This window comes from Cryptomeria japonica, chromosome 3, assembly GCF_030272615.1.
Source record: "Cryptomeria japonica chromosome 3, Sugi_1.0, whole genome shotgun sequence".
Taxonomy (NCBI): domain Eukaryota; kingdom Viridiplantae; phylum Streptophyta; class Pinopsida; order Cupressales; family Cupressaceae; genus Cryptomeria; species Cryptomeria japonica.
The window spans coordinates 342,087,387-342,159,475 of NC_081407.1; positions in this window are offsets into that span (position 1 = coordinate 342,087,387).

Below are 72,089 nucleotides of genomic sequence, written 5' to 3' on the forward strand. Positions count from 1 at the left end.
TAGAAATTGAACGTTCACATTAAAGGTTTCCATAACCTATATGGGTTATGGGAAAATCTTAATATATTTTAGTCCCAAATACCTAAAAACTAGCATTGCAAGTTGTTTGAAGGCCCCACTACTTTTGCACATAATTTTCTAGGATAGTAGCAGTCGGGTTTTCATAGTTTTTTGTCATTTTTTTATTGAAATGATTAGTTTGTCTCGTATATTGGATTGTTTTTGAAGTTATTTTATCATTGTTACTTTAGATTATAACAAAATGATGATCATTTTTTATTTTTTTTGCTTTGATCATGATTGATTTGTCTTGTATTTTGGTTTTTTTTGAAGTTATTTTATTATTGTTACTTTAGATTATAACAAAATGATGATCATTTGTTTTTTTTGCTATTTGATTGTAGATTGTCATCATGATGTTATGTGTAGTAAAATGGGAAAGAACAAGAGAGGAACAAGAGAACAAAGAGAGGCAGCAAAGGAAAGACAAAGGGAGCGTATGAGGAGATTACATGAAGGTACGCCATTTAATGCACCTAATGAAAGTGATGAACATTCAACAATTGAAATTGATATGATAAATGCACCAAATAAAAATGATCAACATACACCAATTCAAATGCATATGATGAATGCACCTAATGAATGCAATGAACATACACCATTTGAAAATGATTTGGTGAATGCACATGTTAATGAAATTGAAGAAGATATACCATTTGAATTTGATGTGATCAATGCACATAATGCACCTAATGAAAACTAAAAGCATGCACCAATATTAACACCTCTTAGAATAATTCGTAGAAAACCAAGTTCCTAATAGATATTGATGAAAATATTGTGAAGCCAATGCATGATAAAATTTCTGAAAGAACTTGTAGAAGAATGGTTAGAAGAATTTGGAATAACTATTTTGAAAAATTAAATCAAAGTGGAAGATGCCAATTAGTTTTTGAAATAACTAAAAATCTAAAATTTAAAGAGACAATGAAAATTTTGGGGTTAATAACATCCGAAAATTATAGTGAAAGAACCATTGTGAGAAATCTTTTTGATGCATAATAAGCCATTGGTTCGAAATCACACACTAAAGATGATAATATTACTCATCATGTCCTCACATCAACCATAATGAGAAAGGAAATGAAAAAATCTCGTTTAATAAGAAAAACAAGAAAGTCATTAAGGATAAGTAGAACCACATTACACTATGCCTTAGAGAGGAGAGAGAAAATTGAGGATCCTAACAATAATTCTCTTTAGGCATTCTCGGGTATACTCCCACACAAGGACAAGGTTGTTGTTGATGCACTAAGAATGTTAATTGAGAAATATTGGCATGACAACACAAGGGTTTCACCCAACCAAAGAGGTGTTGTTAGAAGACGAAATGGAATTAGTAATCATGAGCCACATCCAATACACTATTTAGATACAACTCAAACACAATTTTATGAAAGGTTTCTTCAAAGCTTTCCTCAGATTAAAATTAGTTAGATTTTTTGAGATGACAAAACCATTTTATGTTAAGATTAATCATGCACGTACTACATGTTGTTGTAGGGTCCAAGTTGAATTTTCCATGCATTATGATATTTATCGCTATATATATTGTACTTTGCACACTAACGATGTTTTGCAGGAATGTGGTCTACAAGCACCTCCTAAATCACCGAGAGAATTTATTTCAAGTGTACTATGTAGATGAGATGATGGGTGCATTTACTATAAGATGATGTGTTTGAGAGGTTTTTGTCCTACATGTGGTGGTTTGCAACAGTTGCATAGATGCCTACATCTGGATAGCACACATGAAATTGGTAAGGAACTAGTTTCTATTGGAAAATACAAGTCAGTCACATATGGTGTTAAAGATGGAAAAGAATTAAAGAGGTGTGAGTTAGTGAAAAGGGATATATGCGTAGCTGATTTTATGAAGATGTTTCAAGAGAAAATAGTGTATGAGTACATAGGTCACACACATAGAGCTAGGTGGTTACATGAGCAATTCAAGTTGTGTAAGGACACTTTCCCCCTCAGAAATATTGTCTCTATCATTGATTTTGCTGAGAATTATACACTAAAGACACAAAATGAAGTACAATCTATGTTTACCACTCTACACAAGTTACAATTTTTGTACACATATTATTCATGCATGCACATGATAGCACCGAGGAGGAAAAAAAGGTTATAAGAGAATATCAATTCTATATCAGCGATGATCCTAATCATTCCTCAGAGTTTGTGCAAGAATGCTTTATAGTCTTCTATGATAGTTTAAGGGTATAAGATACAACCAACACTTAATATGGTCAGACAATTGCACCGCACAATTCAAGAATGCAAGGATGTTCTACTGGTTGACTAGGATGCATGTGACAAGTGGTGTGCAACATTTTTGGAATTTAATTGAGGTAGGGCATGGAAAGGGAGAGCATGATGGTGCAGGAGCATGTGTGAAAAGAGCTCTTACTAGAGAGGAATTGAAGTACGAAGGTGGTTCAATGTTAATAGATGCAGAAACAATTGTGCAATGGTGTAACTCTACAATGGGACCAGGTAATGCAGGTAAGTCTATGGTTTCTAGATATTTTTGGTTAATACGTGAATCTAAAATTGAAAACTATCTATATTGTTGTACACTTAAAGGATCAAGTGACATGGATTCATTTAGAAGTTCAAATTCAAAATCACTAGTTATTTATACTAGACAGATTGCATGTTTTTTCTCTTCATGTATGCATTTTGTGTGGGATGAATGTGAATCAAAAGAGTGGGTTGACCAAAGGTCTTGTAGACCTTTTCAAACCCTAGATACATATCAACTTCCTAGAGAACTATAAATAAACTATATTGAAGCATCAATAGATTTTGACCATGTATCAGACATAGTTGAACCAGGTAAAGGGTTGCAATTTGCTCCAATTTTAAGCTCAATTTATTAGTATTAACTTATGCTTCTTTTTGTACTAACTTATATCCTTCTATTAAATGCAGGTCATGTATATGCAGTTATTGTGGATGAGAAAAATGAAGAAGGAACATATTACCTTTTGTGTCGTTGTATTGAGGCCAAAAGGAAATTGACTTCTATAGTGGTTGATGGAGAGGGTATTGAGTACCCAATAGGATCCGTTGTTGTGACAGGGACATGACTTAGAAGGTATCGTTGTTGTGTCGAGTTGTACTGAGACCTCTCAAACCCATTTATTTATTAGTCATTGTATTGATTTTGGCATTAACTTATCCTTCTATAAAATGCAGGTACCCTATCAAAAATTCTAATGTTTGGTTTTTTGAGGACTTTGAGACACATAGACATATTCTTCATTACTCAAACCTTCTTGTTGCAACAAATATTCATTTGATTAAATATCACGGTAGGCCTCTTAACAAGGATTTGTGGAAAGTTTGTGAATCTGACCACATGGAAATACTTGGGACACTAAGGGTTAGAGCTGATCTAGAAGGTTCACTTGATTGATTTTGGGCCATCTAGAAGAATAATTCTACAATATGGTAGAATAATTTTGATAATTTTGTATATATCTTTTGTAAAACGTTGTAACTTTGATTTTTTGGATGTTCTCTACATGCATATGAGTTGTAATGTGCATATGTAGATGCCAAATTTTATATATGAAAACATCAATGAGTTGTAATGTGCATATCTAGATGCTAAATTTTGTATAAAAAAACAACAATGAGTTGTAATGTGCATATCTAGATGCTAAATTTTGTATAAAAAACAACAACGAGTTGTAATTTGTATATTTAGATGCAAAATTTTATAAATATAAACAATATTGAGCTTGATTGTTTATATTAGATGCCAAATTTTATATATAAAAGTGCCCATGGGGCTGATTTGCAAATTTTGAGAGCCCAACTTTGTACCATTTGATTATAAATACATTTGTAATAAATTTGTACCATTTGATTATAAATTTGTACTATTTGATTATAAATAATTATGTCTGATTCTGACATATATTAAATAAATTGCAAATGCGTATCTAAATATTCAATTTTTTTCCAAGTGTTTTGGGAAAGTTTTGAGTTATTGTTGAATTACCCGATTTGAAGGGCTAGTAGGAATAAGCCTCCTAAGTGCATTTTTGTGTATTGTGAAGTGAACCAGTCAACTTGGGCATGTGAAACCTTATGTCAGGGTGTCATAGGTGTGTTAAACCCCTGAGTTATGTTTGGTTAAGCCATTGAAGTTGAAAACCCCATTTGAGTAGTTGGGTCATACCTTGAGAGTGCATTGAGACAAGGTGTGAAAGGGTGAGAAACCTAGTATTGGATGATTGGAGTTTTATTGGTGAGAAACCCGACCATCCAGACACGCTCGAATAGATGGTTCATTCCCACAATGAGTAGAATGAAAGATACACTATTTTGCCACCTCTCACTGATGATTTTTGATGTGACAGAAAAAATATCACCACAAGAAAATGGAATCGAGTTGTTAGAAATCAAGATGATTTTTTAGGCAGCGACAAAAGGACCTTGTCGGTTCAAACGATGCATCAATAAGTGCCACTATCTTTGAGTTACACGATGTCAAAGTTTGACCCTTTTTTCCACTTTGAGCGCTCAAGGGAAAGCATTGTTACGAGGTGGCTCGAAATGATCAGACATCTTGGGGAGAAATACAAGGGTGCACATAGCATAAAATCGACCACCCAGACGTGCTCGTATTGATGGCTCATTCCCACAACGAGCAGAATGAAAGATGCACTATTTTGCCACCTCTCACTGATGGTTTTTAATGCGACAAAAAAAATCTCACCACAAAAAAATAGAATCGAGTTGTCTGAAACCAAGAGAGGGTTTTTTAGGAAGAAACAACATGACTCTGTAGGTTTGAACGAATCATCCATAAGTGCCACGGTCTCTGAGTTACGCGACAACAAAGTTTGACCATTTTTTCCACTTTGAGCTCTCAAGGGAAAGCATCGCTATGAGGTGGTTCAGAATGATCAGATGTCTAAGGGAGTGAGACAAGGGCACACCTAATGTAAACCCAACCACTCGGATGCACTCGCGCTGACGATTCGTTCCCACAACAAGCAGAATGAAAGATGCACTATTTTGCCACCTCTCATTGACGGTTTTTGATGCGACAAAAAGAATCTCACCACAAGAAAATGGAATCGAGTTGTCCAAAACCAAGAGAGGATTTTTTAGGAAGCAACAACACAACCTCGTAGGTTTGAAAAAATTATTCGTAAGTGCCACGGTCTCTGAGTTACGCAACATCAAAGTTTGACCATTTTTTCTAGTTTGAGCTCTCAAGGGAAAGTGTCACTACGAGGTGGCTCGGAATGATCGGACATTTAAGGGAGTGAGACAAGAGAACACCTAATGTAAAAATGGCCACCCGAATGCACTTGCACTGACGGTTCATTCCCACGACGAGCAAAATGAAAGATGCACTATTTTGCCACCTCTCATTGACAGTTTTTGATGCGATAGAAAATATCTCACCACAAGAAAAAAAATCGAGTTGTCCGAAACCAAGAGAGGTTTTTTTAGGAAGAAAAAACACAACCCCGTTGGTTCAAACAATGCATCAATAAGTGCCAGGGTCTCCGAGTTATGCAACATCAAAGTTTGACTATTTTTCCCACTTTGAGCGCTCGAGGGAAAGTGTCGCTATGAGGTGGCTCAAAACTATCAGACGTATTGGGGAGAAATAAAAGGGCACACCTAGCATAAAACTGACCACCCAGATGCACTTGCGCAAATGGTTCATTCCCACAATGAGCAGAACAAAAGATGCACTATTTTGCCACCTCTCACTGACGATTTTTGATGCGACAGAAAAAATCTCACCATAAGAAAATGGAATCAAGTTGTTCGAAACCAAGAGAGGCTTTTTAGGAAGTGACAAAATGACCTTGTAGGTTTGAATGAGTCATCCATAAGTACCATGGTCTCTGAGTTATGTGACATCAAAGTTTGACTATTTTTTCCACTTTGAGCTCTCAAGGGAAAGTGTCGCTATGAGGTGGCTCAGAATGATTGGACGTCTAAGGGAGAGAGAAAAGGGAAAAACTAATGTAAACCCAACCAGCTAGATGTACTCGCACTGATGGTTCATTCCCATGACGAGCAAAATGAAAGATGCACTATTTTTCCCCCATATCTGTAACAGTGTAACCCCATAGCTCAAAGTCTGAACCCTCTGATATGCTATCTGATGCAACTGAAAATATATCATGGCAAGCACACATGGTCCCCATATGTATACGGTCCCCTCTATCACCATCCACTCTAGCACTCTTCCCCATCCAATAGGGAATCCATGTCCTTGTCTGTCCCCTGCTAATAAGCATGCTATAACCACATATCGCTGATCGTACTCTGCTGCCATGGTCTCCCAGCGGATCTCCCTCTCTATGATATCAAGGTCATCTGCATCACACTCAAATAATCTATACAATGTGTCTCTCCTTGTTTCTAGGTCATACATTATCATCTCCCCATGAATTTGAATGCGGAGGATATGCCACACGTCCTCTAGTGTCACCGTCGCCTCTCCTGTCGGCAGATGGAATGAGGAAGTCTTTGAATGCCATCGCTTTGCTAATGTGGTAAGCAGTCCTATGTTTTCCCTAATCTCGGGCATGAATGTAATATAGTATAATCCAAGTCCTGCTAATGTATCTCTATCCGTACTCCTGAGTCTATGTCGCAACATGAAGCAGTCAGGTCTGTTCTCCCATGTAATCAATGGATACTGTCGACTCTACATCACAATTGGGGCACACTTTATCAGTTTTAGGGTTTTCTCCTAAGGGCTACATTTCCTTGTTTCATGCACAAATCAGGGTGTTTCTTATCTATTTTGACCTATCCTACCCTTATCCCCCTTTTTGGGATCATCCGCGTGCTATTTTCGGTCAAATTAGGGTCCTAAGTGCACAACTGCGCCTGTGTACCTTGTCCTGCGCCTATGCAGCATCAATCTATGCCTGTGTACCCTACACAGGTGTAGAACATCCTCACACAAGCGTAGAATGCGCCCACACAGGTGCAGATGTCCCTTTTTCCATTCCCTGTGGGCCTTGCAATGTCCCGCAAGCAAGCAAAATTCATGAAATGTGACATATGGGTTTTTGAGCTACATACTGCTACTCCCACATCATCTGGAAATCTGTAGGTGCATACATGTTCCCCGAGGTGATCTACCATTGGAATGTTTGCCATCTCTATGCAAGGGTCCTTTTCCAGAGCAACAATTCCCCCACTTTGGCCAGTGCAAATGAACTCTTTTCATTCTCTTTGTCTCCTATATAGCTCTTTGTCAGTACCTAGATGGACATGCATCCTCTCCATCTTATGTTGGTCATGGTCTTTTGCACCTTCCACTGCTTGTCATTTGTGTATCCAAGCTTTGATTTTTTGCTCCGTTCGAACCTATCGTCTTTTGTCATTCTTATCGATCAATTGGCCTCTTTTCTGGATTTTTCCAGCCAATTCCTCGAGGGGGCATGCATATGTCATTTTTATTGTCTGGGGCATTTTCATTATTGTTCTTTGAAACAACGCTTAAAATCGCATTGTCTCAAAGAGGGGAAAAATGTAGATATCTAAAAATGGTCAACGCTTGCGGAGTCATACTTTAACATTTGCGCATTGCCTTATTTTAGGGTTTTTGCATCGCATTAACATTTCTTCTATGTTGCGCACTTGGTCTTTATAATTTGTGAGCATCGAGTCCTTCTTCTACATTCTTCATTTGTCTCGCTTTCAAATTTGGTCTTGTCGATAATAATCTTCAGTCATGATTTTGGTCGATCTTATCCTGTCGCATCAATGTGCGTGCTCATTTGGCATATTTTGACATCGTCAATTCAATTTCATTTTGGACATCATCAATCCTAATCGATGATAGAATTAGGGTTTTGTCCTCTTGTCAATCTTGTCATCTTGCGATCGATTCGTCATTGATCCTTATCAACTTGTCAATCTTGTCATTTTGCGATCAATTTGTCATCAATCTTGTCATCTTGAGATCGATTCGTCATTGATCCTTATCAACTTGTCAATCTTGTCATTTTGAGATCGATTGTCATCGATCCTTGTCCTCTTCAATCATGTCAATTGGCGCCTATCAATTTGATCTCTTTATCAATCTCAAATCATTTATCAGCATTGGTCCTTTGTCAATCAAAATCATGATCAAATTGACCCTACATCAATTATCTTTTGTCAAGACCTAATTGTTGTCCTTACATTTCTAATTCATCTTCTAGGGTTTTATGATTTGTTCATTTAATCTTGTTTGTCATTTTCCCTCTAGGTTAAATAATTTATTTATTTATCCTAAGTCTTCTTGTCACAATTAAATATTTATTTAATTGGCTAACTAATTCCTCCTCTTTTTGTGAATTAATTAATGAATGAAAAATTATTAATTAATTTACCTAATTTTCATCAATTTCTAATTTCCTAATTTCCAATTCATCATTTCTAACCTAATTTTCTATTTCTCCTAATTTCCTGGGAATGGCATTTTCAATTTTGTCATAATTTGTCATAATTTGTCATAATCAATCAATCTTGCATGTCAATTTGTCATAATTTGTCAATCAATCAATTTTGCATAGCAATCTTGTCAATTTTGTCATAATTTGTCAATCAATCTATTTTGTATGTCAAGTTTGTCATAATTTGTCATATTTGTCATTCTTGATTTGAAATTTCCTTTCAAATCTCTTCATGCTAATCTTGTCATCTCTCCAATTTGTCTATAAATTGGATGATTTTCTTTAATCAATGGATCAATTAATCACATTATCAAGCTAATCACATTTTCAGAGAATCAATCACGCTTCTAGTATCCTTACACTGCCATTTCATCTTGCTTTCATGCTATGCCTTTTGCATTTGTAGGTGAGATCCACAAACAAAGCAATTTGAAGGAGAAAGAAGGACAATGGAGAATTATGGAGGAGATATTCATGTTTGTGATGGTTTGCATTTGATTTGAATGTCTTGTTTTCATATCTCAATTGAATGTTTGTCATGCCCAAACTTTTGGGCACAAACAGAATAATTTTTTTTTTAAAAATAAATAATCTAGTACAACTAACTTAATTAAAATAATGCAACTAGTTTGGTCTTAATTATGTTTTAAATAAATCAAGCAACTAAATTAATAAAGCGATAAATAATCTAAGTTATAAGCGAGCTAATATTTCTCCAAAAGAGTTATCACTAATCTTCCATTAATAAATAATTAAACTCTCTTAGCAATTAATCTCAAACTTAATATATGATCTTTAAATTAATTGATCAATAGTCTCTTATAGTTCTTTAAATACTGAGGGTCTAAAATTAATTTACCCTAACTCTTTGGTTTATAAATCTATTAAGTAAAATTTCCCTTAATTAAAAGGTGTCTAATAAATTTCAAATAAAGGGGCCAACTTGACATACATGGGTCATTTTAATCCCCTAAGATTTATCCTCCCAAGAGTTTAAGTTTAAAATTCCTTATTAAAATACTTCTTCACTCCTATAACATTAGAAAGTGGTTATAAATGATTTGTAATTAAACATTTGGTTTCAAATATATATATAGATAATTCTACATACATATATATATAGGGGCGGGGGGGCATGGGGAAATGTAAAAATGACCATCTATACATGTATATATATATATATATATATATATATATATATATATATATATATATATATATATATATATATATATATATGATTCAAGGGTTGTAGTGATGGCCCTCCTTCCCCCTCTCTTTTTTTTTTTTTTTTTTTTTTAATACCTTACCTTATTAAAAGAAAATTATAAAAGTCCCCATGATAACCCTAACTCCCTTTTTTTTTAAATAATACTCATGCCCCTCACACATTTTCTTTTAAAATCCATAAGTGTTTTCCCTAACCCGAAATTAGGGTTAGGGCATGTGTGTGATAAATCTTATTTTGTGTGTGCTGTGTGTGTGTGTAATGTTTTTTTTTTTGGTGTGTGGTGTGTGCAGGTCGTGGAAGAGGATGGCGCCCAAAGGAGGGAGTGGCATTTTAAACTTTTTCCATGGCAAGCGCGCAGGGCCGAGTCGGGAGCTTTTCCTCGGAGGCGGGAAGTCGAGCGGAGGTTTGGGAGGAGGCGGTGCGGGGGGGTTAGTGCGAGCTGCGGACATCGCCGCCATGGCCACAGGCTCTGCAGCCTGTGGACGTCGCCACCCACAGCTGCGGCTTCCGCAGACTGTGGATGACGCTGCCCACAGCTGTGGCTTCCGCAGACTGTGGACGTCACCGCCCACAGCTGCGGGCTTCTGCAGCCTGTGGATGATGTTGCCCATGACTGCGGCCTTTGCCCTCCAAACATTGTTATTTTTTTATTTTTATTTTTATTTTTATTTTTTAAAAGTGTTTACCAATTTTTATATATATATATATATGTATATATATATATATATATCAAAATATATATGTATATATATATATGTATATATATATATGTATATATATATATGTATATATATATGTATATATATATATGTATATATATATGTATATATATATATATGTAGATATATATATATATCTGTATCATTTTGCTCAGAAGATATTTAAGTTTCCAGATTAATATTCCTTTTTTTTAATGTGTAAATATATATACATATACATATACATATACATCTACACACACACACACACACACACACACACACACACACACACACACACACACACACACACACACACATATATAACATGCAGAAAGCTAATACATGGTTTGCAGTCTAAAATAGATGTAATATATATTTTCTAGATTTTTTTATAATTAGGCTTTATATTTGCCCTTATCTCTCTTATATGCAAAACTCCAACTATTTATTTCTTTAGCATATTAGACCTAGTTTAGAGAAAAGAGGAGAACTAATTTTGTTTATTTGCTTAAAGCATTATGTACTATTAATGCATCCTAAACAACAATCTTAAAACATAATCTTTTTGGTAAATAAATTAAAACTAAAACTAAATGCTATTTTTTTGATAAAATAAGCTACTACAATAAAAATTACTTTCTGCATTAAATGGAAAAATAAATGACAGATTTCTTTTATTTGCAGCAGCATTAATATACATAAATGAACATATAGAAACAAAATTAATTTATTTGCAGAATAAACATAAATGCAACAACATCATTTCCCTTTTTAAAAAAAATTGAAGATTTAAATACAAGTTCATATATTCCATCTCTTTTTTTTTTGCAAAACTAACCAAAGTAGGAAAAATATATTTCTTTAGCAATTTCAAATACAAAGTAAATAAGAATACAAATGGGTTTGAAACCCAACTAATATTTCCTTTCCATAGGAACAAGGATAAAATAGATACACCTCTTTTCTTTTGGAAATAAATACAGCAATAGCTCCCCTTTTTTTTCATACAAGCTACAATATTAAATACATTTTCTTTCAAATTTTTCTACAACACAAAACAACAACAAAGCCCTTCCTCTTTTCTTTTCCCATCCCAAGCAACCTGCAATAAAAATGCAACTTGACCATGGAGAGCTCACCTCCCAGCCTAGGCTTACTAGAAGCCACCCCCGAGCTTGGAGAACCAAGTACTAGACGGGTCACAAACAAACAACAACACAACACACAAAGGCAAACACTCAAACATGCATTTTCCCATCCCAAGCTACACTCTCACCACAACTAGTGATGAACTTTCCACGGGTGGAAGTGGACCAAGTACCATTGGGGAGATTGCAAGCATAATACAACTCAAGCCACCTCATGGTAAAACAAAATACAACAAATTTCATCTCCACAACTTATGCCCCCCAAAGGCAGAAAAGCCATATTTTCTCCCCTTATGACCCCCAAATGCATACACAAGGCTATGCAGCAAGGGTCACAAAGGACACCCTTGAGAATCACTCTCCTTAAGGAGAGCCTCTCACCCAAGGCTGTCATGCTTCTTCCACCCCAAGACCATCCTACTCTCCCAAGAGTAGGAGGTCTTGGACACTCTCAAAACAAGAACACATAAACAAGAACATGGAAATGAAAACTTACATTTTTCTCCTACAACAAATTACATATACACATCTTTTCATACAAGCAATTCTTTCTTTCAAAAAAAATAACAACATAAACCACATAAACATAAGGAAGTAAAACCAACCTTAATCTGCCAATAGGTATGTTAGACTTAGTTGGGGATGAGCTACCCAAATCCACACAAACTTTCCACCAACACCTTCACCAAAATTCTATCCTACAACTAAATTTCAAAAATTGCATAATCTCCAACCATGGAGAGTGGGTGATTACTCACTAAGTCCCTAATCCTTGCCTAAGAAGGCCTCTCACACACTTCCCAACCCCTTGGGTGAGGTGAGAGTTCCCATTGGTTGCTCTTCCCAACCTCTTACACATTACTAAAACTGGAAAGGGAAAAGGTGAGAGAGGATGGGGAAGAGAGTTTGACATCAAAAGGGAAGGTTGTCTATCCTAGGAGGAACCTTCTAAGTTGAATTTTCGCTCACCTTGGGAAAACCACTTTTTGAGGTGACTAAACAGTCACATGGGAGTAGTCACATGTTTCAAAATACCCCTAACCCATAGGTATACCCTTTGGACCTTTGGAAAAGCCCTAAAACTGACCCTAGGAGTCCATTTGACCCCTTAGAAACCCAACTGAAGTTAACCTACGGGTCAAACCTAAGTTGACCACTCCCAAGACTCCCTACCCAAGGCAAATTTGGGACCACACTCTTTTGTTTGAATGGCTTTGGTAGAAACAAAACTCCCTCCAAGAGACAAGTCAAAATCAATGACACTAATCAGCACATGTGTCAAGTGACACAATAAAATACAATATAAAAATCACACATGGAATTTGTCTCTTGTAGGTTTACACAATTAAATAAAATCAAATTAACACACATGCATAATTTACTTTCACAAATAAAATACATTACAAACGGGGTGTTGTCTCTCCAAATAGACAACCCCTGGCTTAACAAACGTACATTGGTCTAGGTTTGGTTCTCCATATTTATTCCATGGTCACATGGATAATTTTCCTACACATCTCAATTAACACATTAGTAATTCCAAGTAATCACAATTATACATAATTAAATACATAGGTTTCATTGCACATCAAACACTCATACATTTGACAATAATAATTCAATATCTCATTCATTCACATTTGATTCCACATAAGCAATTATCATAATTCTCAAAATTGAACCATTCCTAAAATAAGCATCATTTTTTTCTATCATCAAAATGAAGTCCTGCAATTCCAATAATGACATTCACCATTTCAAAGTAATTCTATTCTAGCAACATATAAAGTTTCATAATCAAAATGCATAAAATGAAGCATCAATATACGTCAATGTGATCCAAATCATGGAGTCATATAGGTTCTAAATCCATAAAGCATAAAATAAAGCATCCATAATAGTCTCAAAATCCAAATAACTAAAAATGTCAAGCTGAGTCGGGGTAGGGCCTCACAATGTTTTTAGGATTTCTTATCATTGCAATTTAGTTTTTGTGATTGAGCTAGTCTAATTTGATATTTGCTTTGATGAATTCCAAATTCCTATCTACAAAAAGTATAGGCCATATGAGTTACAAGTAATGAACAAATTGGATCACATTTCAAGACATATACACAATGAACAATTTTGATCATATTTAAATAGCAAATAACTAAGTTTCAAGAATATCAAGTTTCATATATATCAATGAACAAATTGGATTGAATATCAAGTTTCATATATATCAAAATGAACAATAATCATGTACAGATCAAAAAATGGCATAGATGCCAAATCAATAGTAGTTACAAAAATGTGGCATGTGCCATGTCTGTCAAAGTTGATATATACATATACAAATATCGAATATATAAAAAAATTGGTCCTTCAATGACCACAACTGTAACTATATGTCTCTATCGGTATCTATGACTATGGTGGGTCATCAAAATCAAGCCTCTTTGAACCAGTACGTGGCTTTGCAGGTGGCTGCACAAGGACAATTCAAATGTCGAATCAGATATATTTTTTCAATATAACATCAAAATAACTAATTACTAAACTCTAAATTGTTTGGAGTTGAAATGTTGATTACCTCATCTCTGTCTTCTACAATTGGGTGAGGCTGAGGATCGGTGGGATGTCCTGAAGTGGGTTGTAACTGGTAAAACAATATTAATACAAGTTAATAGTATATATGTTAAATAACACATAATAACTAAAAATGAATAGACTAAAAAACTAAAGCATACCGGAGCCTCAGATGGATGTGTTGTGGTCATAGGAGGCAAAGTCATAGATGAATCAGTTACGATCATTTCCTATATCCATGGTAAGTGATACAAAAGGAGTTAACTAGAGGGTTTCAACTCCATTGTGCACTTAGTGAAAAGGAGTTGATCTAAGACAAACATACATTTTCCCTTGGTCGTGTTGGATCCCATATTATATGTGTAGGACTTCTACTGAAATGGAATGGTAGAACATCAGTAGGAAGTTTGGAAGGGGGCTATAATAGGTTAAAGACAATTATACAAGTTAATAACCCAAAGTTGTTGACAAACTAGATAGAACAAATATTTTTAACATATGTAGACCAAATGCACACCGAAGCCTTGTATAGTTCTCATGTAACCTTAGGAGGCCTAGTTGAATCTGATGCAACTATTACCATTTCCTCTATGAAAAATGATAACATATGATATAGACATAAAAGGATTTAGTTATTTGAAACAAGCAAGAATGCAATCCAAAGTGAATATGAAGATATCACCTCTTCCCTATGCCAAACCTAATTGACATCAAGTGTATTCATTAATTCCATTAACTCCATATGTTTCTGTATATAGAACAAATAAATTAAGTGCATTTATCAATATCTACATATACATGTTTAATCATAATACATTTCAACAAATAAATTTAAATTGTATTGAATTACCTTTTGTCATTTGGGTGTCTAAGAGGATATCTTTTTCTACCTCGGAGTGCTAGAGGATGGCTTTCTCATATGATATGTTCTCGAGGTAGGCGGGGTAAACTAACAGAAAAAATTAACATAAGGGAAAATAGCATGTATTTAATATATCACTTAAGTAAAAAATATATAAATCTAAATGGTACCATATAGCTATCTTGGCGAAAGTCAATGGCCGAAAGCATGATATCATCAAGTTGGGACATCTCAGCCCTTGATAAGCCCTATAAAACACCAAGTAATGATAGATATAATTAAAAAAAGATATTTTGAAAACAATGTATTATTATATTTTTAACAAATTTACAAATCTTTACCTCTGGTGGCGAAGCTACTCGTGACCATGGAGTTGACTGAAAAGTATGTGGTTACTCCCACCACCTGTTGCACCCTGCAATGCATTTTATTTATATGTCACTTTAAATTGTTCTAAAAATAAAAAAATATTTCTTTTTATAAGATTTAGTCACTTAATTGATAACATGTCATAAAAAGAATTAAACTCACCTGTGTCTGATAGAGAGGGTACAACATACTGATCAGGTCATCGGTGAGGACCACATCCTCTGCAGTGGAAGCATGGCATCTACTCCCGTAACATGTACATGAATGAGATGTCAAATAATCCTCATATGTGTTAGTGTGTACACCAGAACATACACATTGGCAGGTGGGTCACATACGTTGAATGGGTTGGCTCGTGCCAAATGATGCATGAGGTGACACTGATGAAGGAGGTGTCATAGGTGCTGGTACATCCCCTTCTCCAACCAACTATGTGCCATGCTGAAAAATGATATCAGTCAATGATGCAGTTGCCTGAAGATTTTGTAATTCCATAGAATCCTTCAAGGATATAGAGATAGTGACATGAACCATGGGTTTAGGAGATGTATGCCTCCTATGATGTGGCTATACCACCCTATGGGCCCCAAGTCTATCTTGCACAGAGCCTCTCCCTCTACCCTGAAATTATCGAATGTCAAAGTAATTCGGATTCTCGTCGAGGATAAACTCACAATACAACTTTCTTACAAAATATAGAGGCATCTCCCAATTATTACAAGGTGGTTGGTCAAAGACTATATACAACCTATCCCAAAAAGCTTCTTTCAGCCTAGCATGAACACACCAATGTATAGGAAACTGAGTCGTATTTAGTTCTAGGTTGTTACTGGTAACAAGATCGGTGAAAAGAGAACATATGTCAGCTTTAAGTATGCCCTTTTTTTTCACTTGATCATATGACAACCCATCCGCATAAAATGTTCGACATCTATCCTGTTGATATGTGGCGACTGATCAACAAAGTACTATACACTCAGCACGTATTCTCGTTGGGGTTTGGGGGCAGTAGCCCCCAAAGCGGGTGAAGCCCGCTACAGGGGTTCGGGGGCAATAGCCCTCGAGATTTTTTTTTTTTGCCATTTTTTGTTGATGAAAACCGACATTGTAATAAAACCCTAAAAAGGGCTAATTTTGTTTGTTGCCCTAAAAATACATGTTATAAGTGGTTGGGATGCTTAAGGCATTGTAAGGTTGATGTACTGTTTTTGCTGGATAATAAGAAAGATTGGACGACTGTGTATGGTGGACGTAACCCATTCTGGGTGAACCATGTTAAATCTTTGTGTTATCTGTGTCCTATTTTATTTCTTTATCTTTTGTATTTAAATATGCATATAATTGTTAGTTCATATTTGCTTTAGATCTGCTTGAAACCCTAACAATTGGTATCAGAGCGAGGTTTTCTGTAAATTGGCAAGACTTTCAATTTTGAGTGGGAGCAATGGAGGATTCCAAATTCAAGGTCAAAAAGTTTAACGGCCAGAATTATCAATTATGGAAAATGTAGATGGAGGATTACCTGTATCAAAAGGATTTGTGGCATCCATTGGAAGGAAAGGCAAAGAAAGTGACCACAATGTCGGATGAAGAGTGGGATATTTTAGATAGAAAGGCACTGGGATCCATTCGATTGTGCTTTGCACCGTCTGTAGCTTTCAATATAACAGAAGCAAAAATGGCTGTAGATTTGATGGAGACATTGGCTAAGTTGTATGAGAAACCCTCAGTTTCGAATAAGGTATTTCTTATGAAGTGTTTGTTTAATTTGAAAATGAGTGAGGGAGGATCTGTAGCAGAGAACTTAAATGAATTTAATACAATTACCAGTCAATTGTCTTTGGTAAAAATTACTTTTGCAGAAGAGGTTAGGGTTCTCTTGATTTTATGTTCTTTGCTAGAAAGCTGGAATAGCTTTGTTATGGCTGTAAGTAACTCTGTCTCTGGTAAAAATACTTTGATATTTGATGATATTGTTGGTGTTATCCTAAGCGAGGAAATGCAAAGGAAAAGCACAGGTGAGACTCCAACATCATCAAGTAGTGTTTTGAATGTGGAGAACAGAGGAAGATCAAAGGAAAGAGGAAGAGGCCCTGGGAATAAGAAGTCACGAGGGAAGTCAAAGAAAGGACGCTCTCAATCTAGAGAAAAGAAAGATTGCTGGTACTGCGGAAAACCTGGTCATCTAAAGAAAGACTGTTGGTCTCAGAAAAACAAAGAAGAAGACAAAAATGAAAATGATAGTAAGGAAGCTAATATTGCAAGTAATACTTTACAAGATGCTTTAATCTTATGTTTGGATAATGTTAATGATTCCTGGGTAATAGATTTTGGGGCTTCATTTCATGCTACACCCCATAGAAAATATTTTCCAGATTATGTTAAAGGTGATTTTGGACAGGTATATTTGGGTGATGATGAGCCCTATAAAATTGTTGGAAAAGGAAAGATAAAGATCAAGTTGCAGAATGGAAATGACTGGTTTCTGCAGGAGGTAAGACATGTTCCTAATTTAAGAAGAAATTTAGTTTCTGCAGGGCAACTAGGTAGTGAAGGTTGCATAGTTACCTTCTTAGACAGTATCTGGAAGGTCACTAAAGGATCATTAGTAGTAGCTAAATGTGAAAAGGTAGGCACATTATATCTGTGTATTGGTAACACTTACTCTACCCTAGCTGCTATAGATAAAGTTACTACAGGGACAACAACAATAGATGTTGCAAGAACATATTTGATAATGTGGCACCATAGGCTTGGGCACATGAGTGAGAAAGGGATGAAAATCCTTCACTCCAAAAATCTATTGCCAAGACTAAAGAAGATTGATTTAGAGTTATGTGAAAACTGTGTTTATGGTAAATAGAAAAGAGTCAGATTTCTCAAAGTTGGGAAAGAGAAGAAGAGAGAAATTAGAGCTTGTGCATTTAGATGTATGGGGACCGGCTCAGGTATCATCTCTTGGTGGCTCTTGTTATTATGTTATTTTTATTGATGACTCAACTAGAAAAACGTGGGTATATTTCCTAAAACAAAAATCAGATATTTTTTGAAAATTTTAAGAAATGGAAAGCTTTGGTTGAGAATGAGACAAGAAAAAAGTTGAAGTGTCTCAGATCAAATAATGGAGGTGAGTATTGCAGCAAAGAACTTGAAGATTACTACTCCTTAAATGAGATTCGAAAGCAGAAGACAGATCTAGGAACTCCATAGGAAAATGGTGTGTCAGAGAGAATGAATAGGACTATCATGGAACGTGCGAGGAGCATGAGATTGCATGCTGGATTGGCCTTACATTTTTAGGCAGATGCTATACATACTGATGTCTATTTGATAAATAGAGGACCTTCAACCCCTTTGGATGGTGGTATTCTAAAGGAGGCATGGACTGGTGAAAAGGTAAATTATTTTTTTCTGAAAACCTTTGGTTGTGAAGCTTTTGTCCATGTTGATAAAGAAAACAGAACCAAGCTTGATGCTAAATCTTAGAAATGTACCTTCATTGGATATGGGATAGATGAATATGGCTATTAGTTATGGGATTTTGAAAATAAGAAACTAATTAGAAGTAGAGATGTTATATTCAATGAGAAGGTTATGTATAAAGAATAGATGTAGGAAAAGAAGCATGAACAGGACAAACAAGAATATGTGGTGTTAGATGAGATTCCTGAAAATGAAATGCCACAGGTACCTGATGCTCAGCAACAACAGATTGTCCCACAAACTCCTGCAAGTGTTAGACATTCTACGAGGTCAAGTAGACCCCTTGAAAGATTTTCTCCTTCTTTGTATTCTATTTTATTAAGTGATTCTGGTGAACCAGAAGAATATGAAGAAGCAATGCAGGTGGATGCCAAACAACAGTGGGAGCTAGGCATGAAAGAGGAGATGGACTCCTTGATGAAAAATAAGACTTGGGACTTAGTCCCTTTACCTGTAGAAAAAAGAGCCTTACCTAACAAATGGGTTTATCAGCTGAAGGAGGAGGAAGGAGGTCAGAAAAGATATAAGGCCAAACTTATGGTAAAAGGTTTTGCACAGAAAAAGGGTATAGATTATGATGAAATATTTTCTCCAGTTGTAAAAAATTGACAGTTTCATGGCTGAACACGGTTATCATAGATGTCATTCTAATCATTGTGTATATTTTAAGAGATTTGATAATGGTAGTTATATTATCCTGTTACTTTATGTTGATGACATGCTTGTTGTTAGGTCTAACATGCAAAATATAAATGATCTTAAACGAAAATTAGCCAGGTCATTTGCTATGAAGGATTTGGGTGCAGCTAAGCAAATTCTTGATATGAAGATTACACGGGATAGGAGAAATAGAACCTTGAATTTGTCCCAAAGTGAGTATATAAAGAAGGTGTTGAAAAGATTTAACATGCAGGATGCAAAAGCAGTTAGTACACCTTTGGCTAGTCATTTCAAATTGACTAAGGAGATGTGTCCAAAGACACAGGAAGAGGTAAATAAAATGTCTAACATCTCATATTCATCAACTGTTGGCAGTCTGATGTATGCAATGGTATGCACAAGGCTAGACATTGCACATGCAGTGGGAGTTGTGAGCAGGTTTATGAGTAATCTGGGTATGGAACATTGGAATGCTGTGAAATGGATTCTTCAAATATTTGAAAGGAACTACTACGAAGGCATTATTTTTCAAAGGCTTCTCTGAGTGGATTTGTTGACTCTGATCTGGCAGGTGATATTGTTTCACAGAGGAGTACTATAGGGTATGTTTTTACTATAGGGGGAACTGCAGTCAGTTGGATTTCTAGGCTGCAAAAGGTTATTGCACTTTCAACCACTGAAGCTTAGTATGTTGCTGCTACAAAAGCCAACAAGGAGATGATTTGGTTGCAATGTTTTATGGAGGAATTGGGTCAGACACAAGAGGATAGCCCATTGTATACTGATAGCCAGAGTGCCATTCATCTTGTGAAGAACTCTGCTTTTCATTCAAGGACAAAGCACATTCAGCTTAGGTACCACTTCATCCGGACTGTTTTGGAGGAGGGTCAGTTACAGCTTGAGAAGATTCACACAAGTGAGAATCCTACCAATATGTTCACGAAGGTAGTTCCACAGGAGAAGTTGATTTCTTCATCAGTTTTTGTTGGTCTTCTTGATTGATAATTGTGGAATTTATACCAGTCGAGTCCTAGTATTTTATCCAACGGATGCTGCAAGTATAGTGGTGTCATCTAGTATTAGTCTCCAAGTGGGAGAATGTTTGGTGTGGAGCCTGATCAGTCTCCAAGTGGGAGATTGTTGATATGTGGCGACTGATCAACAAAGTATTGTACACTCAGCAATATTCTCGTCGGGGTCTGGGGCCGGGCCGGGCCCCGAGAAAGCGGGCGAAGCCCACTGTGGGGGTTTGGGGGTGACAGCCCCCAAAGCGGGCGAAGCCTGCTATGGGGGTTCTGGGGTGGTAGCCCTCGAGAAAAAAATTATTTTGCCATTTTTTGTTGATGAAAAATGACATTGTAATAAAACCCTAAAAAGGGTCGATTTTGTTTGTTGCCCTAAAAATGCATGTTATAAGTGGCTGGGATGCTTAAGGCATTGTAAGGTTAATGTACTATTTTTGTTGGATAATAAGAAAGATTGGATGGCTGTGTATGGTGGACGTAACCCATTCTGGGTGAACCACATTAAATCTCTGTGTTATCTGTGTCCTGTTTTATTTCTTTATCTTTTGTATTTAAATCTGCATATAATTGTTAGTTCATATTTGCTTTGAATCTGCTTGAAACCCTAACATATCCCTCCATGAACCCCATTTCGTAACCTCCCTAGATACCTCATTTGCACTATTGGCCATTGTTTCTAGCATTCTAGCGAGGGTTGAGTGGTGCTCAAGCCTAGAGGACCTCAACCTATTCACCAATATAGAAATTTGGGCACTATTTTGTGTAAGGCGGTTGATGAGATCCTCTTGTGTGGCATCTACACAATCTAATAGAGGATGTGGAGGGTTTCAGGGTGGCGGTGGTTGTTGAGGAGCAACATTTTGAGGATTTTGTGGTTGTGGAGTAATGTCTTGAGGGTTTTCTTGTTCCCCATGTGCAATGTTTACAGGGTTTTCTTGTGTTGCTTGTGTAGGAGGATGTCTTTGTTGTCTATTTCATTTTTGGGGATTGCTTGAAGAATCTGACATCAAATTAATGAAAAAAAAACTTAAATCAATTAAAAAATTCTTCTTCAATTAAAATGCAAACAATAATAATCAAACCAATCAAATCTTACCTATTCGACAGGGTGCCATTGTTGAAAATTGCTTTGAATGCTGCAAAAAGCCAAAATAATTACAAACCCATGCAGGTTCTATGGATTTTTGGCTTCCACTTGTTGTTGTGCCACAAGTTTTGGCATTGAAAATGACCAAAACCCGTGGGCTACCCAAAAAAATAATGTAGTTTTGAAAAACTTTTTGTTTTTTAAATTGTTTTTGGCTAGGCTTGGTGTGACCAAACCTAGCACATTTTTGAATTTTGAAAACTCGCATGGGTTATGAAAATTTTGGTTTTTTTGGGCATGTCGCCACTTTTCTATTCACCATCTTGGTGCACTTATCCATTCCATATGTTGCATTTATCTCAAAGGTAAATGTAGACATCCTTCAATAGTTAAATAATACTTAAATTATATAAAACATAAAATATGGCCCTCTAAAAAGTGTTAAATTTTAATTGTAGAAACAAATATGGACTTGTGTTATGAGAAGATAGCTAGAAAATAATTGGCAATTGGCTATACAATGATTGGGATCCTAAGTGATGGTGGCAACAATATTGGATTTTGTAGGTCAAGCGATGAAACAAACAATGTTGAGAGTGGATTGGACAATGTAGGTACCGATGGAGAGGCACCCTCTAAGAATGTTAAGGTTGTGGCCAAGTTGGTTCCTTGGAATCAAGGGCATAGGCATTTGGAAAAAACTATTATTTTTTCTTATTTCTTGGTGGTAGCTCTATAAATAGAGAAGATGGTGTAGAGTCCAAAGTCAATTATCATAGTGGGTTTGGTGATGAGACACTTTGAGATCTCCTTAGTGATGGATGGAAGTGAGGAGGAGTAGGCTATAACAATGGAGGAGGTGGCTTCATTGTTGAGAATTTTTTTGATGGGTTCCCCTCAGTCTGATTTAGCATTTTAGGCAACTTTAGGGGTAGTTTAGATATGCGTTTGGCCTATGTATGTGGGGAATATTGTGTTAGATAGCTTAGATAACTAGAGGACAATTGAGAAGGGGGGGGTGTGAATAGTTGTCAATAGATTACAAAACTTTAAGATTTCAAATCCTTATTACCGGAACACATAAACCCAATACCGGAATGCATAAACCCAATACTGGAATGCATAAACCAAATATTGGAATAACTGATATAGCAATTAAGAACAAACATAAAATACATAATAATAACCATCCTTCCAGAACAAATGACACCAAGATTTGTACGTGGAAAACCCAGTAAAGGGAAAAGCCATGGTGGGAAGCCTACCCACTGTTAGATAATAGTTGTGCAGTAAGTATGTGATTACAAAATGAGGGGCCTGCACATGCAGGAAGGGCAACAACCTAGAGAAAACTTCTCATCATAAAAGAAGCCTCACTGACTACAAAATAAATCCAGACTACAATCCAGAAAGAAGAGCGAATTGCAAAGATAGCATCTCCTATGCCTGAGTACAGTTCCGAAGGTCTTAGAACTCTCTTACCAACCCAATTCAATCACCTATGATCGACCAAAACTCCTGCATATGATTACAACATTATTCACACACAGATAATCACATAACCATCCCATAACCATGATCTATAAAGAGATCTTACATCATATTTATACCAACCCAAGACTTAAACAATTAGGTCGGCCACCTAAAAGATAATACAATAAATTCATAACATAAACCCGCAATCCAATGATCAACCAAGTCGGCCTAAGATGGAAACAACATAATCCAATCAATGAATTCATCTGGTAACACATCATGATCACCCATCAACACGTTACATAAGTCGGTCCATAACTTCACGTAATAAGATAGCATTAGGTCTAGTCCTAAATGCAACACCACTAATCAACAGGAACATGAACAAGATAGCCAACAACATCTTGAAAGCCATCTAGAAGCCGCACCAACACCACTTATCACCTGCATCAAAAGGACTTCAAAAAAGCTCTGTCGATAAAACCCTTGCTGGTGACCAAAAGGCTTACTAGAACAAATGATAGTATCTAAGTCATCAAATCCCAAACCAAATGATTGTGATACGCATCTGAATAGCATGAATGACAGATCCAAATCAATTCCACAAACCAAAGCATACCAGAGCATATTAGATCAATATCATAATCCAACCACTCTACCAGAACCAACCAGAAACCAGTAAACAACCAAAATAGTCGGTGTTGCCATCAATGACAAAACATCAATGCAACACATAATCAATTCCTCCAAATTGCCAACAATCTCCCCCTTTGGCATCGATGGCAACACTAGATGTGAAAACATCCAAGTGCCAAGAAATGCCAAACAAGTCTCCCCCTATGGAAGACAACCAACAATCTCCCACAAAATGATAAAGCAATGAAGCTCTGAACCAAACTCCCCTAATGAATATATCTCTCCCTTAAATGTTTTTTAAAAGAATAACTCTCCCCCTTTGATATCAATGCCAAAGATATGACATAAATATCAAAGAAAAATTATAAATCCTCTTATTCTTAGAACTGACTACTCCCCTGAGTAGCACCACCACCACATCAATCCAGAATGAGTAATAGCTCTAATAATGCATAACAGACTGATGTCAATCAACATCACTCAGGTCTCTATCGGAGGGGCAGAAACCCCCAATCTGTCTCTCAAGTACACAAATGACTCTTTAGGCAAAGGTTTAGTGAAGATGTCCGCAATCTTCTCTTTAGTGTTCACATAAACCAGTCTGACTTCATTTGCTTCCACCTTCTCCTTCAAAAAGTTATACTTGATAGATATGTGCATTGTCTTAGAATGAAATAACAAATTCTTTGATATATCAGTAGCAACAAAGTTATCACAGTGAATAACTACTGGTTCATTACAATCCACCTTTATATCCTTCAACATTTTTTTCATCCATAGAACTTGTGTACAGTTAGTAGCATCAACAACATACTCAGCTTCAACAATAGATAAAGAGGTACATGACTACTTTTTGCTAATCCATGAAACAAGTTTCTTTCCAAGAAAGAAAGCTCCACCTGATTTTCTCTTCTTGTCATCAACATCTCCAACCCAATCTTCATCTGTATATGCACATAATGTAAAGTCATCATTTTTTGGATACCACAAACCATATTCAGTTGTTCCCTACAAATACCTAAAAATCCTTTTCACCGCACTCATGATTTTCTCTAGGATCACTTCGATATCTTGATACAATACAAACAACATTCACTATATCCGGTCTAGTCTGAGTCAGATATAACAAACCTCCAATCATAGACTTGTATCTTATAGGATTTACTGGTGTAGCAACCGGTTTAGAATTTTCCAACTCTCTAGCATACTTATTTTGACAGATGAAAATACCTTTATCAGTTTGAGTAATCTGCAAACCTAAGAAAATTTTCATCTCCCCAATCATAGACATCTCAAATTCATTCTTCATATTGCTAGAGAATTTCATACACAACTTATCTTCACCTCCGAAAATGATATCAACAAAGACTTCAATAATCAATATGTCATCATCAGTGATCTTATAATATAAATTATTGTTTGTATTACCTTTAGTGAAACCAAGATTCAAAAGATATTTATCTAGTCTTGCATACCAAGCTCTAGGGGCTTGTTTCAATCCATATAAAGCTTTCTTTAACCTACAAACCATGTTTTTGTCATCTAAAAGTAAAAATCCATCAGGTTGCTCAATATAAACTTCCTCTTCAAGATCTCCATTTAGAAATGCACACTTAATATCCGTCTAATAAACCTTGTAGTTCTTATGTGTAACATAAGCAAGAAATAATCTCACAGCTTCAATCCTAGCTATCAGTGCAAATGATTCATCATAATCAATTCCTTCCTTCTGAGAATATCCTTTACAAACCAATCTAGCTTTATTCCTCACAACTTGTCCATCTTCATTCAATTTATTCCTAAAAACCCATTTAGTTTTAATAACATTCTTATTTTTAGGTCAAGGAACTAAAGTCCATGTGCTATTCTTTTCTATCTGATCTAATTCTTCTTCCATAGATTTTATCCAACATTCATCTTTACAAGCTTCAGTTACTGATGCCAATTCAACTTGAGAAATTAAACATACCTCATCAGCTGCCAACCTTATTCTTGTCATCACTCCTTTGTTTTTGTCTCCAATGATCTGATCTTCTGAATGATTCAACCTTACATACTTAGGAGTCTTCTGATTTTCTCTTCCTCTACCCTGATCTTCAGTTACTGTTGAATTTTATGATACTACCAGAGTAACTGGTTCAACATTTTGTTTTCCGGTGTAGGTGCTGTCGGTTCAGTTATGATCATTTCCACTATCGGTTCTCTCTCATAAGTTATGATTTGACTTCTATTCTGCTCATCCACCTTGACATTTGTGCTCTCCATGATTCTCTGCAATCTTTTGTTATAACATCTATATGTTTTGCTTTCATTAGAATAACCAATAAATATTCCTTCATCACATCTAGGATCAAACTTTCCAATGGAATAATCTCTTTTGATATAGCATTTACTACCAAAGATTCTGAAATACTTAACTATCGATGTATGACCAAACAATAACTCATAAGGTGTCTTACCGGTATCTCCTTTGATATGAACTCTGTTGAATGTGTATACCGTTGTGCTTACAGTTTCTCTCCAATAGACATGAGGCTGATTTTCTTCCATAATCATAGTTCTAGCTACATCCAAGATATTTTTGTTCTTCCTTTCCACAACTCCATTCTGCTGAGGTGTGTGGGGTGCAGACAACTGCATCCTTATCCCATTCTTCTCACAATAGCTGTTAAATTCATCGGATGTGAATTCTCCGCCCTGATTTGACCTTAAGCATTTAATCTTCAACCCTATCTCTGTCTCAACTTTAGCTTTAAATATTTTAAACTTTTCAAATGTTTTAGACTTCTCCCTTAGAAAAGTAACCCACATCATTCTTGAATAGTAATCAATGATTAGCATGAAATATCTATCACCCCGAAAACTTTTGATTCTAGCAGGACCACACAAATCAGTATGAATAAGATCAAGAACATCATTAGATTTGTCTTGTATACTCTTAAAATAATTTCTGACTTGCTTTCCCATTTGGCATTCCTTACATACCGGATTATAGGGCTTTACAATGTAAGGTATATCTCTAACTGTCTTAGTAGAACTGATTTTCACATTGCAATCAAAATTCACATGACACAACCTCTTATGCCATAGCCAACTTTCATCAATTTGTGCAATCAAACATTTCTTCTCACCGGATTTCAAATAAAAGATGTTACCTTTAGTTTGTGTACCGGTTGCAATCTCCAATCCAGATCTGTTGATAATCTTGCATTTTCCATCCTTGAATTGAAACTGAAATCCCTTATCCACCAACTGTCCTACACTCAAAAGATTATGCCTTAAACCTTCAACATAATAGACATTATCAGTGTTATTCTTACCATCCAATGATATTGTTCCTCTTCCCTTAATCATGCATGCTTTGCCATCTCCAAATCTAACCAGACCACCATCAAATTCTCGCAAAGATAAGAACTTCCTTTTGTCTCCAGTCATATGATGTGAACTTCCACTGTCAATCACCCATTCATCCTTGTCTTCAATTTTAGCAGCAAGGGCCTTCTCTTCAGGTACAGGATCATCTTCCTTGATAGCCAAAAATCCCTGTTCCTTTCCATTGCCAAATCCGCTAGCTGAATCTTGTGTCGGTTCATCATCAGAATTAGTCACACCTTCCTCATCGACAAAGTAGCATGATTTGTCTTTGTTCCTCCTGTACTTATGCTTGTTCTGATAATCATGGTTAGGCCTAAGAGATCTTTTAGCTCTTTCTTCAAATCTTGAATTCCTTTCAGGACATCTAGATGCAAAATGACCTATCTTATTACATGCAAAGCATTTAAAAGGTGATTTTCCTTCATACTTACTTCCAACCGGTCCTTTAGGCACTCTTCTAGCAAATAAGGCTTCAAGTTTCTCAAACTCTTCATCTTCTTTCTTCATATCCTCTAGTTCCTTCACATATAAAGCTTTCCAATCACTCTTGCCGGTAGATGATGTAGATGGATGAAAAGAAGGTTCATATTTTATAGCTCTAGAAGGTTTGAATTCCTCAAGTTCAAAAGTAGATAACTTCCCAACCAAGGTATCCCTATTTACAGAGGTGTGTGCCATAGTTACCAGCTCATTAATTGCAATAGCCTTCATCTTATAAGCCAGTGACAAAGCTCTCAGTACTTTAGAATCTATTTCATCTTCACTCAAAGATCCACCACAACATTGAATTCCCATAACAATCTATTAACTCTCTCCATAAAAGCAGTAATCCTTTCATCTTCTTCCATCTTCAGGTTCTCATACCTCACCTGGTAACCATCAAGTTTAGCAATTTTAACATTAGGGTCACCTTCATTCAGAGTCTTCAATTTTTCCCATATAGCCTTTGTAGTTGATTTTTTCAATTAGTCCCATTATTTGTTGATCAGAAAGTGCACACAAAAGGGCTTCTCTATCTCTACAGTCATTCTCAAACTCCTTATCTAGGCCTGCCAGAGGAGGATTGCCAGATGCCAGATTAAAAGGTGTTACTCCTTTCTTAGTGATCTCCCAAATTTCCTTTCCAAGGCATCTCAGATGAGTCTCCATTCGAATCTTCCATACATTGTAATTTGTTCCATCAAGCCTAGGAATTTCTCTCCGGAAAACAGTTCCATAGGTATTTGATGAAATTGAATTGTTAGATGCCATAGGATATTCCTCAAGTGGTTAAGCTTCTGCAAAGAGGAGCAAGCTTTGATGCCAATTGTTAGACAACTTAGATAACCAGAGGACAACTAAGAGAGGGGGGGGGGGCGCGAATCAGTTGTCAACATATTACAAAACTTTAAGCATCCAAATCCTTATTACCAGAACACATAAACCCAATATCGGAATGCATAAACCAAATACCAGAATAACTGATATATCAATAAAGCACAAACATAAATTACAGAACAGTTACCATCCATCCAGAACACATGACACCAAGATTTGTATGTGGAAAACCTGGTAAAGGGAAAAACCACGGTGGGAAGCCTACTCACGATCAGATAATACTTCTGCAGTAAGTATGTGATTACAAAATGAGGGGCCTGCACATGCAGGAAGGCCAACAAATTAGAGCCCACTACTCATCACAAAAGGAGACTCACTGACTACAAAATAAATCCAGACTACAATCCATAAAGAAGAGTGAACTGCAAAGATAGCATCTCCTATGCCTGAGTATAGTTTCGGTTAAGCTCAGTACCAGAGGTCTTAAACCTCTCTTACCAACCCAATTCCATCACCTATGATCGACCAAAACTCCTGCATATGATTACAACATTATTCACACATAGCTAATCGCATAACCATGATCTACAAAGAGATCTTACATCATATTTATACCAACCTGAGACCTAAACAATTAGGTCGGCCACCTAAAAGATAATACAATAAATTCATAACATAAACCCGCAATCCAATGATCAACCAAGTCAGCCTAAGACCAAAACAACATAATCCAATCAATGAATCCATCTGGTAATGCATCAGGATCACCCATCAACACGTTACATAAGTCGGTCCATAACCTAGCAGAATAAGATACCATTAGGTCCGGTCCTAAATACAACACCACCGATCAACAGGAACACGAACAAGATAACCAACAACATCCTGAAAGCCATCTAGAAGCTGCACCAACACCACTTATCATGTGCATCAAAAGATCTTCAACAAATCTCTGCCGATAAAACCCTTACTGGTGACCAAAAGGCTTACTAGAACAAATGATAGTATCTGAGTCATCAAATCCCGAACCAACTGATCATGATACACATTTGAATAACATGAATGACAAATCCAAATCAATTCCACAAACCAAAGCATACTTGAGCATACCAGATCAATATCATAATCCAACCACTCTATCGGAATGAACCAGAAACCCGTAAACAACCAAAACAGCCAGTGTTGCCATCAATGACAAAACATCAATGCAACACATAATCAATTCCTCCAAATTGCCAACATTTTGTTGGCTAGATCTTCAAAGTCATTACGCTTGCTTTCCCCCTCATGCTAGTCTTTGATGATGCCTTGTTGGACATGTTCTTAGAGGAGGATATTTTCTTCTCTCATGTGCCTTATCCCAACATAATGTTGGTGGTTATTTTTATGGATATTTGTGATGAATTTGAGGAGTTGTTGGACCATTGGTTACTCCCCTAGAGTGATGACTCGAAGGTTAATTCACTATTAGGTTTTATTTTGAAGGGTGTCCCTCAAATTGAGATAGGTATCCTAATGAATTTTGGGGTAGGCTATATGTGAATTTAGAGCATATATAGGTATCCTTGTAAATGTTGGAAGATTTTTTTTTCCCCTTGTGCTGAACTCTATCCTTTTATCAAGCTATTGTTGATGATGTTTATGATAGATGTGGTTGATTTGTCTTATTTTGGTGTTATCATGGGTAAGAAGTCTCTTGATGTTTAGGTAAATATTGCTAAAGATCTCTTTTTTGGTTTTCCAAGGTGTCTATGGGGTTGTTGTGAGGGGGATATCGTTGCCTAAATCCCAGATATTACGTGGCTTCTCCTTTAGAGATGAACTCCTCCCTTGTGGGTGTTGCTATGGTATGAAGTCTGTGTTGGTTCGAAGTGGTTGCTTTCATTCTTTGTTTGATGACCTATGAAAGAGATCTCTTACTTCCTAGATGTATAACTATGATGTTGTTTGTCTATCTTTCCTATAACAAGTTTTATTTATTGTACTTTTCAAAATTATTCTTAGATTTACCGCTTCTTCTTTGTAGCTAGATTCAACACTTGCATGCGTGCCTAGGGACTTGATTTTGTGTTGGATGGAAAGGGCTTCTATACCTTCTTGTGTTTATAGTCTATGTATTTCTATTGTTGTTTTCTTGTCAAGCCTTTGGATAGATGTTATGTTCTTTTCAACTTTGTTCTTCTCTTTATGCGGTTGATTGCTACTCTCTCTCTCACTCTTTGTGAGAATCATCTTATTTTCCCCCTTGGATATTTATTTCCTCTTAGGCTAAGGTTGTTATCTAGTTCTTTGCTCTAGTTAAAAGGGTCTTCATATTTTCCTTACTTTTGGTTTGTTGGTTTATGGCTACTTGAAGCCATGATATTGCTCATGGGTGTGTGCAAGAAGTTGAGTATGGGTGTGTGCAAGAAGTTGAGTCAAAAAGAAAAAGTGGAAGTGTTTTCCTCATTTTTTATAATTTCTCCTAATTGACATAAAAATTTGAAGCACTTAAAAATTGAATCTTAAAAAAATCACTAATATAAAATATAATTCTCAAAATCTAATAATAAGACAATACATATAATAAATATGTTATAAGACTAAATCTCATGAACACAAGCATTATAAGAACAATAAGATCCCACCCGCTTAAAGTATTGAATGTGAAATAGTACGAATCTAAAAATTCGGCCGAACGTGCAACTTTATCTCCCATGTCATACCTGCAACTTTATCTCACATGTCATACCCACAAAGTCAGATTTGTAATGAATGTCTTTGCAGGCGAAGTCCAATTGGTCGGTGCTATTACTCCTCCAACTACTCCGACCCTTGGTTCGATTCAATAGCCAACTATTATGCTACTCGTCTTCTATGCTTCCATAAAATTAAAATAAGAAAAAAAAATAGTGTACAGAGGGGGTACCTGAAAATGGTTCACACACCTTGGTTTGTTTTTTACAGTCCATTTCTGGGCAAAAACATGTCAATTATGAAAGGCATGATGGGATGTTCGTAGGGGAGGGGGAGAGCTCGCAATTTAACACAACCAGGGACGTCACTGGAATGGAATGGGGGCTTTACGCCTGTCAACTACATCCACTTGAAAGTTTTTAAAGCATTTTTTTCATCAAATGCATCCCTGCAAACTTTGCGATAGCGGCAAAAGGAATTTGCTTGGAATTTTGTAAAGCTATTTCAACGTCTCTATTTTGTGTAGACTCTGCAATAATGGTAGCCGATACAGCAAATTCTATTGGGCGTGCTGGTTAGACAACCACTTGCCTGGTCTATGCTTTTATTTTATTTTATTTTTGCGGGTAGAGAATTACGAGCAGCTGGAAAATTCCTATCATTTGGGCATGGAGTAATATTCATACCCCGTTCCAAATCTCTGATCGGGCACAGGCAGTGAGGACGCAGGCTGGGAGGACACTTTATGTCTAACATATGCATTTGCTTGAAAGTTTCTGAAGTCTTTTCATCATTACCATATTTTATGTATCCTGCTATTACAACTACGTTTGCATGAAATTTTCTTAAGCACTTTCAACAAAGCGAATTTGTCTACATCCTATATTAGGGAGTCTATTCTTACGCCTGCCAACTACGTAATGGCACAGCCCCTATGCATCAAATTTCTTTATGCCGATAGATTTCCATACCCTATTCCTAAGCCCCATTTTGAGGCAGCGACATGAGGTTAATGGCACAGCTCGCGTAATTCTTCCTGTTCAGCAGATGCGTATTCAAAATTCAGGACAGCCGTTAGATACCATTCGTTATAGAGAAGGTATTGCATCTCCACCCTGTTTGAAGGTTCTTGGCTGGCACAGGTTGGAAGAATGTTAGCAAAATATTGAGCGTGGAGAACTAAAGAGGATTGGGAAGTAGGCTTACAGGACTAAAGAGGTAAGATCTTTCTTACAGTTTCTCGTACTGTAAAATGAGCAGTTAGAAATATAGGGAAATTAATCAAATAAACCAGCAAACTAGATTATTCTTGACGATATATTAATTAAATCATATGAGAAAATAACACGTTTGTTTTTTCTTGAAAGAGTTCAGGGATCAAAATTAATTTAGTAATTATGTAGTGAATGCTTGCCCAAACAGATGTAATGAGTAATGAAACGTATGAATACCGATTCATAGCTAGTTATAGATTCAAGTGTAATTTCACAACCTAGGTATGTTATAGAGGATGGTATGAGAATAATAGAATATTGAAAATATTTGAGTTTTATATTGAATTTGAGATATATGCAAGTGATGACCAGGATATCATGACATTGAATGGTATATAGCTTTAACTTTATGTTTTCGTTTTTTTTTAGTAATTATGTAGTGAATGCTTGCCCAAACAGATGTAATGAGTAATGAAACGTATGAATACCGATTCATAGCTAGTTATAGATTCAAGTGTAATTTCACAACCTAGGTATGTTATAGAGGATGGTATGAGAATAATAGAATATTGAAAATATTTGAGTTTTATATTGAATTTGAGATATATGCAAGTGATGACCAGGATATCATGACATTGAATGGTATATAGCTTTAACTTCATGTTTTCGTTTTTTTCCTAATATTTCAAGTATGATCTTTTAGTTAGAATCATTAGGCATTACAATGGTCACCCTTTGAATGATAGTTGAAGAAAACTTTTCTATTGATATCTTAGATGTATGTCTTATATTAATCATCATCCTAAACATATGGTTTATCTTTCATATGGTGTTGTGAGACAATAGAGATATGATGCCTTGTGATAAATTATTGTGAGGGTTGAACAAATAAGAATGTGGTAAGCTTAAGCCTCATATGATCATGAATGAGCTAAGGAAGCTCGCTACCTTGTATCTAACGATGGTATAGATATAATCAATGTGATGTGTGGTGAAGATATTATTATTATGTATTAGGCCTTGTGTTCAATGTCATGTTGAGATTACAACAATGTTCTTTAGACTAACTATACCTCGTATAAGAAATAATTATAATTATTACTAAATAGTGTTAGATATTTTCCCCTTGTATCAACCCATTACAAAATAGGGATATAACTTATGACAAGTACTTTATATACTCTTTACATACTTTGCATACTCAAAGGTATCATGTTGGTTTACACCAGTAAAGTAGTTCAAAAGCATTAGGAACCTATTAGTAGGTCCTCGAAGAAACCTTATGAGGAGTTCTTGGTGTGACTGATCCATGTAATAAACTATCTGAGATTTCGTCTCTGTTCCACCTAAGTGGGTGGCAGCCGACAGGGAAACTGTCTGGGGTAATTAGTGATAACTCAAAGATGAACGAATAGTACCAAACCGGTACTGAGAGGGGGGGGGGGGGTGAATCAGTACAGACAAAAATACAGTCCAAAACCGGTTTGACAGCAAATACTCCAAATGAATGGCAAACAGTGATACTGGTTGAAACGGAGTGCAACCTGTAAGACCCAGAACAACTAAAACAATCATAAACCGGTTACTCACTAAGCTTTCCTCTTAGCTCAATACTATCATACCATTACACCCTCATGCATGAACAGGTAAACTATCATCAGATCTTCACAATAGTTAGTTCAATATATTTTATAGACAGGCATAAAACACAGAACCATCATATGCTCAATAGGTAATAACAAAGCATCTCACATGACACACATATTTTTCACGTGGAAACCCAACTGGGAAAAACCATGGTGGGGATGAATACCCACAAGCTGCTTTTTGAACTCTTTAGAAGTTCGCTCTGTTAGGAGCCTTGCCTGGTTAAAGACATTACAATAGGTTCTGTTAGGAACCGATCCTGTTAGGGATCACTCGATTAAGGGATGGCTGTAATACTCGATTAAGGGTTAAACCCAGTTAGGATTACCTTGTTAGAGGATTTTAAGAACTCAATAGCTAAAGGATCTCCAGAGCTCTATAGCTTCCCAGAACTCAATAACTTCGAGTTACCCTGTTAAGGGATTTGTATCAAGTCGGTTAAGGCTACCCTATTAAGGGATTTCACAACTGTTGAAGTGGTTAAAGATCAACAGGAATTACAATGATCTGGTAACAACACTCAATGCTAATGCAGATCCATTTTGACTCCTCTCCACCTTCTGCACATTCACTTTGCAGGTATCTCTTCTCTCCTTTGGTCTGGCAAGAATCACATATCACTTCCCTTGGATACACACATACAACTTTTACCAACAACTTTAGAAAGAAACACAACATCGACCTTATAGGAAACAGACAAGTCGATAGAAAAACCCTAAACCCTAAACTTGTTAGGTTAAGCAAATCAAACGGTTCAATACTGCATTAAATGCAACAATCTTGAATTGATCTCAAGACATTCTCCATCGTCCATTACCCACCGATTTCATGGCGGCTGATAACCCATCACGCGTTATCACCGTTTGATAGACTTCACACATTCCCAAGGTAGATAGAGATAGTCTTCTTCATGCAAGATCCTTCACGTGCACAGAGCTTACGTGGCAACACGATCTGTTCTCTGTTATACTGCTAACTCATCACACAAAGATCACCGATTGAGTCACACAGGCTTGAGGTAATCCAACCGGAAATCTTGAAGTGGAAACTACCTACCAGCCGGTAGTCATACAAAGCTTCCATGTGCCGATTCCCATAACTACATGCCGGTTCACCTTGACATGTCTGTTCATCTAGAACAAATATAATGCTTCACTTTGGCATATATACTGGTTCACACATATGCCGGTTCTCTCTTCTCACATATCACATATGCCGGTTCACTTCACTTCACATATTGACATCAATGACAACATACAATATCATTATGTCCTCATACCGGTTCACATAATGCCAACAATTAGAACCTAGAAAGGGTTGCATACCCACTCTTATGCCATCATATTAGATGGTTTTTAAGTTGTTTTACAAGCTAAGAAGTCTCTGAGCTTTCACGTAGGCAAGGCCATTTGTGATGAGCCCCTGAGACATTAGTTATGGCCCTTAGGTCTTGCTCCTGAGTTTGATTGATCTTGCCACACCTTTCTATTAATATGCATGCCTTATTCATCTTTATAAAATCAATAGTCGTCTATTGTAAGATTGATTTAGTTAAAGTAATGATATGATTTGTTATGAAAATCATGTATCTAATAATCCTTGACATCGTGTTGAACATCTAGACAAGTAGACATCTTGCAGGTGTAGGTTTGAGAAGAAAGGAAGATACATAACAATGGAATTGTGAGAGAAACTTGAGTATGGAGAAGGTACATTTAGTTGTATCCAAAAGAAGATATATGTTATAGTTTAACATTTAACATTGTTTGGAATGATCACTTGCCATATTTGCTACTGATTGTAGTTCTACAAATGCATTATGTTACCATTAAATTATTTTTTTTGCAAAATTCTTAAGTTTGGAGTGTGATAAATAGGTTGTGTAATGCCCTTTAAGCTTGTAAATTTTGGGTATTACAGAGACAAGTAATAGAAAGAGAAGAAGAGAGAGATAAAGATATGATAGGGAGGAAAAAATAAGGAGTGTATATTTGTGTATGTGTGTAAGTGTGAGAGATATATAGATAGTAATAAGGAAGGAGAAATTGGGAGTATGTGTGTGTGAGTTAGAGAGATTGATATAGAGATAGAGAGATATATAAATAGATAGAAAGGGAGGGAAATAAATAGAGAGAATAGAGAAGTAGAGATATATAGAAAGAGGAAGTGATAGGGAAATATGGAGAGAGAGAGAGAGAGAGAGAGAGAGAGAGAGAGAGAGAGAGAGAGAGAGAGAGAGAGAGAGAGAGAGAGAGAGAGAGAGAGAGAGAGAGAGAGAGAGAGAGAGAGAGAGATAAACTCAATAATTGCAATAAGTTTCTTGGATTTAAATACATGCATTTTTTAATTGATGTTTCATATCACTCCTATTCATCCATCATCATTTTTTGTCTTCCCAATGATAGATCATTAAGTGTGATATGAAACATCGATTGAATAGCACACATAGCTCATATAAACTCAGTATTAAGAAAGAACAAATTATTATAAAATTTAATGTAAATATAGATAAATTCTTAAATAAATTAAATCTAAAATATTAAAACATTACTTTGAACAAATAAAATATTAATAATAAGATTAAAATTTATTAGAATTGTTAAAGCTAAAATTTTATCTCTTATATTAAAAATTATAAGTAAAACCAAACTTATAAGTTAAAAATAAAATGAAACCTATTAAAAAGGTAAAATATTTTTAGATTTTGATTATGTAATTTTTTATCAATTTTTACTATCATAATTGTTTCATGTTTTTAATGTAAAATATTGATAAAATTGTTTTAATTTTAATTTTTCTATATGTATAAGTTAAAGAAAACCTTTAAAATAGAATATTTAATAATAAATATTTTTAAATATAATAATGAAGATTTTAATGTTATTAACAATAATATAAAATTTTAAATTATAGATGTTTGATAAGTGTATATATTATTGAATATTTTTAATCAATAATCAAATTTTAAAATCATCGTTGATCAAAATTGAAAAAAAAAATATTTAATATTTTATTTCACTTTTAAAAAAAATAAAAAATTGTGGGTTGTAGGCCCACTCCCATAAAACCTAAGCAACCAAAAAGGAAGAATGCTTGAGACACAAATTGGGGAGCAAAATAAGATGGAAAAAAAAACTCAAAAAACCTCCTACAAAATACCAAAACAACTGCTAAGAAAATCAACCCAACCAAACTATTCTTTGACTCAACCAATCAACCTTTCTTTTGTTTTTGTTTGCTCCTAGTGAGAGGAGCGTTTCCATGGTTCACTTAGTGTCATCATCGATAGATTCCAAAGCTTCCACTCTTAGTTTTTTTTTCTTCAAATGTCCTTCCTTTGCACTTGCTGATGTTACCTATGTTTGGCTTTGGAAGCTTATTTGTTGTTTATGATATAGTAATAAATTTCGAGCAAGCAAGTCTAACACCTGCATGATCCAAGAGAAAGTCACGATCCTCTGAAAGAACCCTCTATATCTCCTCAATCTCTGCATCCATAATATCATTCTACCAATCCGAATCAAAACGCTCCTGCTCATTATGAGGAACCTCCGCCACAACGATATGAAGGATGGTCTTTCAGAACTTTGAGAGTCATCCCGGCCATCAGGACAATTAGAGGTGTGATGATCCATAAATATTCAATGATTTCTCCGAACAAAATCAACATCAAGACTACCCTCCTTGTGGACTCATCTTTTGAGATTAAGAGCCAGTTGACCATTGACAGTTTTAGCTTGGCACGACAATCATGTGGCCAAGTTGTTTGCACATGAAACAACGTTCCAAAATCCCTTCAAAATTAATAAATTGAAGCCAAGAGCCATGACAAGAATTGATGTGAACCATGTGTGGTAGTGGCCTGGAAATATCCATCATGGCACAAACTCTAAAGAATCATCTAAGGGAAGACCCATGTCCTCAACTTTAATGAAAGTACCAATCTGATTGACCAAGGATTCAGCGAATCCTAAATTTTGCATAATCAGAGGTGAACTGCAGAGATGCGGCCAGATCGAGATGGAGGAAATTTGCAGATTAGCAGGATCAAAGGAAGGCGACCAAGGTGTCATAAACTAGATCTGCCAAAAAACCAAGGTCCATTATCCAAAACAAACCTCCAATCCTCAAAAATTGAAAGGTAACAAGAAGGAAACTATGGTCTAGCAGGTCCACCATGGGAGCAGGTAAGTTGTTCCAAGTGCTCTTGTACTAGTCCATGAAATAATTCACTGAAGATCGCCTTGCCACAAATTTGAAAACCAATACTTGATAACGAATATCTGAAGATGCCTCCTCAATGTATTCGTCAATGAGATGGAAATTAATGGGGTTAGAAGCTAGATCCACCTTTAAGTCACCCAAAAAACAATGATGAACAAGGAGCAAAAACCAAGGGAGAGGGTGGAGGGTTAGGAGCAAGAGAAGTTGTAACCCTCGACTGTATAGAAGGGGCCCCATGCAGGGAAATAGACCCTAAATCTATCAAAGGATTAACCTTAAGAATCTTCTCCTTCCAAAATATATTGCAAGCATGAAAGAGATTTGTGGAGTTTTTGCACAGATGATAATTCATCGGACCAGGCTTCGTTGGCCCCTTAATGGTAGAGTCTGCAAAACGATGCCTAGAAGAGCCTATATGCCTAACAAAACCCTGCAAAATAGGATCAAATTCCCACCCTCCAGATTCTGCCTTGTGAGGATTTCTTCTGCAAAGAGCACAAAGCCAGTTTGCTAAAGTACTTGATTCACTAGTCGTCTTCCTTCCCTGCACAACTGTTTCGTACTCCGCCATCCAAACACTCCAATTCTACTTTTTAAATTTGACTTTAATGCATTATTATATGTTGAAAATGTTCAATAACCAAAATTAAAAAATATAAAATAATAAACAAAATATAAATAAAATAAATGTATTTAATTATTTAAATAAAAAATAAATGTACTTAATTATGTATGTATTTTTTATCATCAATGTTTCGAATCACATTCGGTGATTCATCATCGAAATGAAAAAGAATTCTAAGGAGATGAAAAATACATACACAATCGAATCGAGAAAAAATAAGAGAATACAACATTAAATGTGAAAATCTCATAACATTAAGGATGAGAATAAATTATGTATGTGTATGTGAGAAATAGTGAATAAAGATATTGCCCTGTTTTTTCGTGGATGTAGCCTTTAATGGTGAACAACGTATTTTGCTATGTTATGTGTGTATTTCTGATTGTCTTTGTTTTTTAGTTTCGTTGTTTGATATTATTGCATCTATTCTTTAAACTCTATAATTAGTATCATATCCAAGGAGAAGTTGTGAAGAAAATAAGTAGGGATGGAAGAGACAAATAAATGGAGAATTGAAAAATTCTTAGAGCAAAACTTGGAATGTGGAAGCTATAGTTGGAAGCTTTGTTGGTGAAAAAGAAATTGCTATAACATTGGAAGGAAAGCAAATAATCCAACTATGATGTTTGATTAAGAATGGGAGAAATTGGACAAGAAGGTGGGGACAACAGTAATTCAAGATTTTCCTCTCCAACAATGTGTTGTTCAATGTTGCAACAAAGGAGAAAACAAAACATCTTTGGGATTGTTTATCCAACATGTTTGAAGACAATAATGATACACTAGTTCTTTCTAGGGAGAAGTTGCAATAGGTGTGTGGGTGATAGATTTTGGGGCTTCTTTCAATGCCACATTATGTCAAGAGTTTTTTAAAAGTTGTCAAAAGGGTAACTTTTGCAAGGTCTATCTTGTCGACAATAAATCTTGTGATATTGTTGGCAAAAGGAGATAGTTTATTGAAACTAAAAAAAGAAATAGTTGGCTACTATGAGATGTTAGATATGTAACTCAACTCAAAAAAGAACTTGATTTGAACTAGACAAGTGGATTCTCAAAGATGTAGAGTCACTTTTGAATCAAGTTGATGAAAAGTGACAAAAGGAGTCTTGGTAATTTCTATGGGCAGAAAATTAGGCACTTTGTATGTGCTAGAGAGTCACATTGAAGTGAGAGCTACGAGAGAAATTGTAGATAGTGACACAAAGCTTTGACACAAGAGGCTTGGTCATTTGAGCAAGCAAGGCCTTAAGGTTTTGCACAACAATGGATCAAATTTCGGTTAAAATCAATAAATATGGTGATGTGTGAGCACTATATATAAGACAAAGGAGGACCAAATTCTCTACCAAGGAACATGATAGGAAGACATGACTATTGGAGTTAGTGTATTCAATTATTTTTGGTCCCACAAAGGTAAGATCAATTGGTGGATCAAACTATTTTGTTATTATTTTGGATGATTGCATTAGAAAAGTTTGAGCTGATATAATGTAATGAAAATTTGAAGTTGTTGATAAGTTTAAAGTTTTCAAATAATTTGTAGAAAATCAAACCAACAACAAAATTAAATGCTTGAAAACTAGCAATGGGGCTAAGTATTGTTCAAAAGAAGTTGATGAATTTTGTGCAAAGAACGGTATTCAAATTGTTCCTTTCCTATTACAAAAAATGATGTAGTTGAAAGGATGAATAAGACAGTTTTGGAGAGAGTTTGTAACATGCTCTCTAATGCGGGATTAAGTAAAGAGTTTTGGGTAGATCTAGTCAACCGTATACCTAATCAACCGAGGTCCATCTTTTCAATTGAACTTTGAGATTCTAGGGAAGTGATTGGGAGAGAAAAAACCCTACAATCACTTGTGGGTTTTTGGGTGTGAAGCATTTGTTCACATTCCAAAAGAGAAAATGATGAAGTTGGATGTCAAGTCCAAAAGATGAATTTTCATTGGATATGGAGAAGAGAAATACGACTCTACATTATGGGACCTGATTGCTAAATTGATAACTAGAATTTGAGATGTAATTTTTGGCAGCATGGTGACGTGCTATATTGGAGGATTGTGATCGATAGATTGAGATCAGGTGCCATTAGATGGAGATCATACTGGTGCATGATCACATGGTCAGGCTAGTACGGTTAGCTTTGGCTTATGCAGAGGAATCACTTCCTTGAGGGGCGCTACAACCACATCGTAGTCCCATTCTATTTCAATCGAGTCAAGGGACAGTTTGGGCTAGAGCAGGGTGTTTTAGATGATGTTACTATTTTTATGTACGCCACTCTCGAGTGATGGCGAGGTCGGGAGCAATTCCTAGGCCTTGCAATGATGAGATTGAGCTGACAGATTTAGATGATTCTAATCGAGATGTCACAGTCCCTTTTAATTATGATGTAGGAGCTCATCATAGTTACATCACATGGTGGGATAGGATATTCCTCAGAGCCATTTTTCATTTAGACTATCCAAGGGGGAATCCTCGACCATGGAGGCGATTAGCTAGGGAGGATCACGAGACATATGAGGACCTAAGTGATGGAGATACATCGGATCACAAGGATGAGAGAGAGGAGGAGGGAGAACAAGAGGGTAGAGATGATGATGAGGAGGGAGGAGGAGATGGAAATATTGGTGGGGAGGGAGGTCAGGATGGAGATGATGAGGATGACCTTGAGGAGAGGGGAGCGGAGGATGAGGAGGAGAGAGAGGAGGAAGAGGAGAGAGAGAGAGGAGGAGGAGGAGGAGATTCCCCATCACTCCGAAGATGATACCATATCCCTAGATCCACTAGTAGTGTCGGCTAGAAGGGAGGGAGCCGATTTCAAGAGACCAACTTTGAGCTTACGCTGATCATCTCTGACAACACCATCCATTGGAGTGCCAAGACACTATGAGCATGGAGAGGGTAGCGACTCTTGATCGTAAATGGCCATGACACACGATCCACACTGGTAGGTAGGAGATCCGGGTAAAGGATTTTTTATTTAATTTAGTTTGTTTAGATTTTTTTTTTTAATTATGATGATCATGTGATTTGATTTCGCTCCCTCTTCTATAGTCGGAGTACAGGAGTCGCGGTCCCTTATCTAGCAGACCCTATCAGACATCGTCGGTGCTTCACACATACCTCGGTCTTCGCAGATCATGCATAGACCTTAGTGGAGTTCCAGATGACACGAGGATATTTTTGACTTAGTTTGAATAGAGATAGTGATAGAGATCAGGTGAGAGGAGGGGGAGCGGCTACAACGCGATCTTGCAGAGTCCTCTGCAGAGTCAACCATGTATCGAGGTATAGTCATGGATCGAGACCAGAGGAGTTCTTCTAGGAGACACTCATGGTCTTCATCCTGTTATACACCCATGGGACCACCATGACAGGGACCGAGGGCTCGGGTAGTCACCAGCCATAGATAGTGTTGATATAGTAGAGACCACATTTTGCATCTAGTGGTCAATTTTGTATAAAATCTTTTAATGATATCTATATATATATATATATATATATATATATATGATGATCTTAGTCTCAAATATGTTCTTTTAATTTACAAATAATGAATGTATATATTTCCTTTATTAAAAGTAACAAATATGGAAATGTACATGTATGTCTAATTTAACTCTCACGTGATTGGTTTCTCAATACCTCATGGTTAAATTGATACATGTGTGATCTAATTAAATAACTAAGTATTTAATTAAATGCGACATTGATGATGTAAAGACATGTGTTTTAAATTATGGACAAAATAACTAATGTGATCTAATTAAAGGTTTAATTAAACACAACATGATGCATCCTAACTCCAAAACACATAAAGAAAATTGCATGATATATTAGCACCTAGAAAATATAAACTCCTTAAAAATTTAACTTAATTAATTCAAGGCAACCAAGAATTTTAAAACATGTTTGTCAAGAATGAAGCAATATAGATTAAATGTTAATAATTTAATACTACATGCTTTATTGAAGACATGCTATCATATCATACAATTTTTGAAGATGAAGAGAAAGGAGAATATTAGGCATAGTATCTAAGAAGATGCATAGCATTTATGGGATCCTTGAGAGGCGTACCTTCCACATGCGCTATTTTGTAGGCACCTAACCCATAGACGTCAGTGATGATATATGGTCCAAGCCAATTCGGGTTAAACTTTCCTCTTTCTTCAGGTAAAGCATTCACATTACACTGATTGTCATAGAGTACAAGGTCACCCACTGAGAACAAATGTTGAATGACCTTATCGTTATAGATTCATTGTAGAGATTTATGACACGCTTGAATATGCTCAAGAGCATTTATACGCCTTTCATCAAGCATTTCAAGTTGTTGAAAGCGTTGTTCTCGATAAAGATTATCGTCGACTATACCCTTAAGAGAAATCCTTAGTGAGGGAATCTCTAACTCTAAAGGCATAATAGCATCAGCACCATAAACTATATTGTAGGGGGTAGTACCCATAGCTATGCGTACACTTGTTTGATAAGCCCAAAGAGCATAAGTCAACTGGGTGTGACAGTCCTTACCGTGTTTGTTTATAGTCTTACAAAGAATTTGTTCAAGAATTTTATTAGAGGACTCAGCCTGTCCATTAGATTGAGGGTAATAAGGTGTAGAAAATTGATGTTGAATATGGTATTTTTCAAGAAATTTCTTCACATCTTTGTTAGAAACCAAGGTGGAAAGAATTCCAAATCGAGCAATAATATTACCCAAGATGAATTGACAAATTACTTCAGTGCCAGTGGATCGAAGAGGAATCGCTTCTACCCACTTCATAAAATAACCTATAGCGGTTATAATGAAATTATCTCCTTGGGATGAAGGAGGAGAAATTTTTCCAACAAGATCTAAGCCCCGCATTGAAAAGGGCCAAGAAGCCACTTGTGACTTAAGTTCTTGTGTAGGAGCATGAATCAAATTATTGCATTGTTGACACTGATGACACTTCTTACCAAATACAAAGGAATCTTTCTCCATGGTTTGCCAATAATATCCCATTCAAAGCAACCATTGAACTAAAGTTTTGCCTCCAAAATGCCCCCGACAAGCACCTGAGTGTTCTTCTTCAAGAGCAATCGAGATTTCTATCTTGTTAAGAAAGCAGAGAAGAAAACCATTATAAACCCTTCTATAAAGGATATTAGAAAGGATAATGTATCTGTTAGACACAATGCACCATTGAGAGGGGGAGGGGGTGAATCAGTGGTTCTCAAATATTTTCCCTTTAGCAATCCTATGTGAGCATACCGGTTAATAGATCTAACTCAATGTAGACTTACCAGTTAGTGGGGAGACCAACAAAAATGCAATCACACAAGGGACATCACATAACACTAGCATATACAAGGAAAACCCAAGATGGGAAAAACCTCGGTGAGCAATGCTACTGGAGTCTACTGCTCCAATCCAACCTCACAATGAAAACACAATTACAAAGTTTAGGGCACCAACCCAAGGAGCACCAACCCCTAACTTTAGGGCACCAACCCAAGGAGCTACAACCCTTGACTTTAGGGCACCAGCCCAAGGAGATACAACCCTTGACTTTAGGGCACCAACCCAAGGAGCTACAACCCCTACCTGATTTATGGGCTACAATCCAAAGGAGCTACAACCCCTGCCTTTAGGGCATCTATCCAAGGAGCACCAACCCCTGCACTGTGCTACAACTCAGTGTTCACAATATAAACATCAAATACATAAGTAGTTATCTTGTTACAAGTGAATCTTGCAACCTTATCATATGTCTTACTCTGCCTATGAGATAACTTCTCTGCTACATCGACTCACTCTTCTGCTGCTTAACTACCGGTAAAATCTATTGGTACACTTCTCCTCTTCTTCTTCTTCTCTACTGAATCTCCACCTTTCTCTCTGCTCTTCATTGGTATAACACTTTGTCAGTTCTCTGTCAACCTTCTCTACAACCTTCTTCACTTTTGCTCTGCCGATAAGAACACTACCGTTTCTTCTCTCCTACTGTTTGAACTCTTCAACCAGGTTCTCCCTCACTCTCACTCACTTCTCAGATGATTTTTGAGCACTTGGTTGATTTTCTCTTACTTGCAGAAGTATCATACTTCACAATAGCACAATATTCTACTATGTAGCAGCAACAAAACTATGTCTTTGGCCTTCATATTTATAGACTGGTTTTCCTGCAAAGTCCAATTCAAAATCCAGATGGTTAGGGTTTCCTCACCATCCTCAAGCAAACCAAATCCAATCAGATCTTGCTCGATCCGATCTCCATGACATCCATCTGCACATATCCGCCATTAGCGTGCCTACTTGATCACGCCTTCCTTTTCCAACAACTTGCATAAAATCTGTCGGTATACTTCTTGGTCAATCACCATTAATGGCATGATGGGTTTCTTCAACCACTCTGATCTCCTCGATCAGTCTATCCTCAATCCTCTCTTGTCTATTTAATCTCTAGCCACACACTTCTGCAACTTCACCTCGAGCTTTGCAGTCTCCTTTAATGTCAACCAACTCTACACCTACCTCGTCGGTGTACATTCCATCTTCATCTGATGCAAGTTCGCCACCTTGACTCTATGTGGCATCCATGTCGACCATCTGCCAGCTTGACTCTTTCATGTCTGTCCAGATAGGGTCACTGACCAAACATTCTATCGGTTCCTCCTTTCTATTGATTTACTAATCCTATCGGTATCTCACATTCTACCGGTTCACTCATCATGTCTACACTCTGTTGAACTATCGATGGAACACTTAAATTGGTCTTCAGACATGTCTATCCAAAGCATGCTCATTCCCACAACGTGGGGAGTCATCTGCATTTGCACCTTGCTCATATTACCGGTAGACTTACATACCGGTAAGCACTCTTGATGGCACAAGTCATCAACCTTCACTAGACTCCTTCTTTGGTCAGACCATTCCCTCTATTTGCATCTACTCAGTTATTCCTTTTCCTTGATCAGCTCTGATCATATCTCAGTTGGTTTTTCAAAGTGACAAACACATCACACTCCTTCTATATTGGCATCTTAACATGACTTCTCAATTGGTCCAGTGCACAACCTTGTTCACATGCACTTGAGGCATTCCGTTTTATTTCACCAGTGAATCCTGTGTGAACCTTATAACACTTGCCTTTACCTCTTACACCTTATCATAAGGGACTTTGATGCACACAATTCATAATATGAGATAATCTCCACTTATCGCTGGAGTGACACCTTGTCTTGTGTATACTGCAGTGCACTTCATGTGACTTCCTTGTTTGTGCAACATCTCTTCAAACAAGCACATGTGATTTGATGTGAGAACATTCACTGTCATTCATTACTTCTCATGATGACTGCATCTTCATCCGGTGGGAGTCCTACTATTCTGCAACCTCATAGCATACCGGTGACCTATTCAATCTTCTCTTCCGGTGTTGATGTGATCCAGATAACATTCTGCCTCTTCATCACAAACAACCACTCAAACACCTCTCTATCTCATCACACAAGTCAATCACTAACTATGTACTGGTGACTTCTGAGGTCATCTTCCTTACCTTACCGGTGTTCCACAAAACAAGGTGATATCCAAGATAACACATCCTGTACTCCTTCATAACAGTGTTGCACAACCATCTCTACTACTGGTGGTCATCTCATACCGGTTGACATCAATGACAACATAATGCCAAAAATCTCTCCCTTTGGCATTGATGTCAACACATGTAGTATCTGGCATATTACATAGTCTTTCTCCCCCTTATTTTGATTCATGGATTGACACACATGTAGTATGCAGTATACTATACAATCCTTCTCCCCCTTTGACACCAATGGCAAAGGGCACTGTCAGGATATTATTTCTCTTTGTGTGTACCCGTCACTGACAAAATACTTTCTCCCCCTTTGTCTTCATTGGATGCAACTCCTCCTTTGATACCACTTGGTATCTTGTCACCAATTGTTATATCTTCTCAAGTCACAACACTTGATATGGGGGTCTTAAGCATCAACTGACACCAGTTGAGTATGCAGCTCTAATCCTATTTTATAGAGCACTCAATTGCAGAAGGACTGAACCAATTGTTAATGTGTTAGTGAATACTACTCACTTGTTGGTTACCCTGCAACACCTCCTATTTGATCTCAAATTTCTTTAGAATCAAATATGATTGTACCATGAATTCAATCAACCAAAAGACAGGTAGATAACCATAACCATCTTGGGTATTCTTACTACAATTTTCATCTCATACAGTTTGGGCAGTCAATATCCTTACAAGTTCAAGCATGCCAGCTCTTCATCATGAGCACTTGAAATCCCCCTGAGTCATACATCTCAGGTTCTTATCTCTGGTCAGGTATAGTACAGGGACTCCAATCTTCACCATATACTGGTTTAGTTGTGCATATGTGATCATCTGATGATTCTTTAACTCCATTGTATCCACCACAACCTATGACATGATCCTGGATCTACACAATGTCAGACAATGTTATCATCATGCCAAGAATTAAACCAATTATCCCAAAAGCATGCACGCCTACATGAACAACCACAGGGCCAATGTATGTCATTTAGATCTTTTCCAATACCACCTGAAACATGAACTCCATATTCCATGCTACTGGGGTTATTGGAATGATTTCCAACTTCATTGTCTTACATAACCTATTTTGCATTCATGCTGGTAACATCCTGCACATACCGATTAACATCTGATACCAATTGCTAACCTCCACTTATTGACACATGCAGTAGTGATCCATCACTGATCTGTAGGTGTGTAGTCAAGGCAACATCTACACACACTTATCTTTATATTTTCATCCTTCACACTGACAACAACATGTTCTTCTATGTTGCCTTCTTCACTAAGGGGGTGAATAATGAATTGAATGTGCTACTCCCCCTAAGATCTTGCATCTCCTTTAGGCCTTAGGAGATATCACCTGTGCAAAGGGTGCATAGTGTTGGTTCATGGTCCTATTTACTTTCTTCTTTCTCCATGTCTACATGACCTCGCTTTTCTTCCCCTTTTTAGTCCCTGGAGTATGTTTCTTCTTCTCCTGTTGATTGACAAGATAGGAAAAAGTGTTGTAGTAGCACACAACATCCATGTTAACCTCATGACAAGGGAACCTTCTATTGTACCGACTTTCTCTTCTTCTTCTTGTCATGTCATTATGGCCATGTATCGATCTCCTTGGATACCTTGCCTGAGCAAGAACATCACTCATCTTGTTCCATGTAGGTAGTTTTTGCTTGTATCCTCTGTAACTACTTCCATGCTAAGCATGACTATTCAACCGGTTGTTGTAGGACTGCAAGTTCTTCCTCCTGCAATCATAACTTATATGTCCAGGTCTATTACAATTAAAACATACAACACTAGCAGTACCGGAAGAGGGGGTATGCATGCTTCTACCCCTGGATGCATTATGCTCATATGCATAAAGTCTATAGCCATCTGATTTATTATGCCTAGGAAGAACACTCTATCTATTCCTAGACCTCATTTTACATTCTTCTACCCTATGGTCATAACCTTTGCATCCAAAACAATAACTGGAGAGAGGAGGATTATTACTTACAAATTTATTTTTCCAAACATGAGGTGTTCTTACCGGTTTGGCATTTGCATTTTTCCTTCTCTGAATGGATATAGGGTTGTCTATTCTCTTTAGATCTTTCATCTGTTTTCTTCTTCTTCCATGCTTGTCTTGACTTGGTGGCAGGAACATTTCTTTGTCTTCTATCGGTAGGAGGTCTTCCCCTATTCATGCTACCGGTAACACTCTTTTCCCTCATCTTTCCTTTTCCTTTCAGATCTGCATTGTTTCTCCATGCAACATCATTCTTCATCCTCATCTTGAGCTCATCTTGACATTTCTCAAGTTCTTTCCTGAGGAACTCCATTTCCACTATTACTTGTTGATGCTCTTTATCCTTCATCTCTAGCTCAGCCCTTAGATCTTTGCACCTGCATTCCTTGGTGTCCTTTTGTTGAGTCTTTAACTCTGAGATACATTCCTCAGAATCTTTAAGGCATCCGATCAACCGATTTTGCTCAACAATTGCAGCATTCTTAAACAACTTGTATTCATTTCTCAGATTCTCCATTTCACTTTCCTTGGAGTCCAAGACTGATTTCAAATCATCAGTCAATCTTTTTGTCTCTTCTAGTTGAGTGGTCAATAAACCAACCTTTTGGTTTGACACTTCAAGGCAGGTTCTCAACTGGCTACAATCCTCGTGAACTGATCTTTTGAAGTTTTTGAAATCATTTCTAACATTTTGAATCTCTTCTAGAGCACTTACCAGTTCACAGTCAAGATCTACTTCTGCATCTTCTTCTTCTTCTTCTTCATCATTTCCAAATAGATATTGCCGGCTAGGTCTATCTACTTTGTCTCCTTCCTCTTATTTCTCTTCATGTCATTGTCAAACACATCATACCAGTGGGATCTATCTCCATTATCCCTTTTTGATGTGTTACCCTCAATGTTTGTCTCATGGGCCATGAAAACATGAGTCCTCATCAACATTGCAGCTACAACAATGTGAACTACCTTTGTCATCTACACATGAATTTGCTGTAGAGTTCTTTTCACTTTCACAAGTTGATTCAGTGGTGCAGGGTTCATTTCCATACAAATTCTTCAGTCTATCCCATAGACTCTTTGTCGATTTGCATCTATCCACCTATGAGGGAACATCACCGATGAGCCCACTGACTATGGCCTTCATGGCTTCTTCATTGCACAATCAGTTTCTTTCTTCATCAGATCCAGAGGGAGGACTAACATTCCCACTTACAACTGCCATCCAGACATCATAACCTAGGGAGGACAAGAAGACTTCCATTCAACAACTCACAATAGCATAGCTTGAACCATCAAACATTGGAGCAGGGATTGACACTATCACAAACCATTGTGTCCTTAGGCCAAAATCTACCCAAGCTAGAGAAAGCTCATCTAGCTAGGAACCTAGGCTCTAATACCAATTGTTAGACACAATGCACCACTGAGAGGGGGAGGGGGTGAATCAATGGTTCTCACATATTTTCCCTTTAGCAATCCTATGTGAGCATACCAGTTAATAGATCTAACTCAATGTAGACTTATCGGTTCGTGGGGAGACCAACACAAATGCAATCACACAAGGGACATCACATAACACTAGCATATACGAGGAAAACCCAAGAAGGGAAAAACTTTGGTGAGCAATGTTACTTGAGTCTACTGCTCCAATCCAGCCTCACAATGAAAACATAGTTACAAAGTTTAGGGAACCAACCCAAGGAGCACCAACCTCTAACTTTAGGGCACAAACCCAAGGAGCTACAACCCCTGACTTTAGGGAACCAACTCAAGGAGCTACAACCCCTACCTGATTAATGGGCCACAACTCCTGCCTTTAGGGCATCTATCCAAGGAGCACCAACTCATGCACCGAGCTACAACTCAATGTTCACAATATAAACATCAAATACATAAGTAGTTATCTTGTTACAAGTGAATCTTGCAACCTTATCATATGTCTTACTCTGTCGGTGAGATACCTTCTCTGCTACACTGAATCACTCTTCTGCTGCTTAACTACTGGTAAAATCTACCAGTACACTTCTCCTCTTCTTCTTCTCTACTAGATCTCCACCTTTCTCTCTACTCTTCACTGGTATAACACTTTGCCGGTTCTCTGTCAACCTTCTCTGCAACCTCCTTCACTTTTGCTCTACCGGTAAGAACACTACCGGTTCTTCTCTCCTACCAGTTGAACACTTCAACTAGGGTCTCCCTCATTCTCACTCACTTCTCAGATGCTCATTGAGCACTTGGCTGATTTTCTCTTACTTGCAGAAGTATCATACTTTGCAGTAGCACAATATTCTACTATGTAGCAGCAGCAAAACTATATCTTTGGCCTTCATTTTTATAGATTCATTTTCTCGCCAAATCCCAATTCAAAATCCAGGTGGTTAGGGTTTCCTCACCGTCATCAAGGCAAACCAAATCAAATAAGATCTTGCTCGATTTGATCTCCCTGACATTCATTTGCACATATTTGCCATTAGTATGCCTGCTTGATCACGCCTTCCTTTTCCAGGAACTTGCATCAATCTGTTGGCATACTTCTTGGTCAATCACCATTAATGGCATGATGGGTTTCTTCAACCACTCTGATCTGCTTGATCAAGTTATCCTCAATCCTGTCATGTTCTTTTGATCTCGAGCCATGCAATTCTGCAACTTCACCTCGAGCTTCGCAATCTCCTTTAATATTGACCAACCCTACACCTACCCTGTTGGTGTACATTCCATATTCATCTAATGCAAGTTTGCCACCTTGACTCTGATAGCTCAATGATGAACAATGACTACCAAAATAGTACTGAGAGGAGGGGGTGAATCAGTATAGGCACAAAAACTTTCCCTGAACCAGTTTGACTGCAAACTGTGAACTTTACTGGCAATCACTAACACCGGTCATAAACCAGATTACTACCAGTTAAGCACAATGAGACTGTGAAAGATATAAACCGGAAACACTTATCCTTGCACACAACCTACACCCTCATTCCCACATTATCCTTGTGCATAAACAAGTAATCTATCATCAAAGATATAATAACTTGCTAGATCAACATGATTCACCACTTGACAGAAAACAACAAAGCATCACATGAAAAAGACATCACATATGACACACATATTTTTCATGTGGAAACCCAACTGGGAAAAACCACGGTGGGGATGAGTACCCACAAGCTGTTCTTTGAACTCTTTAGAAGTTCACTCTATTAGGAGCCTAGTCCGGTTAAAGACTGTTACAACAGGTTCTGTTAGGAACCGATCCTGTTAGGGATCACTCGGTTAAGGGATGGCTAGAATACCTGGTTAAGGGTTAAACCCTATTAGAGGTTACCTTGTTAGAGGATTTCATGAACTCAATGGCTTTGAGTCACCCTGTTAAAGGATTTACAGCAAGTTGGTTAAAGCTACCTTGTTAAGGTATTTTCCAACTCTTGAAGTGGTTAGAGATCAATAGGTATTACAATGATATGGTAATAGCACTTAATGCTAATGCAGACCCGCTTTAGTTCCTTCCTTCTGCATACACACTCTGCAGGTATCGACCCTCTTATCTGGTCTGACAAGAATCACGTAACTTTGCACTTAGATACATACACAACATTTGCCAATAACTTCAACATGAAACACAACATCGACCTTATAGGAAACAGATAGGTCGGTAACACAAACCCTAAACCCTAATCATTTAGGTTGAGTAATTCAATCGGTTCAATCCTGACCATTGAACACTTTTCCTTTGAATACAACGGTCTTGAACAAATCTCAAGACATTCTCCATCGTTTGTTCTTCACCGCTTCATGGAGTCAATAACCCATCACGCGTTCTCCACCATTTGCAGAGGCTTCACACATTCCCGAGGTAGATAGGGTCAATCTCCTTCATGCAAGATCCTTCATGCGCATGAGGCTGACGTGGCAACATGATCTGATCTCCATTACACTGCTAACTCATCACACAATGCCATCGGTTGAATAATACAGGCTCGAAACACTTCAACTAGAAACCCTGAGGCTGGGACTACCAATCGGTAGTCATACCATATTAAATCTTGATAGAAAACATTCCATATACCAGTTCACCATTCAATATACCGGTTCACTTGGACAAGCGTACCGCTTTGCCTTTTGCACATATATACCAGTTCACAACATATTACCGGTTCACTTTGCCAGTTGCTTAGCTTCAATATATCGGTTCACTCTTCAGCATATTGACATCAATGACAACACAATATCATCATGTCAACATACTCGGCACATATGCCAACAATCTCCCCCTTTGTCAACATACTCGACACATATGTCAACATACTCGGCACATATGCCAACAATTCCAAAATGGAGGTACGAGTTTTCCTGTTCCACTATGCTGCTCCCCCTAAGGGGTAGCATCTTTCAACACATAAATCATGAAAAGATATAACAAAGAAAGATCTGACTGATGTGGAGCACATAACTTTATTTTACCTCTTGAAGGGGCAATACCCCTAATTCACCTCTCAAATAGGTAAATGCAGCCTTTGGTAGAGGCTTGGTGAATGTGTCTGCTAACTGCTCCTTACTGGAAACATGTTCTAATACCACCTCTTTGTTCTGAACCTTTTCCCTCAAGAAATGATACTTGAGTTCAAAGTGCTTAGTTCTAGCATGTAAAACCAAATTCTTGGAGATGTGAATTGCACTTGTATTGTCACAAAATATACTTACCAGTTCAGATATAAGAACTTTGAAGCCATCTAATACATGCTTCATCCAAATAGTCTGGGTGTAGTTTATAAAAGCTGTAACATACTTTGCTTCTGCTGCAGACTAAGAGATACAACTCTGCTTTTTACTCATCCATGGGACCAGTCTACCATTGAGAAAGAATGCACCATCGGTTGTGCTCTTCTGGTCATCCACATTACCAGCCCAGTCAGCATCTGTGAACACTTTCAGGTTGAAATCATTATTGTATGGATACCATAATCCATAGTCAATAGTTCCCTTCAGATATCTAAGAATCTGCTTGACTGCTACCAAGTGGGATTCTCTTGGGATTTTCTGGAACCGAGCGGTGATCCCCACTACATGTGCAATGTCTGGTCTGCTATGCACTACATAATGCAACTTACCAATCATTGATTGATAATCCTTCTCATTTACCAATGCTGAGTCATCCTCTTTTGATAGTTTGCAACCGGTCACCATTGGTGTACCAACCGGTTTGTTTTCTTCCATGTCAAAGGTTTTCAACACCTCTTTGACATACTTGGACTGAGTAATAAAGATTCCATCTTTCATTTGTTGAATTTGCAGTCCAATGAAAAACTTAATCTCCCCTATGAGTGACATCTCAAACTCCTTTTTCATCTCATTTGCAAAGTCATGACTCATGTTGTCATCTCCACCAAAGATTATGTCATCAACAAATACTTCACAAATCAGAATCTGATCTCCTTTTGATTTCAAGTAGATATTGCTATCTTCACTTGTTCTTTCAAATCCAATCTTTACAATATGGGAGTGCAAGCATTCATACCATGCCCTAGGTGCTTGCTTTAGTCCATACAAGGCTTTATGTAACCTACACACCATGTCACTATCTTCTGATAGGGAAAACCCATCTGGTTACTCTATATACACCTCCTCTTCAAGTATTCCATTTAGGAATGCAGATTTTACATCCATTTGGTATACCTTGAATCCTTTAAAAGCTGCATATGCAAGAAGCATACAAACTCCTTCCAATCTTGCTACTAGAGCAAAGGTTTCTCCATAGTCTTCCCCTTCTTCTTGGGCATATCCTTTACACACTAGTCTGGCCTTGTTCCTTACCACTGTGCCATCCTCATTCAGCTTATTTCTGAAGACCAATTTGGTTCCAATGACATTTTTATGCTCTGGTCTGGGTACCAAAGACCATGTATCATTCTTCTCTATCTAGTCAAGTTCCTCTTCCATTGCCTTGATCCAGTCTTCATCTTTATGTTCCTCGTTGAATGATTTAGGCTCAAATTCAGAGATCATACATGAGCTTTCTCTGACCTTTCTTCTTGTAAGAATTCCTGCATCTTTGTCTCCTATGATCTGCTTTGGATCATGATTGAGTTTGACATACCTAGTTATATTCTTAACCGATTCCTCTTACTTTTCTTGTTCATCCTCATCTTCATCAGCATCAGCATCTACCGGTGTGGGAGCATAGTTATTGGTACTGGGTAGATTTGCAACCGGTTCCTAGAAGGTTACTACCGGTTCATCTCCTACATGCTTGCTGTCGGTTTCCTCAGGTTTCTCAGAGTTTTCATCAATCCTAACATTGATGCTTTCAACAATTCTGTGAGTCCTACTATTGAAACATTTGAGAGCTTTACTCTTGGTGGAATATCCTAGGAATATTCCCTCATCACATTTTGCATCAAACTTACTCAGATGTTCACTTCTCTCGATATAACATTTGCTACCAAATACTCTAAAGTAGCTTACCACTAGTGTCTTACCAATCCAGTACTCATAAGGAGTCTTTATCATTTCCTTTCTTGATGAGTACATGGTTCATTGTGTAGACTGCAGTGCTCACCACTTCTCTCCAAAAGGTGTGAGCAACCTTTCCTTGGATCAACATAGTTCTAGCCACTTTAACCACAGTCTGGTTGTTTCTTTCTACTAAGCCATTTTGCTGCAAAGTCCAGGGGGTAGAAGGTTGCCTCTTGATGCCATTCTCTTCACAATATTTTTTGAATTCACCAGAAGTGAATTCCCCTCCTTGATCAGTTCTAAGGCATTTGATTCTTCTATCGCTTTCCTTTTCTACCAATGCTCTGAAAGCTTTGAACTTTCTAAAGGCTTCAGACTTATCCTTCAAGAATGTGACCCACATCATTCTTGAGCAATCATCTGTAAGAATCATAAAATACCTATCTCCCTGCACACTCCTAGTTTTCATAGGACCACACAAATCAGTATGCACAAGATCAAGTAAATTGTTTGTAGTGAAAGATTTACCTTTGAAGGTTGAGGAGGACATTTACCCCAATTGATACTCTCTGCACAGAGGATTTTCCAGTTTACTCAGCACCAGTAGTCCTCTAACTACCTTGATCTTACTAGCCTTCACAATGTTATCAAAGTTTACATGGCAGATTCTCCTATGCCATATCCATCTATCATCAAATTTAGCCATAAGACATGTACTTATATTAGCATTCAGCTGAAATAGATTACCTTTAGTCTGCATACCGTTGGCCATCAGTTAACCATTCTTTTCTTTGATTTTGCACACTCCATTTTTGAATTCTAGAGTGAGTCCACTATCATTCAGTTGGGCAACACTCAATAGGTTGTGTTTGAGACCTTCCACCCAATACACATTGTCAGCACTGCTCTTTCGATTTAGAGAGATGGACCCTCTGCCTTTGACCATACATGGTGCATCATTACCAAAATGAACCACACCACCATCATACTCTACCAGAGATAAAAACTTGCTCTGGTCACCTGTCATATGGTGAGAATAGCCACTGTCAATAATCCACTCATTGGAATTATCAAAGCGGGAGACAAGAGCCTTCTTGTCTGACACATCTTATTTGACTGCAACAAACACAATATCTTCATTTTCTTCATCTTCAGATTCCTCATCTGTGACACCTTCATCAACTGCTACAAAATAGTTTCTCCGATTTCCTCCTTTGAATTTCTTGAACCTTTTCGGTTTGTCCTTGTTATCACCATTAGGACAGTTTACAGCAATGTGTCCTATCCAGTTACAAGAAAAGCATTTCAAAGGGAGCTTACCTATGTATTTACCGGTTCCCTTAGGAAGTCTCTTGGCAAGAAGAGCTTCAAATTCCATTAGGATCTCCTCATCATCTATTTCTCTACTCTGTCTTGGTTCACCACTAGTGCTTGCTTCTTTTCTTTTTCTAGATGGTACAGCAGATGCTCTAAAAGCCGATTCAGTCTTCTGAATACTGCCATCAAAACTATTTAGCTCATAGGCTGTCAACTTTACAATGATGGATTCTAGGGATACCTTAGTCTTGTCTATTGACCTCAACTCCTGAATAGTAGAAACCCTTATTGCATAGACTGGTAATAAGGATCTCAAGACTTTGCTAACAATAGTAGAATCATCAATTTTTCCTCCTCCACTCTTGATATCTCCAACAATAGTTTTGATTCTTATTCCATATTGTTGAATGGTCTCTCCTTCAACCATCCACATGTCTTCAAACTTTCCCCTAAGGCTTTCTTCCTTAGCTTGTTTTACATGCTCATCACCACCATAGATATTCTCAAGAGTATCCCATACTTCTTTGGGATTTTCTTTATCCTAGACATCAATAAACTCAATGTTAGATAAGTTGTTGATTAGGGCTTCCATGACTTGCCCATTCTCCTAGATCTCTCTCTTTTGGTCATCGGTGAGAGTACCAGTAGGAATAACATAAGCATTCTCAACATAGCTCTAGTGTTGAGCACCCATGCTTCTGATGTATATTTTCATTTTAGCCTTCCATATTTTGAAATTATCTCTATTGAACTTTGGACCTTCCCTCTTCATCATTATAGTAGGATCCTTTCCTCAAGCGGTTAAGCTTACAACATAGAGGACTTGGAGGACGCTCTGATACTAATTGATAACTCAATGATGAACAGTGAGTACCAAACCGGTACTAAGAGGGGGGGTGAATCAGTACAGGCACAAAAAATTTCCCTGAACCAGTTTGACTGCAAACAGTGAACTTGATTGGCAATCACTAACACCGGTCATAAACCAGATTACTACCGGTTAAGCACAATGAGACAGTGAAAGATATAAACCAGAAACACTTATCTTTGCACACAACCTACACCCTCATTACCACATTATCCTTGTGCATAAACAGGTAATCTATCATTAGAGATATAATAACTTGCTAGATCAACATGATTCACCACTTGACAGAAAACAACAAAGCATCACATGAAAAAGACATCACATATGACACACATATTTTTCACGTGGAAACCCAACTAGGAAAAACCACGATGGGGATGAGTACCAACAAGCTATTCTTTGAACTCTTTAGAAGTTCACTCTGTTAGGAGCCTAGTCCGGTTAAAGACTGTTACAATAGGTTATGTTAGGAACCGATCCTATTAGGGATCACCCAGTTAAGGGATGGCTAGAATACCCAATTAAGGGTTAAACCTTGTTAGAGGTTACCTTGTTAGAGGATTTCTTGAACTCAATGGCTTTGAGTCACCATGTTAAAGGATTTACAGCAAGCTGGTTAAAGCTACCCTATTAAGGGATTTTCCAACTGTTGAAGTGGTTAGAGATCAACAAGTATTACAATAATCTGGTGCACTCAATGCCAATGTAGACCCGCTTTAGCTCCTTCCTTCTACATACACACTTTGCAGGTATCAACCCTCTTATCTAGTCTGGCAAGAATCACGTATCTTTGCACTTAGATACACACACAACATTTGCCAACAAATTCAACATGAAACACAACATCGACCTTATAGGAAACAGATAGGTCGGCAACACAAACCCTAAACCCTAATCATTTAGGTTGAGCAATTCAGTCGGTTCAATCCTGACCATTGAACACTTTGCCTTTGAATACAATGGTCTTGAATAGATCTCAAGACATTCTCCATCATTTGTTCTTCACCACTTCATGGAGTCGATTGGCCATCACACGTTCTCCACCATTTGCAAAGGCTTCACACATTCCCGAGGTAGATAGGATAAATCTCCTTCATGCAAGATCCTTCATGCACACGAGGCTGACGTGGCAACACGATCTGATCTCCATTACACTGCTAACTCATCACACAATACCATCAGTTGAATAACATAGGCTCGAAACACTTCAACCGAAAACCCTAAGGCTGGGACTACCAACTGGTAGTCATACCATATTAAATCTTGATAGAAAACATTCCATATACCGGTTCAACATTCAATATACTGGTTCACTTGGACAAGAGTACCGCTTCACCTTTTGCACATATACCAGTTCACAGCATATTACCGGTTCACTTTGCCAGTTGCTTAACTTCAATATACCAGTTCACTCTTCATCATATTACCGGTTCACTCTTCAGCATATTGACATCAATGACAACACAATATCAACATGTCAACATACTTGGCACATATGCTAGCAGACTCTATGTGGCATCCATGTCGTACATCTACCAACTTGACTCTTTCATGTCGGTCCAGATGGGATCACCGACCAAACATTCTATTGGTTCCTCCTTTCTGTCAATTTACTAACCCTGTTAGTATCTCACATTCTACCAGTTCACTCATCATGTTTTCACTCTACTGAACTGTCGATGGAACACTTAAATCGGTCTTCAGACATGTCTATCCAGAGCATGCTCATTCCCACAACATGGGGAGTCATCTACATTTGCACCTTTCTCATATTACCGGTGGACTTACATACCGATAAGTACTCTTGATGGCACAAGTCATCAACCTTCACTAGACTTCTTCTTTGGTCAATCCGTTCCCTTTATCTATATCTGCTTAGTTATGCATTTTCCTTGATCAGCTCTTATCATATCTCAGCTGGTTTGTCAAAGTGACAAACAACATCACACTCCTTCTATACTGGCATCTCAACATGCCTTCTCAGTCGGTCCAGTGCACAACCCTGTTCACATGCACTTGAGGCATTCCTTTTTGTTTCACCAGAGAATTCAATGTGAACCTTCTAACTCTTTCCTTTACCTCTTCTACCTTATCTCAAGGGACTATGATGCACACAATGCATAATATGAGATAAGCTCCACTTACCGGTGGAGTGACACCTTGTCTTCTGCATACTATAGTGCACTTCATGTGACTTCCTTGTTTGTGCAACATTTCTTCAAATAGGTAGATGTGATCTGATGTGAGCACATTCACTATCAGTCATTAATTCTCATGATGACTACATCTTCATCCAGTGGGCATCCTGCTATTCCACAAATCTCACAACATACTGGTGACCTGTTCAATCTTCTCTTCCGGTATTGATGTGATTTAGATAACATTCGACCTCTTCATCACAAACAACTTCTCAAACACCTCTCTATCTCATCACACAAGTCAAGCACTAACTTGTGTACTAGTGACTTATGAGGTCATCTTCCTTACCTTACCAGTGTTCTACAACACAAGGTGATATCCAAGATATCACATCCTGTACTCCTTCATAACAGTGTTGCACAACCATCTCTACTACCGGTAGTCATCCCATACTGGTTGACATCAATGACAACACAATGCCAACAGTTAGGTGTGTTTTTTGTTGCACCAAAAGCTCGAGTTGTCAATACCCGCTACAAATGCCAGATATACCTAGATCCATGGGAGACGAGAGAAAGCCTTGTCACAAATCCTGAGGGCAAGTTGAATGCCTCACTAACTAGGGGGGCAACGAGATGACTTACAATCCCCCCCTCAACAAGACCTGTGGGATTCATACCCATGACCAGCATCTCTATTACCAGTTAGGTATGTTTGTCATTGCACCAAAAGCTCAAGCTGTCAATGCCTGCTACAAATGCCAGATATACCCAGATCCACAGGAGGAGAGAGAATGCCTTGTCACGAATCCTGAGGGCAAGTTGAACGCCTCACTGACTAAGGGGCTAGCAAGATGACTTACAGTATCTTGTGGCTAACTTACATATCCTATCTCTAGTATTTTTACTTATAGAATCTGGAAATGGACTGTCGGTCAAATATCTTAAGTTATGTGAGTACCATTTGTTAGAATCTATGGTATAGCAATAAGCCACATCACTAGGATTGTCAGAAATAGCAGGAAAAGAAAGCTTATGAATAATAAATTTAATATCTATCATTGGATCCTCTAAGGATACAAAGGAATTAACACACACCATTGCATCAACATGTCGATTATCCTTTCGAGGGATAGGCTCCATGACATTGGAATCAAATTTTTGTAACAAGGATAAGGTCAAATCTTAATATTGTGATAATTTGTCTTTTTTAGCTTGATAAAATCTTGCAATTTTTCTAATAATTAATTGAGAGTCGCCATAGATATGTGTGTGCTTCACATTCAAGGCTAAAGCCTCTCTAAGACTAGCTATGAGGGATTCATACTTGGCAATGTTATTGGTACATAAGAAATTAAGATGATAAGATAGGGGAATATGTTTCTTATTAGGAGGAAATAGAACAACACCTACCGCTGAGCCCATATGACACCTTGAGCCATCAAAATACAACTCCCAAGTTTTGTCAGTCTCAATAGGAATAAAAAACTCATCAGGAAAGGACTCTTGATTAGGTAGCATGAGAGGTGAAGGAGAATCAACTAAATGATTAGTCAATTCTTGTCCTTTGATTTCTTTTTGAGAAACAAACTTAAGATCAAACTTTGTTAACATCATAACCCACTTTGCTAGACATCTTGAAAGATCTGTCTTAGAGAAAAGGTGTTTTAAAGGATCGAATTTGATGATAACATGAACCTCAGTATTCAAAAGGTAATGCCTCAATTTCTACGTTGCAAAAACAAGAGCAAGACATTGCCTTTCTATCACAGTATAGCGGACTTCATAATCGAGCAAATTATGATGTATATAATAAACCAAACATTCTTTACCATCACTATTACATTGTGCCAAAAAAGTTGCAAGAGCATGAGGAGAAGAAGCTATGTATAAAAGAAATAGTTTATTCAGGTCAGCTGGTTGCAAGATAGGAGGGTTGGCCAAATAAGATTTTAAATCCTCAAAGGCTTAATGACAATACTCATTCCATTAGAAGGTGATGTTTTTCTTGAGCAATTTAGTAAAGGGAAAGGTCTGATCTGCAAGTTGTGACACAAAACTACGAATAGCTTGTATCTTTCCTTGCAAGCTTCTCAATTGGGAAATATTTTTAGGAGGTAGCATATTAACAATTGCATCTATCTTTCTCGTATCCACCTAAATACATGTTAGTGATCAGATTTTGTCTTTCTTTAAATTGAATTGATTCTAAGCTTTGTTACCCCCTTCGAAAGACAAACAGTTCAACTAAACAATTGGGCAAGTGTGACATACATCACTTCCCTCTGAATTTTAGATAGGTACAGCTCCCTCCATTAGTTATTTGGGGAATAATCTAACTAAATAAACTGATATGCTTTTAACCTGAAAGCACGTAAGGCTGCCTACTTCATTCTTAGATGAGAGGCCAGGTAATATGTAAAATAATTCAGAATAACTTTCTACAAGATGCTTTACCGTGAATATCAGAAGAAATCAAAGCAAAGTTTAATAACACTGATTTTAGCAATTCTTCAAAATAGATAAGAGAAGCAAAGTGTCTCTTCAACTAAAAATATTTCTAAACAACACGGAAAGAAACTCCATATTAATATCAACATCCACCATCAGAAAGGTAATCACAGATGTTTTGATTAGACTAATATTTGCAAAGAAATACCACTCCATGGATTCAAACCCAAAGATTTTCCACCTCAAAATGCATATGATCTTATATATATATATATATATATATATATATATATATATATATATATATATTTATATTTCATGTAACAAAGACATAACAATACACACATAAGTTCTTTCCAAGTTTAGATTTTGAAAGACTTGATCACTTCTTTCCAACAAAAATCAAAACTTCTAAAATCTCAGTCTACTATTCTAACCCCTTCTCTATCTATCTTAATCTAATTTATAGTAGCTTTTAAAGAACAAAGGAGGTCTCGCTGAAAAATCGACCTCCTCTGAGACAGTTATAAAAATCAACAGAGTATTTAGGGAACAGATGTCCTGAATTCATTGCAAGATTATGAAAAACATATAAAATAAAAACAAAGCATTAGCATCATGCTATGCCTCTTCTCCATCATCATCCTCTCCTCCACTTTTATGGGCATCGTGGGCAGTTGTAAGCTCCTGAATTATAGAGTGACTCGGATTTTTCATGGCATTGATCTTTTCTTTTGCGGCTTCTTTCTCCCATCTATGTTTCACCATTTTATCGGCATGCTTAGGTAACTAATCGTTACCAATGAACGTCATGGACTCAATTCGGGCAATTCGCGTTATATCCTCGGGAGTGAAGTTGCCTTTGGCCTTAACTTTCTCCATGTGTAGCCTAAATGCCTTTATCGCGTCCTGCGTATTCATTCCACAAAGTCCTAGTTGCCAATCATGGTCTGGGTTAACCACTTTATTGTCATTGACCAAACTACTCTGAAGCTCTTGAAGCTCATAAACAGAAGTCTTGGCATGAGAAATCACATACTTGAATGTAGTTACCCGCCATGCTATAGTTTTCTTCAGCACGAAGAGCTGGCACTCATCAGTTACCAATTTAATTGAGTTTTCTGCTAAAAACTTTGCGGCTCCGTATTCCTCTATCTTGGTGAGCATGGGTAATACATTTTACCATTTATGCTCTTCTTTTTCCCATGGCACAATTTGATTCTAAATCTCCACAATGAGGTTTTGCATCTCATCGCATAGCTTCCTGGAGCTTGTGATATATTTTTCACCATCTCTAATCACCCCTTTGATCCATTTCTCTACGGCCCCTGCGATGCTCTTAGCTCGCTGAATTTGAGTCATCAATTTCTTGTTCTCTGGTGAAGTGGGGTCAAACTTTTCTAAAGCATGTGATATGGGGAGTGCTCCAAAACAGCCTATGCTATCAATGAACTGAGCTAGAATCTTGATATGCCATTTCAGTTCTCTTTTCTCCTGTCCATCTTTTTATGACCGGGTGAGCATCTTCCTAGCCAACACTTGGAAAAGGTGATTATCTGAATCCCTGCTCATGCTCCCGAGATCCACTTTGGTGACCTCAAAATCCTCTGCATTTACTTCCTTATTCTCATCTTTGGGCTTATAGGAAGCAATTTCGGCAATCCACCTCCCAGTGTTTTCATCAGCATCCAATCTGGTAGTTGTTTTGAACTTCTTCTTTTTGGGACCCTTCTTCATGTATTTAACCACCATGTCTTGAATTGGGATGGACATTGGAATGAAACTTCATTTCTTTCTTACTGAAGTGGTTAGCCATTTAGGAGTTGCACTTGAGCTAGGTGTTCCTCCAATCACTTTAGGTGGCGGTGTCATGGCTACAGTGATCACATGAGAATCCATGGTGTTGACAATGTCACTATCAAGGTCCTCGACTTTGAAAATCTGAGTATCAACGATTTTGTCTTTTGCCTCTATGTCTTTGACCTGGTCCATTTTCTTCTGTGCAGCACTACGTGACCTTTTATATCGAGGAGCAGAAAAGTTCAGAGCCAGATTAGGCTTGTGCTTGGTGTGAGATGGATTCTTATTTTTACCTGCATGAACAGGAATAGAAGTGGGGTTAGAAAAAGGTTTTGAGGGATGTAGAGCAACCACACTATCTCTTGCAGGCTCAATCTTGATGCCTAATTTCATTGCTCTTCTCTTATTAATCCAATTTGTGGTTCTTGTTGTCTTCAAAATCTGATTCACTTCAATATTCTTATAATAATATGATAACTCTGTGCAGAAGAGATATTAAAGGGAAGGAAACTCTTAGGACAACATATGACAAGGTTTGATTTAACCTTCTACACTTCGGACCTACTCAGAGTCTAGGCGGGTATACCTTTGTGAACTAAATTCACACTTTCAAAAGATAAATCCACAACAAACCAGTGGATCTAATCACCTTGAAACTATCTGAAACAAAGGAATGAAAATTATACTCATATTCAGTATTTGACCTACAAAACATGTAATAGACAACCTCGATCTATACCAATGCCTTATCCAAGGTCACAGAGTCATCTAAGTTCAAACAATACTCTCATAGTCAAATATCTATACATATCCCATTAGTTTGACTTCTGTAGATCCCCATATATGTCTGACACATATAAGAATTTATGCACATCAAATTAAACTACACTCATCAAGATTCAAATATCTCACAAGGAATTTACTGGTAGAAGTGATCCCCGCATATTTAATTTCCCTCCTAAAGAGAAAAGCTAACAAGCACATCTACTGAAAGTTGCCTTACAACCCCTATTCAAACAAAATAACCCTGGATTATTCAGATTGAAACAGTAAACAATTGCAAACACATTTGAAGACGATACAAAGTTTTAACTCAAAAACGATGGTTTGTATATTGATATTATCTTCAAGAAAGTATTACAAAAAATTTCGAATATTCTCCATTAAACTTAGAAAAGCTCAGATAAATTTCTGTAGTGTTTTCTTACAATACTTTTGTGATCCTTTTTCTACTAGTCCTGGTATCCATTTATAACAATATGGATGCACATAGCTTCGGACTTCCCTAGGAGAATTTGTTACAATCATTTCTTCTCAAGAAGAAGTTACAAAATCTTTTACAAATATGGTTATAAGTCCTTTTCGACCTTTGCAGCTTCTTCTACTTGTTGTCTGCTTGCAACCTCTTCTAACTGTTTAGGAGCGCCTTCTAACTACTCTACATCCTGGATGGCATATTTTCTTGTCCACTCATTGTACACATCATCAGTTGGCCACGCAAAGTTAATCACTTTTGCCTTTGCCTTGGTTAACATCTTCCAGGAATTTCTCATCTTGTTGACCTTTGAATTGAGAAAACCATAATGAGATTTGATTTTCTCTATCTCCTGAATTGTTACAACAAAAAAGGAAGCATCATCTAAATCAACAATTCCTTTTATTCTGGCTGACAGTTTGGCCTCTAATTCGTTAAGCCACACTTTTTTGTCCTTTAATTGATTTGGGCTAACAAAAACTCTTGGAATCAATTCAAAAACCTGATCAGTGTACTCCTTTTTGTACAAGTTGATTTTCTTGTCAGCATTATCCACCCCTTCTGCCAATTTTATTGTCCTTGGTGGTGTCACAAGTGGATTTGATGATAGGATCGACCCTTGCTTCATCATAAGATACACAAATAAGCTCCAAATCTTGCTCTCTTGGCTTCCACTTGTCCAAAATAGGCATCAAAATGGCCTTATCTCCATTAAGCTCATTCCACATATCCAAAATCTTGCTTATGTTGTTATATAAAAGTGAGGCACTCATGGTATCTGCAAAACTTGAGATGGTAGCCCTTACTCTTTCTTCATACTTCTTGGCATACAAGGCCTGAGCCTGTTTTAAATTCTCCAATTCTTGGGGAGTAATCTCAACCATTTGGGAGCTAGAAGGTGCTGGAGATAGTGGGAACTCAATGATGGGGCTGGTAGGTGGAGGTCTTGCAGGAGAAGAGGAGATCATCAGTGTTGAAGACTCAGCTTGATGGTACTATCCTATCAACTGGCTTTGCAACTTAGCAATGATGTTATCTTTACCTCTTACCTCTTCCTTAGCACTATTGTAAGCCTTCAAAATTGTCTCCAACTTGACTTGGAGGTCTACTTTTTCCTTAGCTTCCCTTTCTGCTACTGCAACACTAAATTTTGTAGTCTCTAGCATAGTGCTAGCAGCTTCCACTACCCCGGTGTTCTGCACTCTTTTCACTATCATTCCACCAAGGTAACTTGACCCTGGGGTGTCCTTATTTCTCCTATTCTCATCTCTCTTAAGAGACCACATGACTAGTGCAGCATTGTCTTTGATAAAAGTGATTCCCTCCATGGGTTTGGTTTCTTTTCTCACTGCCTCTAGTACCAAGGCATCTGCTATGTCCCACTCAGGGAGAATGAGTACTCCAACTTGTGCCACCATATCTCTTCCTTGCTCAGGAGTGATGGTCTTAAACTCATCCATCATTTCTTTCTTTATTTCCTCCTCAACCAAAGCTGGATCTTTGTGAGGCTGCTCACCTTTTCTCTTCTCACATCTTGCATTGTATTTGTCAATATTTTTCTTCCATACAAATTGCATGAATGCTCCTGATGTAACAAAGTTATTGTCAGCCAAGAAGTCCTCACTAGCCTATTTGATCTTAGGATCCCACTCCTAGCCCTTAAACTCATTGGTAGTGATATTCATCTCAGCAGCAAGGGGCTCTTCTGGCATTCCTTCTTCCACTTCATCATATGTGTAGGCTATTTCTCCTAGGCTACCTAATTGTATCAGCTGCTCAGCTATTGCCTATTCATCTCCTATATGAATAGGGGATTGGGATGGAGAGTACAAGGTTGTATTAGATTGTATCTCTTTTCCTACTCTCTGCTTCTTTGGGCTCTCTTGGATGTCAATGACATCTTGTATCTTCCTCTTTCCTTTGGAGGTAGAGGGCTCCCCTGTTGTAGGCATTAGCACACTATAATTAGACTTCTTGTGCAATGCATAGTCACCAGGAGGGATTGCTCTAGTGGAGGCAGACCTACTTATAACCATTCTTGCCTTTTCAGGGTTGTTTTTAATCACAACCTCCCTCTTTTCTTTCAGAGTCTGCATTACATCCTCAAAGCAAAGAGTTAGGAACTTTATTTTCTCCTCAAAAGGGAAAAAGCTAGACAATGGGTCATAGCTGGCATCAAACTGATATACAAAATCTAAGGCCTTTTTATAAGCCACCCACTTTTCCTTCCTCAACTCCTGCTCATCTAGATCAAACTCATTTCTAATGAGGTCTTCAGGAAATTGAAATTGATGGGGTCTACCTCTGCATATTGCTCTCTTTCTAAACATGCCATTGAAGAAATCTTCTAGATCGACACACCTGGATATTGCAGTTGACAAATGATATGGTTTGAGAAAATCCTCAAAACAATTCCAACCTCCCTTGGTTATTACAAATTGATGGGCTATAGTAACCGTAGGGAAAATAGTCCCTTTACCTCTGCCTGTTAGCTCTGTCTCTTGCACACTACCAATTTGTCTGAGGACTTCTGCAATTCCCACTTTGAGAGGGACTTGATAGGGCAATAAGAATGGAGTGCCTCTGAAACCAAATACTTTGAATACTGTGGAGACAGGGTATAAGTAAATATCACCCCAATTATGGACAATTTTTATACCTTCTGCAAATTATTTTGGTCTAATAAATTCCAAAAGAATCTTGGGGATTCTTGGGTTTTCTGAACAGAGGAGAGTTCTAATCTTTGATGCAAAACATTTATCAAATTTTAAGAAACTGGCATCATCTCTGTCCCATGACAACACTGTACTCCATAGTTGCACTGACATCTTTTCTCCATCCTTCTCTTTTATAAGGTCCATTCCACTTGCAAAATAATCGCCACCTTTGAACAAAAATAGATGCATGAGGAGTGAATACCATCCAAAAGGCCTATCCACCTTCCCATTCTTTATTCCTATCAACCCTCCATGGATAGCATCAGTAATAAAAGAAGCATAATTAAAGGTTACTGCAAGAGAAGGATTTAAAATCTGAGCAATCATTAGCATGTAATGATTGGGCATATTTGCCTCAACATCCTCTCCCAAAATCTGGCAAAGTGACCAATACATTCCCTTAGCCCTAAGGGTGAATAGATTCAATGAGAAGGGCTCTTTAGTGTTGGGTCCTACAACTGTCAACCCACCTATCTTCACAAAAAATTCCTTAAGAGGCCCATTTCTAAGGTGGTTCCTCTGTGCACTGTATACTTGAGCTAATGATTTGAAGTTAATGGGTTCCAAAAAATTGGTAAACTCATTAAGCCTAAAAGCACTTCTAAATTCCTCATTATTGATTTCAATGAGGGCTTTCCCATTTATATCCCTAATGCTCCTTGTGACTGGATCATAATTATGTGTGATCTGAGTTAGGAGATTCATATCCATGAATACTCCTGGAACTACCAATTTTCCAACATCTAACTCCCAGATGCTATTCTGCGGGGCTGGAGAATTTCTCATACCAAATCCAACTTTGAATAACCCCAACCCAGACAACCCAACCTGTGGATCTCTTAACCAATTACCCTTATCATATAACCCTTCTCCTATCTTCAAACGAGGAGCTCTTGGCACTAATTCTTTTACTTTCGATGCCTGATTAGTCGACAATGTCAATTGCTCAAGAAAATCATCACAAATGGCCCTTTCCTGGTAATTAACTTTCCCTGAAAATTCTCTCTTAGGTGCCATCTTAAAATATGCAAGAAATTTAAATTGTTACCCCAACTGGTTCTGTTACAAAATCAAGACCTCAATTAACACGCACTGCAAAGGAATTACCACACAAAAGTACAAGAAAACCTATTTTAGCTTGAAGGAATCTGCTCTACAACTGAATGAATTTGCTCTGTATTTGAAGAAAATAGCTCTGCAACCGCTCCTCTGCAACAATTCTTTGGAATGATACCTTTACTCAATCGATAGGAGATCATATATGGTACTCAGGCTCTTAACTGCGACATTGATACCGCATGCTTCGGCTGTCCCTTCAGAATTGAATTCATGAGAGAATTCGAATTTTCGCTCCAATGGGTCACAACATTCCTGCACATTTTTTCTTTCTCTCTTTTGTTGTTTCGCAAAGCATAACCTTCGGTTAATTTTGTTAAACAAAATCACACCAACTGTTCGATCAAAGGAAACTTGATCGGCCTTTACACTGACTTAACAACTTTGCCTTCATGTTGGGCCCCACCTCCTTTTTGCCATTTTGTGAACTTTATCCCCCAAGCACTTTTCTTTCACGAAGCTGCGCCAGGCATTAGATGGAACTTTAACTGCTTGGCGTTTAACCCTTACCGGGACCGTCAACTTCTTCCTTAACTGCACCTTTATCTTGACGGCTAACGGTCTTTCGCTATTTCGCATAACTTAAACCGCTTTCAACTTTGGACCACGAAACAATGCGAAGCATTGGATCAAATTGGAGATGACCATCCTTTAAGGGAGACCCTCATACTTGCTTTACTTACGCTGCTCCATCATTGGTTACTGAATACCACGTGGCAGTCAACCATTAGCCTTGGAAAACTGTTCAAGTTTAGTTCAACGTCAGCCACGTGTCTTTCCCTTATAATCGCCGATTACACCTTGGTGGGCCCTCAATTTCTTCTGAAACCACGTGTCGATCTACACGTCACCATCTAGCATTACACCTAGACGAACCCTTTTTCCTTTTTCTATTTCGTGAAGCATATCCTTTGGTTGGTCTGCAACCACGAAACAATGTGAGCTTTTAGATCAAAACGGAGTTGATCCCCTTTTAACTTCATGCTTTATCTGTCTTCAGGGCCCAAAAACCTTTTCGCTGTTTTGCAAGGCATAAAACATGAGCACTTTACCATTGCGAATTCACGCGGGCCGTTAGATTATATTTGACTTGCTTGATGCTTAACAACATAATTGAATCTGGCAGACGTGGGCCCTCTGACTCAACTTCATCCACCTAGCATCTAGTCACTTTCAAACTGACATGGCAACCCTTCATTTGCTGAGAGAAAACACTAGATTCCACCTCATCCTTGCCCCCTATATCTGCCAAGTCACTTCTTGTCCCGTGGCATGACTCACCTCTGGGACCCACCTTTTAATCCTTAGATCTGACTTGCTGACTATTTTGATCTTCTGCCATGTGTCATCATCTTACTTGCCCTCTCAACCGACTGGACTACCTGCTTGGAGCGCCACGTCATTTCACTACTTCGCAAAAGCTAACTGTCGAGCATCTTCATCCTGCGAAGCTGCGCTAACCATCAGATCAAATTGGACTTGATCACCTGTTATGCTCTTATAAAAAACTCCTTTTTCGCAGACCGAAAAACCTTTTCGCTGTTTCACAGGGTGTAACCTTCGAGCATCTATCAGCCACAAAACAGCGCGAACTGTCGGATCAGATTGGACTTGATCACCTTTTAGTCACTTAGAAAGTCTTCGCTGTAGGGTCCCACCAAACGCTTTCACCATTTCATGAAAGGTATTTCACTTGCAAGTTTTGGCTACGAAATAACACCATCCATTAGATCTTGAACGAGATGAAGCCATTTTAAACCGGACCAAATGCGCCATTTAGAACGCATTTCCCTTTCGCCATTTTGTGAGTCTTAAACCATGCACAACTTCGCCTAAGGAAACAATGAAAACCATAGATCCATCTGAGAGCTGCATGCAACTTACTGGGCTCGACAACATTAGGAAGAAAAGACATAAGGCCTAAATTTTAACAATTAATTCAATAACCGCCTAGGCAAATGACATGGGGGAACACCTCATACGACCCCAAGACCCATTACTTAAGTGGATAAAGTAACGCAAGAATAGAAACCAGAGGGTTTTTTATCAAACATTGAGCAATTTAAAATTGAAACCCTAAACCCTTAAGACCTAACACAGACTTGAAGCATTTGATAGTGTGTCTAACTCAAAATTTCAAAAACTTAGCCGATTATGGGGAAAGAAAACCCATTTTTTAAACAGTAATAACAATTCTTTCCAAGACTCTCTTTGTTTTAAGTTGTATATCATCCTCTTCTTCCACATCCCAATTAATGTAGGACACTTCGAGTTCAGCTTGGTCTAGATATCCAAATTCAAAGAGCTCTAGATAATCCTCTTCGATCCCACTTATATCAAGTTTCACCTGTAGTGAAACTACCTATTCCAGAACCATTCTCATGTTTGCTCTTTTGAACACTTCAAGCTCATCATTGCAATCTTCCCAAAAGTCCTCCAGGTGTGGGATTGGAAGGTGCGGCATCAAACCAAGACTCCATGAGAAACCTTTATTGTCAAAGCCCTTTCTTTCATGATACAGTGGGAAATTGAAATTCTTCAAGTCGGCCCCTATGCTTAATGCATCTGACATTGAATTGCAAGATAAAATGCCCAATTGAATAGGAAAATGATCCTCCCATTTATCTCTGGGTTGACCTTTCTTAATTACAATAGATAATTGCCTACAGATCTCAACAAGAACAAAACAATCTGAACAAAAACGAGGGAATCTGAAAGGCTCTTCTTCAAAACCACCTACCCTTATATAACAGAAATGAGAAAACTGAACAAAGAAACTACCATATCTTTTTACTAATGCCTGGGCATCTTCAGACATCCTCTTGGTTTTCATGTTCTTTAACTCATAACATAAATCTCCCAAGAAAGCATTATGTACTCTCCTAAAATCTTGCAATGCATTATCTTTTTGTAACATGGGGTAAAATTCATACACAGAAACATCTCCCTCAGCAAGTTGCCTAGGTATTCCCACTATTTCTTTAACACATGCCAGGAAATATATTAAATATGAGGACATAAAGAAATTTTTCTTGTACTTCGTCACCATGCTTAGTTGTTCCCTCATGGAGTCGGCAATAAGCTCTGCCCAGTCAAGATACTGCTTTCCTTCCAACACCAGTTGCACATAATAGTAAATCCAATCATCAAAGTTGTAGGCCTCAGCCAAACCTCTAACTCGGTGTAATAGTAACATAACATCATGGATGTGGGGAAGCATGTGATTCTTGTTGGGATACTTAGGTAACCTGGAGCAACCCCTTTGAGGAACTTTCAACCAATGCTTAGATATATTATTCCGGTGTCTAGTTTTATCTGCATTGAACTCAGTAATTAATTGGGCGGGAGAAAAATTTGAGAACTGATAATCAGGCAATTTGAAAACAGAGGAAATAACTTCCCTATTAATTGCAAGGAGGGTTTCACCATTATCTCTCTTGATAGTTTCGAAAATGGGATCATACCTTGCAATGCACTCCCTAACTAATTATGGGCAAGGGATAGCAGGAGGAAAGGCTGCCACTTCTACAAGACCACTAC